This window comes from Micromesistius poutassou (genome assembly GCF_964030765.1).
Source record: "Micromesistius poutassou genome assembly, chromosome: 8".
In the NCBI taxonomy this organism is placed as follows: domain Eukaryota; kingdom Metazoa; phylum Chordata; class Actinopteri; order Gadiformes; family Gadidae; genus Micromesistius; species Micromesistius poutassou.
The window spans coordinates 4,250,499-4,321,402 of record NC_140278.1 but is presented as its reverse complement, the minus strand read 5'-3'; the positions used below and the strand labels follow the sequence as shown (position 1 = coordinate 4,321,402).

General features: G+C 46.4%; 4 protein-coding genes and 1 pseudogene across 7 annotated transcripts in view; 1 reads left to right on the top strand and 4 right to left on the bottom strand.

The window, feature by feature from the left end:
* LOC311351715 (triple functional domain protein-like) overlaps positions 1-30,560 on the top strand; it is a gene marked incomplete at its 5' end in the record, with an annotated part of 68,347 nt that extends 37,787 nt beyond the window's left edge. The window contains 25 exons of the mRNA XM_084471871.1: positions 11,290-11,582; positions 12,188-12,358; positions 13,326-13,424; positions 13,798-13,890; positions 15,015-15,163; positions 16,078-16,144; positions 16,558-16,661; positions 16,779-16,848; positions 17,124-17,213; positions 17,396-17,488; positions 17,943-17,993; positions 18,147-18,224; positions 18,682-18,873; positions 19,794-19,971; positions 21,135-22,285; positions 23,934-24,190; positions 24,594-24,732; positions 24,836-24,863; positions 25,059-25,221; positions 25,694-25,815; positions 26,037-26,115; positions 27,111-27,311; positions 28,128-28,266; positions 28,458-28,644; positions 30,066-30,560. Coding sequence (XP_084327997.1) covers positions 11,290-11,582; positions 12,188-12,358; positions 13,326-13,424; positions 13,798-13,890; positions 15,015-15,163; positions 16,078-16,144; positions 16,558-16,661; positions 16,779-16,848; positions 17,124-17,213; positions 17,396-17,488; positions 17,943-17,993; positions 18,147-18,224; positions 18,682-18,873; positions 19,794-19,971; positions 21,135-22,285; positions 23,934-24,190; positions 24,594-24,732; positions 24,836-24,863; positions 25,059-25,221; positions 25,694-25,815; positions 26,037-26,115; positions 27,111-27,311; positions 28,128-28,266; positions 28,458-28,644; positions 30,066-30,493 — 4,622 coding nt within the window. The 3' untranslated portion in view covers positions 30,494-30,560. The remainder of the gene's footprint in view (positions 1-11,289; positions 11,583-12,187; positions 12,359-13,325; positions 13,425-13,797; positions 13,891-15,014; positions 15,164-16,077; positions 16,145-16,557; positions 16,662-16,778; positions 16,849-17,123; positions 17,214-17,395; positions 17,489-17,942; positions 17,994-18,146; positions 18,225-18,681; positions 18,874-19,793; positions 19,972-21,134; positions 22,286-23,933; positions 24,191-24,593; positions 24,733-24,835; positions 24,864-25,058; positions 25,222-25,693; positions 25,816-26,036; positions 26,116-27,110; positions 27,312-28,127; positions 28,267-28,457; positions 28,645-30,065) is intronic.
* A 5,491-nt stretch (positions 30,561-36,051) lies between these two features.
* Positions 36,052-38,575, bottom strand: LOC311351143 (C-C chemokine receptor type 4-like). The gene is made up of 2 exons (XM_084471242.1): positions 38,441-38,575; positions 36,052-37,630 (listed from the first exon to the last, which is right to left on the bottom strand). Exons 1-2 carry the CDS (start codon positions 38,452-38,454, stop codon positions 36,637-36,639), a joined length of 1,008 nt encoding a protein of 335 aa, XP_084327368.1. The 5' UTR covers positions 38,455-38,575; the 3' UTR covers positions 36,052-36,636.
* A 4,173-nt stretch (positions 38,576-42,748) lies between these two features.
* LOC311351714 (C-C chemokine receptor type 5 pseudogene) lies at positions 42,749-44,664 on the bottom strand (annotated as a pseudogene). Its single transcript has 2 exons — positions 44,651-44,664; positions 42,749-43,850 (listed from the first exon to the last, which is right to left on the bottom strand). The product of its transcript is annotated as a C-C chemokine receptor type 5 pseudogene (transcript).
* A 3,736-nt stretch (positions 44,665-48,400) lies between these two features.
* LOC311351322 (C-C chemokine receptor type 3-like) lies at positions 48,401-51,146 on the bottom strand. 3 transcript variants are annotated; one of them, XM_084471440.1, is made up of 3 exons: positions 51,073-51,146; positions 49,926-50,002; positions 48,401-49,790 (listed from the first exon to the last, which is right to left on the bottom strand). In XM_084471440.1, exons 1-3 carry the CDS (start codon positions 51,084-51,086, stop codon positions 48,868-48,870), a joined length of 1,014 nt encoding a protein of 337 aa, XP_084327566.1. In that variant the 5' UTR covers positions 51,087-51,146; the 3' UTR covers positions 48,401-48,867. The 3 variants fall into 3 exon arrangements, with proteins under 3 accessions (XP_084327566.1, XP_084327564.1, XP_084327565.1); XM_084471438.1 differs by having other exon boundaries at positions 48,401-50,002; XM_084471439.1 differs by having other exon boundaries at positions 48,401-49,957; positions 51,073-51,097.
* Positions 51,147-52,304: 1,158 nt separating this feature from the next.
* LOC311352144 (C-C chemokine receptor type 2-like) lies at positions 52,305-54,382 on the bottom strand. Its single transcript, XM_084472359.1, has 3 exons — positions 54,293-54,382; positions 53,855-53,986; positions 52,305-53,340 (listed from the first exon to the last, which is right to left on the bottom strand). The coding sequence occupies exons 1-3, from the start codon at positions 54,324-54,326 to the stop codon at positions 52,436-52,438; spliced, it is 1,071 nt and encodes a 356-aa protein (XP_084328485.1). The 5' UTR covers positions 54,327-54,382; the 3' UTR covers positions 52,305-52,435.
* Between the last annotated feature and the right edge of the window lie 16,522 nt (positions 54,383-70,904).

Here is a 70,904-nt window from a genome sequence, read left to right as displayed (position 1 = left end):
GCTGATTCGTGGGTTTAGAGGCGAATACTTAGTTTTCGAGTAATCTCGTGCTGTCGGAAAAAATCCCCACTATGTTTCCTTGTTCAATTGATCGCATGTCCAAGCGGAGATAATTCACCCGCCGGCCCTTTTTGTTCTGTGCAATCGTTGGAGACGATTCGTCATCGCAGACAGTCGCTTGAGAAAGTGCGAGTTGCAGTCCCGAGAATGAGGTTGCTACGCGACAGTGGATCACCAGCCTGGATCCACACACTGCATTTACAGTTGGCGTCTTTTTTTTTCCGAGCCATTGTGCAGACACAAAGCCCGCAGAGCCCGCACTAAACGTTTTATTTTAACCCCCCCCCCCCCCCCACCCCATTCAAGGTATTTCCCTTTAGCTGCGCTCGACATTTGAAGAATTCCAGATGTCCCAATCCTAACTATTACACAACCACAGTGGAGGTGTTGTCGCCACACAGATGGACTGTGCGTTCGATAAGCGTGTAACACTTCTAAACGCTGCCGGTATGCTGAGCGCGTTGTTGTCGCTCACCGCTATCGTCCACAACAACGCCAAGGTTGGTGCATGTTTCATGTCTCACTAAACTCTCTCCCACTTCACACCAAACGTTTACTTCAATCACACTCCACCCCCAGAATGTGGAATCAGTCAAGGTCTCCTGCAGAATACCCCAGACTAAATCTTCCTTTGTCGGGTCTTGGCAGAGCGATCATAAAAATAGGCTTGTATCCTACCCCCCCCCCCCCTCCGCTCCCTTCCCAGTTCACCCCTCCACACCCTTCACCTCCCTGTCATTAGGGGGGGCGTGCATGCCGTGTGCATCCCGTTGCCCGGGGTGATTAAACAAACACAACGATTCGGCTCAGCCTCCTTAGGAAGATGAAGAGCGGAGAGGTTGAGATTGCAGGAACTAAAGCTGGAAAGCACCTCTTCCGATTTTTCCGGCTTTCTTTCTAGTTTTCTCTCGTTTTGTCCCAACTGCTTATTTTCCCTTGTGTCCCAGCATGCCCGTTCTAGTCAGGAGAACCTCTATAAAGTGTAAAGTATAAAAAAATGGCGTTTGATTTGCGCTTCAGCCCGACCGCAATAAGAGCGCGGCGTGCGGTGGGGACACACCTCCGTGTGTCCTATCTTCTGCCCTGTGTCTGTGTATTTCTGTTTGTTCGGCGCTTTGTCAAGAATTTTTAGGGGGTATTCCCCCCAGGGCTACATAAAGCTGCCTCACAACAGGGGAGGGGGGGGGGGAACAAAAAAAAAGTTGTTGCTAGGGATGAGTTAGTGAAGAGGTCAAAGGTGATGCGTTCCTTTTATGCGTACTTTTAAATACAGTTTTTGTGTTGGGGCTTTTTTTCTTTCAAAACAAAAGCGCCGGGATTTTGGATTAGCCAGACACCATGCATCAGTGGCCGAGCATGGGGGCTTTTATTTTGTTTCCTATAAAGAGGCCCTTTCTAGGGAGACTGGGGTCTTCCTGGAGTTTCTTCAGGTCCTGCTGGGTTGCTGCAGGAACATATTGTGTAACAGGGCAGTGAGACCGTGCGATACTCGGACAAGGGGGGATTCCATGCAAACAATAAGACGGAATGACATCATCCACGCTGATTCCTCTAGTCTCACATCCAATCTCTGAGGACAAAATCAAGCTATTTAGTTGGATACATCTTATGTTTACTCAATATCCTTGCTTCATGAGGCTTTTAGCCAAAGGTTGATACCAGGCTTGTTGAAACACATTGTAGGCAATAGCTTGTGAGAAAAGATTTTGGAGATAAGATTTAAGTATAATATGCCAATATAACATTATAGAAGGGGTGGGATTAGCTCGGGGCGGCATTAGCTCAGGAGGTAGAGCGGGTCGACTGGTAATCGCAAGGTTGGTGGTTCGGTCCCCGGTCTCCTCCTAGCTGAGTGTCGTTGTGTCCCTGAGCGAGACGCCTCACCCTACATGCTCCTGACGAGCTGGCTGTTGCTCTGCGTGTTTGACTCTGCCGTCGGTGTGTGAATGGGTGGACGTCAGTCAACACTGTAAAGCGCTTTGGATAAAAGCGCTATATAAATGAGGACCATTTATATAAGCTAACCTAGCAATTGCAAGTGCTTGGTACTTTCCATGAACATCGTTACTGTACCGACAGCGATATATTGTGTCTCTTTCTTCTGATAGATGTACTTACCGTGATTCACATGTCATGCATGCCTGCGTGTGTACCTTCTGGTCTATCGCCAGTCTACCACAATTTCTGGTTACTTAGGGATGGCAGGAAATGAGTCAGAAGTGACTTCCATCCAGTCCACTTACACTATTAGATCAGCTGAACTCTCCTCCTCCTCATCTTCTCCCTCGCTGACGTTGAACACACTCCTGCTGCTTCCACCGGCTAATTCATTCATGCAAGGATGTGCTGTGTGTTGTGCGTCTCTGTGTGGGAATGTGTGTGTGTGTGTGTGTGTGTTTGTGTGTGTGCGGATGTATGATCTGTGTACGTGTGAGTTTTGGCTTTTGCTTAGGAAAAACTCAAGGCAAAAGACATTAACACACACACACACACACACACACACACACACACACACACACAGTCTGGATAGTTTAACAGGGAGATCTTTGTGTTCATAGGAAACCATCAGGGAAATTTTTTAATTAAATTTTCTCTTTTACCTCTACAAAGATCTCTAAATAGATAGAAAAAATCAACCTCTTCTTGTTTCTGCATGCATAAAAACATAAAGCAGAGGAAGATTTAGTATCATCATGCGGCATGTTCGGCTTTTCATAAAATACACAGCAAATAAGGCAAACAGTAAGCCTGTAATGTATGCGGTCACCTACGCAAACTGAGTGGGTGCTTCTACAAAGGGTAATATGGCCGAACTGCCAGGCAAGTTTTTCAAAGGTTTTCACAGTAACGGCCAAGAAAGAGTGGAGCCTTGCCCAATACCATAAGAGCAGCCCACTCACTGAGAACAGGGAGAATGACGGGGGGTGGGGAGGCAGCGATGGAGGGAGGGAGGGAGGGAGGGAGGGAGGGAGGGATTGACACAGCAAAAGAGAGAGAGAGAGAAAGAGAAAGGGAGGGAGAAAGAGAGGGAACATCCCACTACTAACGCTGCAGTGGACGTTTATCTTTCAAAGACCGCAGAAAACCCTAGGAACACACACACACACACACACACGCGCGCGCGCGTACACATGCGTATACACACGCATAACTCTTGACCGAGGAGAGACGAAGCTAGGCAGCGTCTACAGACCTGCCCCTTCACTCTTCATTTTTTTCTCCTGCACGCAGCTGGTAAGACGGAGCTGACTGTCTAGTCTGCTTTTGGGATTCAGAAGTTCAGTCAGGGGGTCCGGCCGGAAGGATGCTGTGAACCCCGGAGCCGGTCTGCGTACCGCCCGTCCGTTTTGTTGACGTGTTTCCGTTTCTCTTTAATCCTGAGGGGGGCATTGGATTGTTGTTATTATTGTTTTTTGCGCGGAGGGGCATGGCCCATGGACTCGAATCCCTGGCGACTTTTGGTTCACTTGGCAGCATGGATTCCAACCGGGGGGGGCACTCTGACAACTGCAAGTTCTGGCTGCTGGATCTGGGTAGGTCGGCTCCGTCACCACCTGCAGCACGCACACACAGAGAGAGAGAGAGAAAGAGAGAGACGCATTGGGTCCTATGCAGGACACACACACAGTTGTTAGAGTTTCTTTTGGCCAGCGCTAAGAGAACAATGTGTTAGCCCCTGTGTTTGTTTGAATCACAGTTAGAGACGTGGGAATCGTATCAATTCAACCTTCTTCCTTCCCCTTTGAGTGTTGTTTCAGAGCTGTGTTTAGAAGTAACCCCATGCTAGATGGAGGGGTCGTTTACGAGCTTGGCAGCCGCGTGACATGAGTGTGCACAATTTTGGTTTTTACTACGCGACTGTCCTGTGACTGTCCTTGAGATTTTACATGGATACCACAACAGCTCTGATGTGTTTTATTGTCTATAGAAAGGTCTCCATTGATCATGACTGTACCATGTAGAAGCAATTCCACAAATTAAATGAATTCAGTGGCTGCGGCAAAATGTGATGTGATCTTTAATCCAGATTAATGTCACGGTGACTGGATGAGGTGGATTATTATGTATAGATTATGTATAGATTAAATCTGGTTTTGTAATCTGGGCGCAGATGGAACAAAACACAGAACCAGATAGAAGGGGAGATAGAAGGAAATTATATTAAATGGTTTACATCCAATTTGAATTTGATGGGATTGCTACATTGAGAAATAATAATACGGCATACGAATAAGAAAATGTGTCGAATATAGTGGTAGTAGGAATCATATGAATACATTACACTTCTGAGAGGGCCTAAGGGATCAAACGTGTTTCAGAATGTCCTGGAGAGATGATGGAGTGAACCCTGGTTTGGGTAATGACAGCTGATGGGTCGCTGGGCTCTACCGCTGTCCTGCTCTCTGTCTGGGTCACGCCCCTCTCAGCATAGTCCACATTCTGGTGACCGCCCAGCGTCTCCACCCCCTGGGGCTTTACACGCACGCTTTGAACCCCTGTGCCCGCTCTAAACACACAGGCACACACACAAACACACAGGCACACACACACACACACACACACACACACACACACATACTTTGAACCCCTGCACCCTCTTTTAACACATAACCCACACACAACCACACACACACACGCACACCACAAACATGCATGCACATACAAACACACAAACTAGCCCAACCAAAGCTGCCAAGACAGATTTGTGTCTCTGTGTTGGGAGTTGTTTGTTTTACCCACTCAGGGGTATAGCATGGGCAACACACATGCACACACACACACGACACACACACACACACACACACACACACACACACACACACACACACACACACACACACACACACACAGCAGAAGTTGAGCAAAGTTAAGCCACAGACCCACATCCCTGTACACCCACAAACACGTAGACAAACATACTATTTACGTAACTCCCCCGTCGTCTCTCCCCAAACCAGAACAATAGAGCAGGGAGGGGCTGGTCCCAGGTCAGCCACAACGTTACAGGGTGAGGCGAGTCAGAAGAGTTACGACATGTTATCACCAGCTGGTGGCAGCAACAGCAGCCAACATGTGACCAATGTTAGCGTCTATAGCCTGTGTCAACATTGGTTGGATCCACGTATAGAGCGTTCCCAGGGAGACACGGTTACTGCCTCCTGTTTCACATGCTGTATGGTTAGTCATTGCGTCACACATGTGCACACTGCGTGTGAAGGTGATATGCACAGGCTACCCTGTACGTATCAGGATATGCAGTTATATCCTGATTTATTCGCCGGAGCCATCTTTCAGTGGGCGAGGTGGGGCTGGGGGGCTGCCAACGTCTCAAATATATTCTGATATCATAGCAGGGCAATGCCGCAGTCACGCAGGGCCAGGGAACTGTCCATTACACTAATGGAAGTAAAGGAAAATGTTGCCCAGTGTTTTTGCACAGTTCTTACACAGGAAATAATGAATCATCAGATAAATAATCAGAATCTGATGTATAGTTTGATCGGCGCCTAAACGATGGCTGTGCAAATAATACTGTAAGAAACGAATACAGTTTGGCAACACTCGTCATAAACCTTGTCTTGTTTTGTTTTTATTTACTGGCTTGTGATCATGTACAGTATTTGTATTTCAGCGCTGACATTTCAGCCAGTAAGTCGCTTCTATTCGTTTCCCTTGGGACCCCCAAACGCACGCTAGCTGTCCCCTTGGGTGTCTCGATGATACAAGACCCCTCTCCCCCGCAGGGCAAGGGGGCAAAGGTCGTGACCTCGTCTGCGTCTGTTAAGTTCCCTTTACAAGTCTTTGTGTGTGTGTGTGTGTGTGTGTGTGTGTGTGTGTGTGTGTGTGCCTGTGCAAGCATGCATGACCATCACATATGGCCGCCTGTGTATTTGTGTCTGGGTCTGAGCCTGTGTCTGCGTATGTGTGTTGTTGTTTTACACTGCAGAGGAATGTGTTGAGGCGTCCCCCCCCCGCCTCCCCCTCCCCCTCCCCCGCCTCATTACAGCTCTCCACTAACGAGATGCGCTAGCGGCTAGCACCTCATTAGCGGCCTTTCTTCCGTCGCTAACGCTGAATGCACATCGGACACCTCAAAACGTGGGTGGTCACCTTCAATCCCTTCCTGTAATTATAGGTACGCTATTCTCCTCCAGCTGTTATCGGACTGATCAGCGGGTGTAAGAGTAATCAATCAAACATTGGAAGCTTTTTTAATTAGAAATGTACAACTGACTGTATACAAGGGGATCCTGTTTGGCCTTGGCAGTAGACCGTCAACTATTAGAGCTGGTGATTGTTTAATTAGAAATGTACAACTGACTGTATACAAGGGGATCCTGTTTGAGTTTGGCAGCAGATTGTCTGCCATTAAAACTGGAGCAGCTTTAATTAGAAATGTATAATTCACTGTATACAAGGGGATCCTATCTGAGTTTGGCAGTAGACTGTCTGCCATCAAACCTTGCACTTCTTTCATCTGAAATGTACAACTGACTCTATACAAGGGCATGCTATTGTGTCACGCAACGGGGCTTGTTTAGCGGTAGCAGCAGGCTAGCTCAGCAGGGCATTTGGAAGTGCTTGGAATTGTAGTTTCTGAGGATCTTCGCTGAATAAAGTCATAGCTGCGTCCAATATGCTGTAGGATTTGTGTTTAAATCGCCTCTTGGTTGTAAAAGTCCTAAACCACCATGGTGTTTCACGCCCCCCCCCCCCCCCCCCACCTCCTCATATCCTTAAACCCCGGCAGACTTAACTTGAAAGGCCTCAAGTGCCTTTTGGCCGCGGCCCCCGTGCTGCTGTATACGAGCGCTCTTGGCATCCTTCATCGAGCCGTCGTTTTCAATATAGAGGACGTACACTTGGCTCCGGGCGGTGATAGCGCTGTCTATACGAGAGGCTGTGGTTCTGCGGCAGCGTCAAATCCTCTGCCATTTCGATGTCACGCACCCTGCCGTCGACACGCATTTGGGGAAAATGTGAAGCACTAGGTGAATAGAAATTGGTTGGAATTATGTGCTTCATTTTATTTCAACATTTTTTTCGATGTTTTTGTAGGTTGAGTTGTGAGGTATGTGTTATTCTGACTAGAAGGCCATGGAAACACAACAAACACAATCAAGACTTGGCTCGATTGCGAGGCTTGTGTCAGTTATATAAAATGGCGGCAATTTCCTGTGGATGATATTAGCGTGTGAATCAGCCGGGGACAACAGTAATTTTGCTAGCCCCATACCGAGTTACGAAAACCTAATTTCACACACTATTTAGCTCCCGTTCTGCGGCAGCATCACTCCCTTCCCAACACTAATAAACCAAGATTGAGATGCTGATATATAAATCAGGGCTTCGAGAACCTCGGCCTAATGGATGCTGGTAATGTAGTTTAGAGTTTCGATCGGGCCAAGAAAATCAAGCCTGCCCCTACCCGAGCCCGTGCACGTTCTGTCCGAGCCCGGCCCGGCCCGACACATTAACTGTGATTATGAACCCCAGCCCGATTTCAACCCGTCAATTTCTTTAATGCCTGGGCTGTTATATCTGACGTTCTCAAATAAAATTCAGAGTTGTTTAAACTACAGAAATCGGTTTAGAATTATCTTAATGAATAATGCAACAAGGACAAAGCATGTAGCTGCGCTGTTTGTTTATCCAGAATGGAATGGATCGCAAATAGATCTGAATGAAGAAACGTGAACAATGATGAACACAGACAATGAACAAGAATGAACAAGTTGATGGCGTAGGAGTAGGCCTAGGCTATTATAACATTTAAGCAAGGTTTTAGAATAGGCTAAATAATTATTTTAAACAAAGCAGCATGCCACACTTAATGGACTGGACAAAGCCGACACATCTGTTGTCACTGCCCACGACTTGTTTAAAATGGTCCCATACCTCAGACTTTCCTCCAGACTTGCTCAACGTGAATTCTCCTGATTTTATTTTATTCTTTACGTCTCCAAGCTCCATGTTGCACTTTAGCTGCACAGCACCGCCGGCCCGTTGTGGTGAGTGGAGGAGACACGCGTGCTGCGACAATGTGTGGCGTCTTTGTACACATGTTACTTAGGCCTACTCTGCTAAATATATATAGGCCTATAATATTTACGTTTAGGGCATAGCTTTCTCCTCAGATTAGGCCAATAAAGCAATGATTAAAATAAAAAATAAAAAACACATGATGAACGCTTGATCAAAGGTCCGGTCCGACCCGGCCAGAGGGTAGTGGTGGGAAATATCGCGGGTCGGGTCGGGTCGGGCTCAGGTCGGGCTCGGGCTCGGGCAGAGAATCTAAACTCTAATGTAGTTGCCTTTGCAGTGTACTGGTGTCCATGACTAAAACACTGCAGATCTACGCTGGAATGACTGATGAGGAACTAATGACTCACAGGTTAGTGTTTAGCCACAGCAGCCGGTGGCACTCTTTGTTTTACGCCGCTTTATTTATCCGTTTAGCGTCGGCCCACGATGCAAAGCTTTGCAAGAGACGTTTGGAGGGAGCCCCGGTGGTGCCAATCTGCCTCGGGTGGTCAGCCGGGCGGTAGAGTATATGATTGTGTCCCTGTTGAAGGGATTGGTTTGGTTTAAACCCCACCCAGGCACCCAGACGGAGTTTGACTTACTAGGAGGTGAACGTTTTGTGGTGGATGTGGTTTGGAAGGGAGAACACTCGTGTGTCTCGGATCAGAGCGGTACATGAAATGGGAGTATCTGGGAGAGCTTAAGTTTATGACATAGCTTTTAATACTGTTTCTGCTAACTTAAGAAGCCTCCCCATCCCACATACGCACACACACACACACACACCCCTCCTTCAGACCAAATGCTATAGGGATGGGGATAAGAGGTGAGATTTTGTGTTACACTGCCAATACATTCTGTGACTCAGCTCGGGGGAGAAAGGATGTGAAAGCCTTAATCAGTAACTTCCACCCCTCATTGGATAAGTCATAGTCTGCGGAGACACGGGAAGTGACCAGTCGCTGCAGTCCAAAAGGATGTCGTAGTGTAACAGTAACTCATACCTTCAACCCTGTGTCTTGGGCGGTCGCAGGGTTTGAGATTAGGACAACCGGAAACCAAGTTAGTCATAGCATAGAGGGGACGTCTCTCAGAGCCTTTGTGTTTCGTTGTCGGCCTCGGTTTCAAGCGTGTGTTCGCCGGGGTGTGTTTTCAAACACCCTTCTGGAAGTGGTTTGCAGAACGTTCTGTGGTATGAAGACATCTTGTCTCCGCTCCAGGAGAGGAATAAAACGGACTCAGCTGGTTTTTCCAAGAGCAATGTTCTGATCGCGCATGAGTTGATCCAGAGGTTTGGAACCAAACTGCACACCAGATAAAACGGCATCACAACGAAAGCCCACACGTTTCTCCGCTAGGAATTGCTTGCCGAGTTTTGAAAGGTACTATCCTGCTCTTCAGGACGTAGTCCAATTGAAGGAAGATTTATTTGTACATTTAGTTGGCACTCCCCTTTACTGGTGTGATATTGCGGTCGGAAAGAGGCTTTGACCTAAAGCTCTCTGGAGCAGATCTTGCGCCCGGTCTTGCTCCAGAGGAGCTAAGGCGGGTATGAGGGTCGAGGTCGGTGTCAGAGCATTAGAGGCGATCCATCTGGCTTCTTCTCAGAAGTCATGATCTCCCTTGGCTTGGCTGTCTACACAAGCAATACCAAGCACCAATAACCGTTAATACCGGCCACGACTGCTTCACCATCCACTAGTCGATCCCAGACTAGAAAAAACACGTTTGCTCATCAGGTTTCTCCATCGTGGTCCTTTGAAGTTGGCGGTTAGGAGAAAATGAATAACACGAACAAGGAAGGAAAAGGCGAGAGATACAAGACATAGATGATGATGTATTTAAGTTGAACAAGAGAATCCATTGCAAAGGTCAGACGGATGAATCTTTATCCTTGCTGTTTAATTGCTTGGGGCTCAGCCATGCCTCAGCCTCTCAGTTGCACAAACACACACACATCGGTTTTCTGTTTGGAGGCTAGCAACCTCCTTCATGGCGAGCTCTGCTCCAACAAAAAACACCCAAAGTCTCTGCTTTAACCCCCCTCGGAGGGGGGGGAGGGGCAGGTCACAGCAGGGAGCTTGCTTGCACCGCACGCATCGATTCTACACACACACACACACACACACATGCGAACGGTTTACCAAAGTTGCATTGCATTCCAACTCTCTACCTCTGCTGTTTCTCGTTCCTTCCCTTTCTGTTTTCTCTCTGGGATTGTGTGTCTCTCTCTCACACACACACACGCACACGCACACACACACACACACACACACACACACACACAAACACACATGCGCACACTCACCCACCCACACACACACACACACATTCACACGTGTTTCATGCCCTACCTAAGACACAGACCACGCAGTCTATATCGGGGAATGTTATCCGAGTTGTTCACCGGGCCGGGTGCAGCGTTGTTCTTGGGGGCATTGAGCCTTCGTCGAGTCCTAGCCGTACACAGCTGAGCTGGATACTCTCTGTCCTCATTAACAACCTTATTTTTATACGTGACATTGCTCCTCATAAACAACGCAGTACTGTTGTTAACCGTCGAAGAACACCCGCCTGTACCCACTCCCCTGATTCCAATGCATCCCAAGCCTTCATGCAGTGAAGCCTCGCCATTTGCCCCCAACGAGGCCGACTTAAATCTAAAAAAAGGGTACGCATAAACGTACGTTTAACCAAAAATCCACACGCTCTGTGTGTTGCATCACAATTGTGTAGCATCTTATCCTGGCTGTCTTTGTTGTATACGGGGAAAGGGTTAAGCTAGCGATTGTCAGTGCTTGGCTCTTGGTTCCATGAGTGTCCTCACTGTACCGACAGCGATGCAGAGTCGTCGAGTCTTTCTTCTGACAAATTATTGTCCGTCGCTTTGGAAAAAAAATTCATCTCGTGGAAACGCAACTAACACAAGGCTTGTGTCAGTTAAATGAAATGACCACAATTTCCGGCTGATGTTAGCGCGTGAATCAGCCGGGGACAACAGTGATGTCAGTCACCGCTTACCGCGTTACGAAAACCTAATTTCACACGCCATTTATCTCCCGTTCTGCGGCGGCGGCAGCGGCTCTCCTCCACCGCTGTTGTGAACACTGTGTCACTCCCTCCCCAACACTAATGACCAAAAGCGTCCGCTGAATGCCCTAAACGCCCTAACTGTGAACCCCTGTGTGCGCCCCCCCCCCCCAGACACGCTGTCCGTCTCCAGCAACGACGCCCTGCAGCCGGGCTCCAGCCACACCCTGGGGCCCCACACCTCCCCGGGGCCCAAGCGGCCGGGCAACACGCTGCGCAAGTGGCTGACCAGCCCCGTGCGGCGCCTGAGCTCGGGCAAGGCCGACGGCCACGTCAAGAAGCTGGCCAACAAGCACAAGAAGAACCGCGGCGAGGTGGTCCGCAAGTCGGCCGCCGACCTGCCGCTGGGCTCCCACAAGGACCCCGACGACACGGCCGCCACGCCCCAGGACGAGACCCTGGAGGAGGTGAGGGGACGCGCACACACGCACGCACACACACACACACAACACTACACAATACACACAAACGTTGTCTTCATCTTAAAGGCGCCCGGACCGCAAAAGTCAGCCGAGGGTGTGTGTTTAATATCCTGTTGTTGTCGTCGTTGTAATTGTTTTTGTTTTGGTAGTTGTTGTGGTTGTTTTGGTTGTTGTTCTGTCTTGAGTTTCCTATGTTTCTGGGTTTTTTTTTTGTATGCACTGCTGCAACAGCTAGAATTTGTAGACGGAAAAAGTGCGATGTTATCCCGTTTTCGTACACAATCACCTTGAAAACACGCCGCCGCGCTCGCCCTGTGAGCTGCGTCCGTTCGGCTATTTCTGGAGACTGCCCCCAAAAAAGTCTGCGTTGAGCTAGCCCGCGCTAAACCGCGATGCTAACCTACTTTAACACAGCGGGGGGGGGGGGGGGGCGTTAGAACATTAGACAGCCCCGGGCCGGCGGCAGCTTCTCGGGACGCCAACGGCTAAGCGGGTGTTGGGGGGGGGGTGTTCACCCAGCGCCTTAACAGAGGGCCGCGTTCCAAACGTTTTTCTTTTTCCTCTGTTTTCCCTTTTGCCCGCCACCTTAGCGCATGCGCAACGAGGGCCTGAGCAGCGGCACGCTGTCCAAGTCGTCGTCGTCGGGCATGCAGAGCTGCGGGGAGGAGGAGGGCGAGGAGGGGCCCGACGCCGTGCCTCTACCGCCCCCTATGGCCATCCAGGTGCACAGCCTGCTGCAGCCGGACCCCCAGGACGACAAGGTGAGGGCAGCCCGCCGGGCATGGGCAGAGGGGGGGGCCTATATACACGCACACGGGCGTGTAGCACACACACACACACACACACACATGCAAGCACACGCACACATGCACAGATACACACACACACACCCACACCTAAAAACGCACACACACACACAGACCTGCACACATACACATGCATCCACACACACACACCAACCTACACAGCCACACACACACACACACACACACGCACACATACACATGCATACACACATACACACCTTCATACACGCATATATTCATAACTACATATATGCATACACACGCGCACACAGCAGAAGTAAAGCCAAACCTTTCATCCGCCTATGTTTTTGGTCGTTTTTCGTAGACGGCGTCACATTGAAATGACACCATTAATATGATTTTGTTTTTCCTCCTTCTTCTTCTTCTTCTCTTCCTGTTCTGGACGGTCGCATGTGCCCGCCTTCAGCATTACGTTGATTTCTGTTCTGCTTCTCTTCTGTCCCAGTTTCCCTACCTCTCCTTATCGAACAAGCACAGCAACACTCAGCCCTCCTCCCTCCATTATTAACTTTTTTTTACGTTCTCTGTCCGACTCTCTCCTAACCGTATTGATCCCCCCCCCCTCCGCCCCCCGTACTCCTCCTCAAACTCCCACCGGGGGGGTTGAGCTTCCTCGGTATTGCTGGAGTGAATACGCCGTTTTTGGAATGAGTGCCGGTGGTTTTTCAGTTGAATTGTTTGGCTCATACTCACTTGTCTCTCAAAGTGCGGCGTATCTCGGGAGCAACCAATGCAGTTTCTTTAACAGCAATACGTCCCGAAAACCCAGTGTGTCCTCCGGCCAATTGTGACGCTCGCACTCGAGAGCCGTCCAATCGCAGACCTTGCCCATGGCCCTAACCTACCTCGTAAACCCCTCCCCCCCCCCCCCCCCCCCGACCCCCTATGTCCTCAACACTAGCCGGCCACTGGCTCCCCGATTGACACTCCTCTTAGGGTGGCCCCGCCCACCCAGTCCTCACCTGGAGGCGTGGAGTATCGAGTCCCCAACCCCTCGACGGTGAGCCTTCTGTCACGCTGGGAGCGCAGTGTGTCCCGTGTGGCAACCCTAGAGGCACACACACACATACACACACACACACGCACACATGCACACACACACACACACACACACGCACACAGACTCACACCAAGTTGTGTTATAAAACCCTTGGACAGTGCTTTATGTTTCCACCGCTTGTAACTCTTTACTTCAGTACTGTATATATTATTCCTATATATTACACTTTTTTTTTTAAGTTCTCAGGAGAGCATGTTTCAAAATCAGTTTTTAAAGATGTTCTACACACGTTTCTCTGTGTGTGTCTCTCTCTCGCTCTCGCTCTCTCTCTCTCCATCTCTCGCTCTATTTCGTTCTTTTTCCGTATTTGCAGGCTTCTCGACTGTCCAGCCGCCCCAGTAGCTCGGAGACTCCCAGTGCCGCTGAACTGGTCAGCGCCATCGAGGAGTTGGTGAAGAGCAAGATGGTGAGACATAGTCACACACGCACGCACACACACACACACACACACACACACACACACACGCGCACACACACACAAACACCCACAGAGACGCATACACACGCACACATACAGGCATGTACACACACATGCAAAAACAATATCACAAAAATGTAGCACCTGTTCTAGAAAACAGAACAGACGGATCCGATTGGAAAGATAAACGCGACAAGACGCATACACACACACACACACACACACATGCAAAAACAATATCACAAAAATGTAACACCTGTTCTAGAAAACAGAACAGACGGATCCGATTGGAAAGACAAACGCAACAAGACGCATACACACACACACACACACACACACACACACACACACACACACACACACACACACACAATCCAGCAATTCCAACTCACACATGCGCACAAACGTGTCCCTTTCAATCAAAGTGCACAGACCCACTAAAAGCACACCAACGTACACATTGGCACACACACACACACACACACTGCGTCTCTCCCCCTCTCCTCTTCGCTGGCACTTGGCGATGGCGATGATGGATGATGGATCGTAGCCTACCAGTCAGCTGTCAGTACTGTGACTCACCGTGGGCCCAGCTGTCTCTCGCTCCTAACAGGCCAGCTGGCATTGTGCTGTGGCACATACGTACACACACGCACACCGCCGCACACCGCCCAACTCCCTGCGTGTCCGCTGTCACTTCCAGCACACGTACCTACCCCACCGGCCTGGATTGTGATGGAAGTCGTGCTCTCGCGCCGGGCACATGGCTTCTCTTCACAGTGCCGGCGTTTGCTGTTCTGGGTCTCTTTGCTCTTCGTTTTATTTGTTTCATGCCTCTATTGTGCGGTCTCAATCTGTTCTCTGTATACATTCATCTCTTTCTCTCTCTCTCTCTCTCTCCCCACTTTCTCTCTCTCTCTCTCTCTCTCGCACGCTCTCGTTCTCTGTATCTATTTATCTCTTTCTCTCTCCCCCATTTCTCTATATCTCTCTCTCTTGCTCTCTTTTTTCTTCCTTTTATTTATATTATTCTTTGCATCTTCTTTTTATCTCTCTCTCTCTCTCTCTCTCTCTCTCTCTCTCCCCCTGTCTCCTCCTCCTCCTCTCCCCAGTCTCTGGAGGACCGGCCCAGCTCTCTGTCTGTGGAGCAGGGCGACAGCAGCTCCCCCTCCCTCATCCCCTCAGACAACTCCCTCCTCTCGTCGTCCTCCCCCATCGACGAGCTGGACGACAGAAAGTCTGGCTTCCTCAAGAGGAGGCAGTGAGTCGCAAGCGTTTGTTTCTCTGGGTTTTATTTTGTGTTTTTACTTGATTCTATGCTGCACTTTCTCGTCACACACACTGAACACAGCTAGACTTAAACAAGGGTTTTGAAACCAGAGAGTATCGTTTCAGTGAAATCTGCTTTAAATAAATCAATAAACAATAGTAGGTTCAACCAGCCATCGCCCATCCCCCTTTTGCCCTTCACTGTGTTTGTTTTAGTCCATTTTAATTATCATTATATATTTAAGCAATAGATCACGACAGGCTGTGGTATACGCTCATTATACCACAGTTAAGGGGCGTTGTCTGTCCCGACGCGCAGCGAAGGGGCGGCGACCCCCTTTACTGTGGTATAATGACCGTATATCACTGACTGAAGTGATCTATTGCTTTTATAAAACGGTTACGTAAATATGGCGAAATTAAAGTCATAGACACCCTCAATTTTGAAAAAGCGAGAAAGTCAGAAAAGCATTTTTTTAACGAATACAGAAAAGTAGTCCCTCCTGGCTGCCAGCAAAGTGTACGGCGGTTGCTATGCAACACACTGTAGCGTCCTTCAGAGAGAAGGCTAGAGACGGTAGCTTGGTTCGCCGGCAATTTAGCAATTTAGAAGGCTAAATTGCCGGCGACCGTGTGCCTATTGCTTTACAGGCTTTTTTTAGGCTTCAGTGAACTATGCTATCGCTTTTATATATAAATAAACAACAGTTCAAGTTAGGCGCGGATTGATACTGAACTCTGTAAACTGAACGGGCGTCATAGCTGTGTGTATACGCTCAATATACAACAGTTGGGAACCAATCAGATCGCTTGATTTAAGCCACCCGTTTTATAAATATATATATACTGTCACATGATAGTTAATAATCATTAACTATCATTTCTCCTTTCCTTTCTGTCCACAAGTTATGTGATGCTGGAGCTGGTGGAAACAGAGAGAGACTACGTCAGAGACCTTGGCTCTGTGGTGGAGGTGAGTGAAACCATTCTACGGTGTCTACCAAATGAACTAAGGGCACACTCACACTAGGCAAAGTTTCCCTGTACCGTAATCAAGTATGATTGCCCCCCCCCCCCCCCACAGTGCCGCTGACCTGTGCTCACTCTAGGCAATCTCAACTGGGCCAGAGTACACCGTGCGTGTGCGCGTGTCGGCTCATTAGCATCTGTACCGTGTGCCTGAGCACAACCTCTCCGAAGTGTACTGAGGCCAATTTAACTGAGTTGAACTGTACTTGAGTACGGAGGGCCGTGCTCACACTAGCCAAACGATCTAGACTTTAGGGGGCAAACGGTACAGACGGCCTAGTGCAAGTGCGCCCTAAGTGTGTGTCCCTTCTCTGTGTGATGTGAGGCTGACTCTGCGTCCTTCTCCCCCCTCCCCAGGGCTACATGAGCAGGATGAAGGAGGAGGGCGTGCCTGACGACATGCGGGGAAAGGACAAGATTGTGTTCGGGAACATCCATCAGATCTACGACTGGCACAAAGAGTACGCCTGTTTCCCGATATAGATCCCAAAATGTACTCTGTCATACTGATAATGGCCGAGGGGCACTGAAGTGTTGTGAAGGATGTGGCTGAAATCCTTGACTTTGTGCTTCCGTAGTTTCTTCCTGGCTGAGCTTGAAAAGTGCTTGGAGGATCCTGAGAGGCTGGCTTCTCTGTTTGTCAAACAGGTGAGGAAAAGAAGCAGCTTGATTATTGACCTAGTGGCCGTGTTTGTTTTAAACGCTAGTGTTTGGTGTCTCTGGAGTTCCAGTTCTGAATGCTAGGAACAGTAGCATTAAGAGCTAATATGAAGGCCAAGAAGGAAGATAATATGGAGCCAAGTCTGAATACAGACCATGTATCTTCTATTATCCATGACCAACTGGCGTGTGTTTTAACCTTGATCTCAACACGTACGACTTACCATAATGAACTCGTGGCTCTTTTCTGTCTGCTGCTACAGGAAAGGAGACTGCACATGTACATAGTGTACTGCCAAAACAAGCCCAAGTCTGAACACATCGTTTCCGAGTACATCGACAATTACTTTGAGGTAACGCCCTTTGATTACACACCGCGCTCCGCTTCAGCCTCTGTCGTCCCCCGTGGTTTAATGTTGGGGTTTCTGTATGTGGTCCTCAGCGCCATTGACACACACACACACACACACACACACACACACACACACACACACACACACACTGTTGGTGTATTATCGTTGCATTTACTTTGTAGGACCTCAAGCAGAGGCTGGGCCACAGACTACAGCTTACGGACCTGCTGATTAAACCTGTGCAGCGCATCATGAAGTACCAGCTTCTGCTGAAGGTAAGCACAACAGAGCCGACCGCTTCACCCCAAACTCCTGCTGTACGTTGAAGGTTAAAGGGGGAGGAGTCCCGCTTGGCCGTTCTCTAATATAAGACTGCGTTGCTTATTACGCCCGGTGTAAAATAATTGCGGCCTGCAACTTTAAGTAAGTTTCTGCAGGAAAAAAAACATGGAGAAGTTGGACCGTGGGTGTCATTGGTCTTGGGTTTGCGTTCCCCATTGGTCAAAATAGGACCAATGATTGGTCAATGGTCCAACTGTTTCCGTGGTAACAGAGTTCCGTTGCGCCATTTTCCTGCGACACAGTAATGAAGCAGTACTCGGTTAAATAAAGAAACATAACCTGAGGGCAAAGCCTTCCCTTACCTTTAATCATCTCCGATATGAAAGACATCTTACATCCTTGAACTTAATCGTTCGGTGTGTTTATCTTGTGTGTGTGTGTGTTTAGGATCTTCTCAAGGTCTCCAAGAAGTCCGGTGCAGACTCCCTGGAGCTCGAGGTAGGACGTGAGCCCGACAACAACAATCCCAATCGTTTTTTTGTGGAAGTAATCTTTTATGTGTGCAACAAATACGCTATAAATAAAGGCACTAAAGGCCCTGTTTTGGAGCCTGGTCTCTGACCCCTGCTGCTGCCCGCCGTCTGTCCCCAGAAAGCGGTAGAGGTGATGTGTGTGGTGCCCAAGCGCTGCAACGACATGATGAACGTCGGCCGCCTCCAAGGGTTTGAAGTAAGACGTGTTTTCATCTTTTATCTATTGCACCTTTTCAGTACAATTCTATTTATTATGTATGTATTATTTATTATGTCTCAGTTATTCGTCATTATTTGTTATTTCTAATTTATTATGTATTATTAATTGTTTCTAATGACGTGTTTATTAGTATTTGGTTGCCTCCTTTCACCCTTGTGCTGGAATTGTTTGTGTGGTTCGAGGAACTGGCCACCAGGGGGCAGCACTGTCAAAGCCTTAGTTTATCGCTTCTGAGAAACCTAACTATTTGAATTGGGGTTTTGTCGCCCCGGTTATTGTCCCTGTATTGTCCCATGTTATTGAAATGTTTCTGTAAGGAGCATTACATTGTACATGACAATAAAGTGATTTAGTGCGACCCCACTACTACAACAACAACAACAAGGGATGTGAGCCTACGCACTAAAATCCGACTCTCTCTGTCGTCGTCCAGGGAAAGATCGTGGCCCAGGGCAGGCTACTGCTGCAGGACACCTTCATGGTGTCGGACCAGGACGGAGGCCTCCTGTCCAGGATGAAGGAGAGGAGGGTCTTCCTCTTTGAGCAGATCGTCATCTTCAGCGAACCCCTGGACAAGAAGAAGGGCTACACCACTCTGGGCTACCTCTTCAAGAACAGTGTCAAGGTGAGCTAACCGCGGCGCGACGCTGAACGTCAAGCAGTCCGAGGCCTCTAGTGTTTCAGCGATAGCAGACACAAATCTTCCTTCCATTCTTTAATTACGCTGCACTGAACCGCTTAGCTGCGATGACTTACGTTTACATTTAAAGCGTTTAGCAGATGCTTTTATCCAAGGCGACTGACAGTAAGTACATTTCTCAGGAGAACGAGACTCTATATATCACTGTCAGTACAGTAAAGATATTCATAGAAACGAAAGTGCTAAGCACTAACAATGGCTAGGTTAACCCATTCCCCGTATACAACAAAGATAGCTAGGATGAGATGCTACACAATGCTAAGCACTGTGTTTTAATTGCAGGACGTACAGCACACAATAGAGAGGGGAGACAATTAAGAGAGGGGAGCACACAATAAGTGCGTGAGAGGGGTGTTTTTACGAGAGTAAGGGAGGAGGAGGGGTGGTGGGGTGGAAGTGGAAGTGGTCAAGTTGTCTCGTCAGTGGTTTTCAAATTCATTTGTATGCTGATGATACCATTTTATACTGTGCTGCTGACTCATCTCTTAATGCTCTTCAGAATGCTCTTGTTTCACTCAAGCTGGTTCTTAATCAGACCAAAAGGGCAAGAGATATGGGTCACAATAGTCACAATAGTGTATGCATTTCCACTATCAGTGGGTCTATTATTGAAAAAGTCCCTGAATACAAATATCTAGGCATCTGGCTTGATGAAAAACTCACTTAAAAAATCTCATATTGATAACTGTATGCTTCAAAAACCACCCCATGCAGTACACCCACAGCACCACAGGGGGTGCTAGTGCCCCATTCAACCCCCAGCCCGCTCACTCATCCTCCCTTTGCATTCATCTCCTCAACCCCCTCTCTCTCTCTCTCTCTCTCTCTGTGTGTCCTCCTTCCAGGTGAGCTGGCTGGGTCTGGAGGAGAACCCGGACGACCCCTGCAAGTTCACGCTCACCTCGCGCTCCACGAGCGGCGGGCAAGAGCGCTACAGCCTGCACTCCCCCAGCTCGGCCGTGAGCCAGCTCTGGGTCCACCAGGTCAGCCAGATCCTGGAGAACCAGCGCAACTTCCTCAACGGTAAGGTGAAGCTCCGCCCAAGGAAACGCTAAACATAAAGCTAGAAAGTGGCCATAATGCAGTCATAAAGCGTCGACATGTGGCTCAGGAGGTAGGAGCGGGTTGGCTGGTAACCTGAAGGTTGCTGGTTCGATCCCCGGCTCCTCCTAGCTGAGTGTCGAGGTGCCCCTGAGCGAGACGCCCTCACCCTGACTGCCTCCTGACGGGGGCTGGCTGTCGCCCTGCATGGCTGACACCGCCGTCGGTGTGTGAATGTGTGCATGAACGGGTGAATGTTAGGCACCCATTCATTCAGTAAAGCGCTTTGAGTGACCACTGGTTAGAGGAGCGCTGTTATTATAAATGCAGTCCATTTACCATTTGCTGAGCGGAGTGACCGGGCAACAACACAAGAACCATGAGTCATCGAAATGAAGTCAGGTCAAGTCTGTTTTGTTCGTGTCGCTCTTAGTCACAATGACAGTCTCAAAGCGCTTTACAGGCCGTGTATTTATGATACAGCCATGGCAACAAAAACCTCAAAAAAAAATAAGTGCAACAGGTCCCATAAGCGACTTACATAACAGTATAACAAGCAGTGTAGTTGTTATGTATGCAGTGGATAGTCAACAGTATGCATGGTTACTCCCATGCCTTAGGGGGGGCGCTCTACGGCACCTGTTGAGTGTAACTTGTAACGTTGTTTTGGTGCTAGTAAATCGCAAGACCAGCGCCAGTTACTAACAAGTTATCCTTGTGTTGTATAACGAACATAAGAGTAGTGATTGTGTCACAACCCGGCTCCAAGGCTGTGCCAAAGTAGGGAGAACAAACACGAGCTGGCTACTAGCAAGCGGTATTTATTTTACAATTCAACCAATACAAACGTGTAAAGATCAGTATCAGTCATGAATGCATGTATGGATGTGTGATAATGTGTGTGCAGATCAAAATAAACAAAGAGAAAGCGCTGCCATCAGGCCTGCCGGTGAACAGGAATCAGTTCCCTCCAAGACCCCTTTTTCAGAATGAGGAAGGTCTTTATAGGCAGAGCACACTGGCCCAGGTGTTACTCATGCAGCTGACGATCACGGACACCTAGTGCCTGGGTGGAGGGATCGTCACAATTGCAGTAATGATTTTATAGTTACACTAATGGAACGTGTTATCTTTTGTCTCTGCAGCGCTGACCTCTCCCATCGAGTACCAGAGGAACCACGTGGGGGGCGGCGGCGGCGGCGCCGGCGGGCCCCCCAGCAGCAGTAGCAGCGGCGGGGGCAGTGCCGGGGGCCCGGCAGGGGGCAGCAGCTCCAGCAACGCCCACAGCCTGGGTGGAGGAGGAGGAGGAGGAGGAGGAGGAGGAAGCGGCGGCGGCGGCAGTGGCGGCGGCGGAGGAGGAGGAGGAGGTGGAAGCTCCGGCGTCTCCGGCAGCAACTCGTCCCTGTGCGGGCCCCGCACCCGGCCCTCGCGCATCCCCCAGCCCTCCTCCCGCCTCCCGCAGCCCGTCCACCACCACCACCCCCCGGGCCCCGAGGGGCCCGACCGATCAGCAGGTACGTGGTCGTCTCCCTGCCGCACCCCCCCCACACCCCCCCTCACCCCCCAGGGCTCCCTCCTCCCCCCCAACCCCTACCCCTACCTGGACTCCGACGCGGCGGGGGAGGCCCCCGAGTCGTCGGGGGGGCCCGAGGTGCCCAGGATGCGGGTGCTGGACGGGCCCCTGGGTAGCGGTAGCGGCGGCGGCGGCGGTAGCATCGGCGGCGGCAGCAGCAGTGGAGGCAGCAGCGGCAGCATCGCTAACAATGCTAACACCGCTAACGGCTTGTGCGGGAGCGCGGAGGGCAGCCCCGGGCGGCAGGGCCCCCGGAGGCCCTCGGGGGAGGGCCAGAGACACCCGGCCGCCGGGATCCCGCAGATGGCGGTGGCCCCCCTGATCACGCTACCCCTCAAGACCCCCCGGGTCGCCACGGTGACGCCCCTGGCCTCGCCGCAGTCTCCCGGCGGAGGAGGAGGAGGAGGAGGAGGAGGAGGAGGAGGAGGAGGAGGAGGGCTGGGCAAGGACGCCGGCGTCGTCCCCGCCAGCCCGGCCCACAAGGGCGGGACTTTCTGGGCCGCGGCCCCGGCGGTACCGGCCTCCCCCGCCGGCCGGTCGGGGTCCTTCCCCTTCCCGGCGCCGGTCGGCGGCGGCGATGGGGCGGGGTCGCCCGGCGGGGGGGCCACGCCCTCCCACCAGCACCGGCCCCGCTGCCACTCGGGTCACAGTAAGGACCAGGACCGCATGAGCACCTGCTCCTCCACCAGCGAGCAGTCCATAAACTCCACCCAGAGCAACGGGGTAAGACCAGGCCAGCAGACCCCCCCCCACCCACCCACCACCGCCACCGCCACCACCGACGCCCCCCCCCCCGCACCCTGCAACCTCTTCAAGGCTCCCGCCTGGCCCGGTGCTGCGGGTCACTAACACGGCCTCGCTGGCTGGCTGGCGGGCTGGCAGGCTGGCTGGCTGGCTGGCTGGCCAGTCAGTTCCTCTTCTGGGCACTGCCTTCGCTTCCACATGCCTAATACCACTGATGCTACTACTACTACTACTACTACTACTACTACTGCCGCTGCGCCCTGGATATTAACTGCTATCTCAGCCCACTAACTCGGCCACGTGTGTGTGTGTGTGTGTGTGTGTGTGTGTGTGTGTGTGTGTGTGTGTGTGTGTGTGTGTGTTTGTGTGAGTTTGTTTTGTGTGTCTGTGTGTGTGTGTGTGTGTGTCGGATTGTGTGTGTGCGCTCTGCGTGCACGGCCTGTGTGGACATTTGCGCGTTGTTGTGCTCGGTGGATCGTACTAACAGTTTCTGAATGGTAAAACAACTTTTAACCGCGGGGCCGTTTCTCTTCATGCTGGTCGAGTGTTTTTTCTCTCCTGATGTACTGTCTTCTCTGTTGCTTTAAGCGACCAGCCCCCCTCTGACACCTACTGTGCTGATATTGTCCGAAGTGCATTGTTGGCAGCCTGGTCCCAAACACTTCAGGTGCTGTTCTGTCAGCGCAGCGTTTCTGTCCCGTTTCTCTAACGTGTGGGAACGCTCGACTTCCACCTCCGACCTCTTCCTCTCAAGTTCTCCCTCCCCCCCTCCTCCCCTCCCCCCTCCCTCCCTCCATACAAACAAACAGTATTTCTTCAGGATTAATGCAGCTACTGTGTTTTGTTTGCGATTGAGTTGATCTCAATTTGGATCCGTTGTTGTTAAGACGACTACACACACACACACACACACACACACACACACAGAAACACAGAAGTAAACACAGACTTGTCGTTATGCCAGGCTATTTTGGTTATTAGCCTCATTTCCCCTAACGACCACATCTCTATGTGATAACAAATAAACGTGCTGCAAAGTAACGCTTTCTTCACTGCATGCGATTCAATCAAATCCAGCGTTTGATTGGTGAGATCCTGTACACTAATACTGACCTCCCTTCAGTTTCAGTACAATTAAGTATGTGTATTAACTCTACCCTGCGTGTCTACCCTGATGTGTGTTTGTGTGTGTGTGTGTGTGTGTGTGTGTGTGTGTGTGTGTGTGTGCGTGCGTGTGTGTGTGTGTTCATGCCTATATTGAAACAACCAAGGGGATTCCCCCTGCAGAGTAAAAGCAATGGGTGTGATATGTCTGTATTAATACCACCCCCTGTGTCTGTGTGTTTTCCCCCTGGAGATTAAAAGCAGTCTGTGTTTTCCCCCCTGCAGTGTGTGTGTGTGTGTGTGTGTGTGTGTGTGTGTGTTAGATTCTGTCTGTATTAACACCACCCCCTGTGTTTGTGTTTGGCTCCCGGAGATTAAAAGCAGTGTGTGTGTTTGCCCCCCCGCAGTGTGTGTGTGTGTGTGTGTGTGTGTGTGTGTGTGTATTAACACCACCCCCTGCAGTGTGTGTGCTATCACATCTGTATTAACCCCAGCCCCTCTGTCTCCCCCTCCCCCGCTGCAGAGTGAAAGCAGCAGCAGCAGCAGCAGCACCGTGTCCACCATGCTGGTGACCCAGGACTACGGGGCGGTGAAGGAGGACGAGGTGTGCGTGCTGCAGGGCGAGGTGGTGCAGATGCTGGCCAGCAACCAGCAGAACATGTACCTGGTGTACCGCGCCGCCACGCAGCACTGCCCCGCCGCCGAGGGCTGGATCCCCGGCTACGTGCTGGGCCACACCTCGGCCTCCGTCACGCCCGACCTCCCGGAGGGCACCATCAAGTACGTGAGGGGGGTGGGGGGGGGATGGGGGGGGGGGATGGGGGGGGGGGGTCGTGAGGGGGTGGGGTCACTGTTACGCTGATGGCCAACCAGGGGGGGGGACTTGCCATGTATCGGAGATTATTACGTTTTTTTTAGAGGAAACGAACCTAAACTAAAATCGAAGATTAATGTTATTGGTGGAGTTTGTTCGACGTTGTCTCCGTTGGATTGCTGCGGAGTTAAAGTTCAAATGTGTACTTTGTAGTACGCGTTTTTTTTTTCTGAATTTCAGATTTTTTTTCAAAATCCAAGCAAGCAATAAAATAACACATTTCCTGTGTGTGTGTGTGTGTGTGTGTGTGTGTGTGTGTGTGTGTGTGCGTGTGTGTGTGTGTGTGTGTGTGTGTGTGTGTGTGTGTAGAAAATCATTATCATGGCACACAGCACTTCGTATCCGACGTAAATCAGAGAAGAGAGACAAGGAGGGCAGGAAGGAGGCCAAGATGGAGAACGGGTTCCGCAAGTCGCAGGACAGCCTGGCCAATAAAGTCTCTGTCAAGGTGGCGCCTCTCACCCACCCAAACACCGAGTTCATTGCTTTTGTTGTTACACAGCCATGTCCCTTTTTTACTAATGTTGTGCTCTGTTCTGTGTCTTTTTCAGCTTCTGAATCCCAACTACATATATGATGGTACGTTCACCTAGTTTCACCTGGTAAAATGTCCGATCTTAATAGTCAAGGGTGTGCTCCCTTTTCATTTCTCGGGACCCAAAAAACTTAAAAATGGATAATGGCATTTCTAAAAACAATTGAATTAAGAAAAGAACCAACAAAGATTTCACGATTCAATGTCGACCTTTGACCTTCCCCCCCCCCCACCCCCAGCGCCCCCTGAGTTCCTGGTGCCCGTGTCCGACGTGGCGTGCGACCGAGGGGACAACGTCACCCTGCGCTGCAAGGTGTGCGGCCGGCCGCGGGCCACCGTCTCCTGGCACGGCCCCGACAACAGCGCCCTGGGCAACAGCAGCCGCTTCAGCGTCAGCTACAGGTGGCCGATCAGTCCCGCGACTTCATCGTCAACCGGGAGGAAAATCGCTTTGCGTCTGAATGTGAATGTTATTGTAGAGGTTTATTTTTTTTTTTTTTAAATGACATTAATATTGATAGCAAAAAAAGAACACCTTACCTGGTTTTGTTCTTCCGAAATTTTCTGAAATGGTCTGAATTTTTTTTTATTTATTGTTTATTTATTTATTTTATTTTATTTATTTTATTTTATTTTATTTTATTTATTTATTTTATTTAATTAATTAATTAATTAATTTAATTTTTATTTATTTATCCACTGCATATTACGGTTGAAGTGGAAATTCATTGAAAGAGCTTGGATGGGTGGATGGATTTAAGTGTTCATGGCTTCACACTGATTCAAGAGGCGGTGCCGCCCCCCCCCCCACCCACCCACCGTAACGCTACTCCCTCCGCCCCCCTGCCCCCCCCCCCCCCCCCTCCCCCTTCAGCGAGACTGGGGAGGCGGTGCTCAACATCCTGGGCGCCTCGGTGGAGGACGCCGGCGTGTACACCTGCATCGCCACCAACGTCTCGGGCTCCGTCACCTCCTCCGCCAGCCTCAGGGTCCTAGGTAGGTGGGGGGGGGGCTGGGTGGGGGGTTGTCAAAAGTTAAACCTGTTGATTCTCGATTTTAAATGAGATAGCATAATGAGAATGAATTAAGCATTATTAATAACCGTCTATAAACTAGTACTAGTCTAGTTCGGGAGATGTAGTCTGCTTTCTCAGAAGATACAGACTATCTTTGACTTGTACTAGTGTATAATGTGAGACTGAACTCTGCTTTCCCAGGAGCCTCAGATGACAGGAGTGAATTTGTCTGGAAGAGCAGCTTTGAGTCCTACTACACCGAGACCAGTGAGCTGGGAAGGTAACATTCATATGTATATACTGGGAAATGTGTTATGTAAAAGAAAATTTAAAAATAACCACACGCACACACACACACACGCACACACACACATATCCCCCTCTCGTTCTGTCTCCCTGGCCTCACCCCGGGGCTCCACGAAACGTTCCTTTGTACATCTCACTCCCGGTCCAGTACTCTGTTATGATCACGGGGGGGGAAGGTAGTCGACCCAAAAGCACGACACAGGACAGACCGGGGGGGGGGGGCGGCTAGAGAATGGTGGGAATCCGGTATGGGTGCAGGGGAGTCCTGACGGAGGGGCTGAGGAGCATGGAACTGAAGAACAAGGAAACACGGGTTAGACGGGGCGGACTGGACAGTTCTTCGGAAAGGAGGATCATACAGCGGGGCCACAAGACGATACAAACTATTCAAGGTCTGTTAGGATCGTCTGGAGGACCGGGGGTTGATATAGAGGGAGCTGATGCCGATTGCCGATGCTGATGGTGATTGCCGGCAGCTGTGTAGAGATGCATGAAGGAGAGACTGGGTCCCACGAGGTGGAAGAGACGGAGGGGACGTGACGCGCTCGGCGCCTGCGGTGGAGCTCCAGGGCTTGGACCTGTTTACAGTGTGCGCACGTGCAGAAAAACCCGAGCATGACACCACGGCCCTGGCGCTCCTACTCATACTCGTCGACCGGCTACGGTGCGAACTCTACTGTTAGGCCCTGTCCCGATTCTCCCCCCCTTCCCCTAGATCGGAGCCCTAACCCTAGATTTTGCGCGTTCCCGCGAAGGAGTAGGGTGTCCCAATACTTAGGGGAGCAAGAGGGAGTCCTGTTTTTCCCTTAAAAATCAACCCTTGAACACTAGCCAGCTCGGTAGCTGACTTGCAGCTAAGGGCACTCAAAGCAAAGTGTTCTTGTCAAGGGGAGAGAAATGGAACTGGGCCTTTCTCTACTGACCACCGTCGTCCCCCCCCCCCCTCCCCCTTTGTGTCGGTTCCCCCAGGGGCCGGTTCTCGGTGGCCAAGCGGTGCGAGCAGCGCGGCAGCAAGCGCTCGGTGGTGGCCAAGCACGTGAACAAGCGGCTGCTGCGGCGGGAGCAGGTTCTGCGGGAGGTGAGGCTGCTGCAGTCCCTGGACCACCCCAACCTGGTGGGGCTGCTGGACACCTACCAGACGGCCACCAGCTACGTGCTCGTCCTGGAGATGTGAGTACCCCCCCCCCCATTCGCTCTTCTACTTTAGTTTTCTATTCTACTATTCTTTTAGTTTGCACATTTTGCCTTTCTTTTGTGTTGTCATGTTTTGTCGGTTGGATGTTAAAAAAACGAATGTGATACATTTACGTTCAGAGCATTAAAGCAGACGCTTTTATCCAAAGTGACTTACAATAAGTACATTTGTCAGAAGATAAACAATATATAGCTGTCGGTACAGTAAGGATGTTCATAGAAACCATTGACCTTTTTTGATACCCTTTTTCACGTTTTAGTTAAATATTTCCCTTTGCTTGTGTGTCTTTGTGTTGATCTCCATCACCCACCCTCTCCTTCACACTAGCTATAAACCACCCATTAGTGCCATACAGTGGCTCATACTGTAATCAGTGCTGCATGTTCGGTTTGATATCCACGACCCAAACTAGATCAATCAATTGTTGGGAAGAAGTTGGACAGCATCTTCACTAAAATTCTTAGTAATCAACCGTAAAAAAAAAAAAGGCGAAACGAATATTTGCACCACACTCAAACTTGTGTACTGCTCGTCGAGGTCACACTCACAAGCAGTGTCCCCTCAGAGAAGGGGACGCTCGTGTGCGCTCGCACACCGATAAGCTTGAGTCTTTTGAAACATACCGGAGGAGGGGCTCTCTTGTGAACAACGTTTCTTTCTCCTTTGCGTTGACTCTGCATGGATTCGCGCCGCACCTTCATTTTTTTATGTGTGAACGCACCTGAACGTGGTCCACTCTGCGTGCCGTCTCCCTGTCTCTTAACGTTCACGGTGTGGCGGTGGTGTGTTAGGGCGGAGCAGGGCCGGCTGCTGGACTACATCGTGAGCTGGGGAAGCCTGACGGAGGAGAAGGTGGCCTTCTACCTGCGGGACGTCCTGGAGGCTCTGCACTACCTGCACAGCTGGAGGATAGCACACCTGGACGTCAAGGTACGGAGCTCACACGCGCACACACACACACACACACACACACACACACACACACACACGCACGCAGTCTTTCCCTAATCTGTGTGATGAGTGTAAGTCCATCCATGAATTGGATATTGCTAACGTGCAGCTCTATTAATTCCCTTCCTCCGCCCCGCCCCCCACCCCACCCGACCCCCGTCACCCCTCAGCCGGAGAACCTGGTGGTGGAGCACGTCTCCTCCCAGCCCACGGTGAAGCTCACGGACTTTGGCGACGCGGTCCAGCTGGAGCCGCCCTCCTCCTACGTCCACCCGCTCCTCGGCAGCCCAGAGTTCGCCGCCCCGGAGCTGGTCCTGGGTCAGCCCGCCTCGCTCATGGCCGACATGTGGAGCTTGGGTGCGTTGTGATCAAAAGCCGAGACACGAGGGGGAAAATAAAGGGAACGTGACTGTAACGATGTCAATTGATGCACACCGCCGCCTAGGTGACGTTTACTGGGGTCCGCCAAACACAGGGACAATATAGTGCCCTATATAGTGCCCTATATAGGGTGCTCGCCATTTTGTAGTGGTGTTCGAATTCTCAGTGTTTAATTTCATTCACTATATAGTGGACGATAAAATACCCAAAATTTGAGTGAACATACGATGTTCCCTACATGTTACTCCCGTATACCACAATGCAATGCGGGCGCGTTTACTGACGCAAATGACGTTTAGAAATGTCCAGCGTAGTGTCCGAATTCTCGTTTGCTCGTTCCCTATATAGTTCACTATATCATAAACACTATATAGGGAATAGTGAGTAGTATAGTAATAATAGAAATAGTAATAGTGATTAGGGGATGATTTCGAACACAGATAATGATACGTGAAGCTGGCGCTCCATGTAGCCATGCAGGTGATCTCGGAGTGTGTGAGTGTGTGTGTGATGGCTGGTTTAACCTGTGCACTGATATGTCAACGGGGTAATCTGTGGCGAGTGTTTACATGCAAAAAACCCAAAGTTTATACTGTTTCGCCACACTATTTGAGTTAAACAAGCACGGTGGTGTCTCGTAAGGAACCAACTGGTGTTACACAGGTCTTGGAATGGTTTTCTGAATGTGTTTAGAGGCCCCAAAAGCGGATAAAGAGCTTGCCCCCATAGGTTAGCGTTATAGCTATTCCGTAGCGCTGGTGTTCTGCCAATTTCTGCTCCCTTGTCAGATTTTGCTACCTAGTGGTTCTGCACATGCGCATGACGACACTATTGATCCGCGGTGTAGTATTGGTGTAAAATATACATACTGTACCCCTTAACTCTCCAATAAAGACGTTATAATACAGTATCAGAGTCTATAGAATCATGCTACCCTATCAAAAAGTGCTACCTTATGTGTTTGGTAGCGTATTTAATCTGTTGACCAACTGCCTCTATCAAACAATGCTCCCACTACAGAAACATGTTATTTTAAACGACTACTCACTCCATGTACACTGTAAGAATACGGGGAGCACATTTTGATACTGTATTATAACGTCTTTATTGGAGATTTCAGGGGTACAAAATACATGTGTATTTTACACCAATACTCAATAGCGTCGTCATGCGCAGAACCACAGAACCACAGGTAGCAAAATCTGATGGGTAGCAGAAATTGACAGAACACCGGCAGCCAGTGCAGATCTCCGGCTTGGTCCGAATCAATTTTAGTCTGTTTTTTTTTACTTCCCTCAACACGGGGTGTGACCCTCGGGAAAACAATAACGGGGTTAAAAAAAAAAAATCGCCGGAGGTCTCTCCGTTAACGTGGCGTGACGAAATGCGTTCCTCAGGGGTGGTGACCTACGTGGTGCTGAGCGGGGCCTCGCCCTTCCTGGACGACAGCGTGGAGGAGACGTGCCTGAACGTGTGCCGGCTGGACTTCAGCTTCCCGCGCGACTACTTCCAGGGCGTGAGCGCCGCCGCCCGCGACTTTGTGCGCACGCTGCTCCGCAGCGAGCCCGCCGCCCGGCCCGGCGCCGGCGCCTGCCTGCGCTCGCCGTGGCTGCAGCCCCGCGACGCCGACAGACGGCCCGGCGCCCCGCGCGCCGCCGCCGCCGCCCCCCTCCTCCCGCCGCCGCCGCCGCCGCCAGCGGGGGACGTCCACCTGGACACCTCCCGCCTCATCTCCTTCATCGAGCGGCGGAAGCACCAGACGGACGTGCGTCCCGTCGCCGCCACGCAGCACTTCCTCCACAGCCGCCTCCTCGACCACGCCTGATTTTGGCCGCGGCCCCCGGGGTTGTGACGTCACAACAAGGAGGTCGGGTGGAGGTCGGGTGGTGCTGCAGCTGCTGAAGACACGTCGCCCGCCCCCCCCCCCCCCCCCCCCACCCCCGTAACTAGAACACCTCTCGGATACGAGGTGATGTCCTCGTCCCGCCCCCCCACTAACACACACACACACACACTCACACCGACACACACACACACACGCCTCCTCACTCAGCCATGAAATGTCCTGCTGCTGCTGCTGTCTGACTGACTGACCTCTGCTGAAATACCCCCCCCCCCGATCGATCCCCACTACCCCCCCCCCTCTCCTTTCTTTATCATCTCAACCTACTTCTTCGTGGTCCTCTGTGGCCCTCGTCCCAAACACTCCATTGGCATATGGTCGTATGCCCGCACAACAATGAGAGGAACTGTTTGAAGTTTTTCCCGTTTCAAACATAAGACATTAGCAGGGAGAGAAGCGAGCTTTCTCAAAAGAGCCAGCGTGTGCTAGTCTTTGGTTGTCAGACGGTGTTTAAAATATATAAATAAGTAAAGAGGAAAGAACAATACTGTATAGGTGGGAAAGGGGGGAAAAAAACGAATTCAGGTCGGTTTTGGTTGAACACAAGAATATATGTTTGTCATTTGTATCGAGAGAGAGAGAACTTTTTTTGTAAAACAATACATGTACAGTGTTGGACGAAAAACTGAATTATCTTTAAAGACACAACTTTTGGAAAGCAGCGATCCAGGCAAAACAAAACAATAATAGATAGAAGCGAGTTGCATGAACAAAACGGTTCCCTTCCACTTAAATATAAAGACCAAAACCCTGTTTTGTTTTAGTTTTCCCGAAGATATGCTGTCGTTTCATTCAATGCAATAGTTTGCTTACCGTAGGCCCCCCCCCTGTTTCAGTTTAAACTATTTTATAGTTAAGTGACACACTTACACTAAGTGACTACATGAACAGGAGAAGGAGCAGAAGAAGAAGAAAAACACTTTTTTTTTGGAGAGAAATCGATTCATCGATTCATGTTTCTTAGTGCATCCGCCTTATTTTGTAAATAATATGTTCCTGCCTTCCATATTCATTTTGAAGAATTTGTCACCAAACCGACGCAAACGCGGCGTTTCATGCGTGAGTCTGATCCGTTGAAGAAGAATGGAGTCATGGAGCAATAAGAAAGAAAAAAATTGAAATAAGGCTCCCTCATTCTCTGCGGTGGCTGGACACTGACGGTGAGCCGACAGCGCTACTAGAACTGCACTCGTATTTTGTGTTGGTTACCACGTGCAATGTTGCAGCTTTAACCTTTATGCAACTATTTATGAAGACTTGTTTTGTAGCTGTATTCTTTGGGAAAAAAAAGGCATGTACGTATCTAGTACTGCGATACTGTAGATGTCCGTATTGTGTTAAGTCTTATGTATTAAGTTCAGTATTATATCTTGCAACCCTTAAAAAACAGAGGGTGTTTAAGAGATAATGTATAAGAAAAATGTGTATCTATATTATATATGCACTTATGCTTTCAACAGTTTGTCAATGCGCCAATGTGTTTTTTTTTCTTTTCTGTTACGAAACCAAAGTTGAGTATTCTTTACCCTTTTTTTCCTGCTAAAATGTGTTATGATTTATCTTATTAAATTATAGAAGACCACTCAGACCGTAGAGGTATATGGGTTTACATTGGTTCAGTTTGGCTGTATTTATTCTGGATGTCCCAAGGAGTGTTTGTGGTGGCTATTACTTTTACGTTTTCCGAAGCTGTGCACAAAATTCTTCTTATGTGATTTTCGATTGCTTTGTGTAGATGGATGCCAATGTGTGTTTCAGTGTTTTTGTTCTGCACCCCCCCGCGACCCCCCCCCCCCCCCCCCCCAGGGCCACCAGACTTGGTAGACAATCTTCACCAAGCGCTATTTGTCTTTTGAATAACTGGGATTCACACTGCTCTGTAGCCTCAGAGTGACCCCAGAGACTTCCAATCACCTCCCCTCTCTGTCAGGGCTGTATACTAAGCCCGCCCCCCAAACACCAGAACCTCCCACCTCCAAAAAAGAAAATCAATACATCGGGTTATCTCGACTCTATATTTTGCACTCATTTTCATTTGAAACACATTGAAGTCCTTGAGAACTGGTATCTTTTTATTTTTCTTTTTCTTTATGTGTGCCAGTCCAGTGAGCTCTTCAAAACACCACCTTGTGTTCTGGGCTCATCTTCAAAGACCGATGACGTCGTGGAACACTTCAGTCGGTCCGACGTGTATATTCGTATTCTTTGTCTGTTAATATACGTGTATAGTTTCAAGACCTTCGCGTCTTGTCCTTTTTTTTATTTTTATTTATTGACGTTGGTCTGGGTGTTTCCCAAAAGTATGAAAACAGTGAGATTGTTGGATTTCCATAACTAAGCTCTGTCCTGGTGCACACCTGGAGGCCCGGGACAGAGACGCCTTTGGAAAGCCCCGTGTGTTGGTCGTTGTGTAAACATGTACAGAGAGGAGGAGCAGGCTCGTGTCCAGGATGTAAACCTCATAACTTTTGACATATTTGATACATTATAGTACAAGACTGCAGCAATGTCATATTTGAATGTCTTTTTTTTTTTTTTTTTGCATGTATATTTCTTTGTACAGAAAAGGCATAATGTGTTTACACATTATTCTGTTGTAAATATATTTTTGTCCTCTCGTTACTTTGCCATTAAACGTACATGGAACATGAGGTGACTACTTGCGTGTGTCAGAGCGAAATTTCGCAGTAAACACCACTTACTTCCCCAAAGTGTCATTCTAAAATACTTTAGGTATCCTGTCTTGTGGCAGAGACTACTACTATGTTAACATCAATGTGTCCCTAACCCTAATATATATAATAGGGTTATTATCTGCACACATCTGTTGTAAATAGTTACACCACAAGGTGGTGCCAAATCCGCCTCGTTGACAGCCAGCCGTGCTAGGGCAGAATGGGGGGGGGGGGGGGCGTGGCTGCGCAGGTATGTGAAATGCTTCCTTTTGAAACATTTGTATTCAACAGACCATATATCATGTGTATATCATAATCTGTAGAATAACGGGAAAATACGATCTTTGAACCTGTTGCCTGCCAAGTACAAGTGGTGAAAACTACAAGAGACGTAACATGACGCAGCAGATCTTCCGGGAGCTTTAAAAACGAATACAACCAAAAACAAGGAATCTGACAAAGGGAAATGTCCTACGATGATGAGTCAACATAAAAAATACTGAGTAAAGTACACTACACGTGGAGATGCATCGTGCGTCTAGTTGATATCCTATCGCACGCATGCACAGGTTAAGTACCTTAAACCAACATTCATACTAAATCTTTTTCTGGCATACTAAATAGTATGTTAGTAGGGGTATTGGAGCGCAGGGCATATCGCTTCTTTCAATTGATGCAGGTTGTAAGCATTGCTACCAGCATCACGAGAAGTCTCGTAATAGACCTCTGAAGAATAAGTCCCGCATCCAAGGCTGCGGTTCCCTTGGTCAAATGTCTAGATTTTAGATTCCAGCAAGTCTAAATTTTAGACTTGAAGTCTATTTTAGACTTGCTGGAACTTTGTGTAACTTTACTAATGCAGAAGGCATGGCTGAGGCTTTTTTAACTGTTAACAAGTCATAGCCTTGATGATGTCTTTAAGAATTTGTTTTTGTTTGGTTTTTGCTACGGGTGGAGATCCAGTGATGTTGGGGAGAAAGGCCACTCCGAACGGCGTACTGTGACGGCATCATATTTTCTGCTACGCTGATTGGCTGAAGGAGTTTGTCTGTCAAGGCAAGTAATCCCGCTGTCTGATACATAGACATCTTATAAAAAATAAAACACAATACTCAGCTCATGTAGCCCTATGGTCTGATAGACCTAGAATAAGTCCCGCCTCCGAGGCTCCCGGTTCCCTCGGTGAAATGTCTATGGGAAATAACATTTTTAAATGATTGAATGGTTTTTGAATGATCGTACATAACAAACTCTGTAGATGGCGGAGAAGTAAAAGCTGCGTCACGTTTTCAACTTTTCATCTAGTTTCAACTGGGTTTATGGATTTTTGGTGCCGTTAAAGTAGCATTAATAATCGTTTACTTCTTTAACGGCACCGACAATCCAAAAACCCAGTCGAAACTAGATGGAAAATGTGTGTAGTTGAAAACGTGACGCAGCTTTTACTTCTTCGCCACCTACAGAGTTTGTTATGTACGATCATTCATAAACCCCGTGTTATTTCCCATAGACATTTGACTGAGGGAACCGGGAGCCTCGGAGGCGGGACTTTTCAGAGTCTTCAGAGGTCTATCAGACAGCGGGAGTACTTGCCTTGACAGACAAACTCCTTCAGCCAATCAGCATAGCAGAAAATATGACGCCATCACGGTACGCCGTTCGGAGCAGCTTTTCTCCCCATCATCACTGGAGCTCCACCCGTAGCAAAAACCAAACAAAAACTAATTCTTAAAGGCATCATCAAGGCTATGACTTGTTAACAGTTAAAAAAGCCTCAGCCATGCCTTCTGCATTAGTAAAGTTACACAAAGTTCCAGCAAGTCTAAAATAGAATGATTAACTGTCAAGTTACATAACTTATACACACACTCCAATGTCACACCTGTACTGGAAGATAGCCAGAGCAGAAGCCAGCAAGACAGATTTCCGAGTTGCACATAAAACACATTGTTAATTGTTGAGCTCTGTTTGAAACATTGCATTTGAAATTACCTTACTGTTCTTATAAAAGCAACTTTATCAAAGCTAGCATGAACCCACTGAAGGAATGATACCAGGAAGGAAATGTGTCAAGTGGGGGCACGGCTTTCATAAGACATAATTATCTTTAGCTCCATGGCATCAGCCTAAAGGAGAGTCATTATCAGCAAAGAAGTGTGGTGTGTATCCTAGACTAACAGCTTAGAATGTGCTCTACTATGAAAATGAGTAGATAAAAGCTTTTACTTCTACTTCTAGCCCCTCTTCTCCCAATTGAATTGCTCAGTGTTAGGCACACACAATTTACCAGACACAACTATTCAACTATTAAAGACATTGACTAGATGTCTTTCTATCGAAGATTCAAATCATTGATTTGAGGCCCCCCATAATTTAAATTAGCTAGAAGCCCTGGAAAATAATGAGAAAAGAAAACAAAAAGCAAGTTAATTATTATAAAGGAAAAAGGGAAGCTTTAATAACTGTAAATGGGGTAGTTCCTCCTTTAATAGTTTGAAGGAAAATATTTTGAAGAAGTGCAGAAATACATAGCAACGTTCAGCTCAATTGGCTAAGCAAAAAGCGTCAACGCGGGTATCAGTTGGCCCAAGTCCTGAAGCTTTATGCTGGCAGGGATAAAATCAATGTTTGATTCCTGATTAATAGAAAGTTGTTGTTGTTCCGTGTTCAGACTCTATGCAATACACCAATTCTAACAGTGAAACCTGAAATGACAAAGACATTTATTCAGGATCTGAGTCGATATTTTGGTGCTTGTATTGTTCTTAACCCTTTCTAAATATAACATTCTTCTTCTGGGTCTTCTAGGCCTTATCAACGGTCAAAGCACTCAAAAGTATGGAGTGAAATTTGAAGAGAAAAATTAAAGATGTTTTAGAAAGAAATCTGTGGCTAGGACAAAACATACATTGCGATATTTGAATGTCTTGTTGCTCGAATAGACATACTCCAGACTCCTTTCTTGGTTGTCTAGATATGATATTTGATAAAAACTCTCTTATTGGCTTGAAGTCCAAAATACAATATAAATATCTTTATTTGTAAGTGCTTCGTATCAAGACAGGGTAACAGCAACATTTGGATTGTCGTCATTTTACAAAAATATTTACAAAATCCGGATAGAGTATGAGTATGAGAACTATGAGTAAAATACGAAAAATAAGTAAACGATAAAACACACGTTAAAACAGTTAGAAGTCCGGAAAGCACTTACGAATAGTACAATGTTAAAAGTGTAATTAAACAGGACTCTGCAACCCTGATCTTCTCAGGTAGACTGTTTCAAAGGGAAGGAGCCCTAACAGTAAATGATCCATCCCTTTTTGTTTTGAGTGTAGTACTTGGCATGGACAATTAGGTTTGGCTCATTTGGGCTACTGCTCTTTGAATTCAGGTGGACCTGCCTATCAGCTTGAGCAGCTGCCTCCTGAACCTCTCCCCGACAAACACATAGAGCATGGGGTTGATGCAGCTGTGGCCGTATACGATCACCTCCGTCACCTGCAACACAATCCGTATGTGACGGCTGCGGTTGCATGACGTGTAGATGTCCATCAGCTCTAAGGCGTGAAAGAAGCATGTGACATTGTAGGGCAGCCAGCAGCAGAAGAAAACAGACACCACCACCGCGATCAAACGAATGGCCTGCTTCTTGGACGTCTGGCTGGACAGGAGTGTCCGTATGATCTGGCTGTAGCAGAAGGTCATGATGACCAACGGAATCGCCAAACCCAGGATGTTCATTTTTACCAGGCCGAAAACCATCCACCATTTGCTATCGTTTTCTGAGTTGTTTTCATATGAAGGGGCACAGAACATGGTGTTGTTATACTGCTGTGCTCTTAGAAAGCCCACCTCCGGGAACGAGGCCAGGAGCCCAGCCACCCATGTCACCACAGCCGCCAATACTCCAAGGGACCTTGTGCGCATCTTTATAGCAAAAATGGCGTGCACTATCGCCAGGTATCTGTCGACGCTCATGAGGGTGATGAAAAAGATGCCAGAGTAATAACCGACATGGTAGGTTCCCAACACCACCTTGCACATGGCGTCCCCAAAGCTCCATTGGTCTCCTGCTTGGTGGGCCAGGAAGGGAAGGGAACTGAGGAGCAGGAGGTCGGCGATGGCCAGGTTGAGAAGGCAGACGTCGGTCATGCTGCGGAGCCGCACACCAGCCACGATCACCCACACCACCAGGACGTTTCCTGAGAGGCCCAGGATGAACAGGAGAGAGTAGAGAGCCGGTAGAATGTAGGTGGTGGGACGCCCGTAGTCGCATGGTTCTATTTCGTTCATATAGTCGTTGTAGTCAAAGTAATCAGTGGGGGATTCACCTGCATCGGTGGGTATTTCAGTTGTATTCCCAAAGGAGAAATCATAAGTCCTGAGGGCGACACAAGGGAGTTATTGAGTGGAGAGTAGTTCCTAGTTACTGTGTATTCATTGACAAAACTGTTTTATCATATCCTAAACAAGTACTCAATAGGTGATTTTACCCAGTTAGTCGATAAAGGCACAAATACCCATAAGATATAATGTATATAGATAGATAGATAGATGGATAAATGTAGATATACTGTATATTGGTGACGTCGACTTCAACAATTCAAATTTTCGCTAGTAATCGAATCACTGTGTTAGGGGAAATAATTTGCATGTGTAACAGTGAGACATCCCATTGGGAAGATGGGGGGCCTAAATGAGTAATTTCACAGCAATGCTTGGCTTCTAGAAGGAAAAGCTTATAAGTAATAAAAAAAAGTAAATTCTTGTTGCATTTCCTGTGTTATGTTTTGCTTGAAATATGTCCTTACTATTTGTTTCATAACCCTTTTTTGTATGGGCAGTGGCACTGTCCAATCAAATTATTAGTAGAGCACATCTAGGCCGTTAGTCTAGAAGGATACATAATACCAAGCAGAAATCATGCATTTTCCTTGTTCTGCTAATGGTTACTCATTTGTTCTACCCTGAAACGCAGCGTAACGTGTTTAACATTTGTAATCTATATACGTACATACATTTATATTGTCTATAAATATAAATATATAAGAGAGATTTATCAATATAGATGTATAGATCGATATAAAAAGTCAACAGCATTTAGTTTGACATACAGAAAACATTATTTATCATCTGATGGACATCATCAGTTATCATTTAACAAAAATATGAATTACAATTAAACCTGTACCTGTTCATATTCATCCTCCAATGTCCAATGTTGAAAGGAGAAAGTCCAATAATATGACCTCAAGCCAGTGTCCGAGGGGAGCTCAGACTGAAGCTGCATGCATTGTTGCAGTCTGTCAAACATCAATCATTCTGACTTACGTACTGCTGAGCATTATCGATGCTCAGCAATGTGTGTGTGTGTGTGTGTGTGTGTGTGTGTGTGTGTGTGTGTGTGTGTGTGTTTCAGTAGAAGTAGAAAAGAGGAAGTGAGAGACAGTGACCTCAGTTAATACTTCCTATTATGAAGAACTGTCTCTTTCTTAAAAAAAATTCACAGTTTTAATCAATCCAAGAAATAGTATAATAATATAATTTGGAGCGTTCACTTTAGTCGTACATTATAGATTTTTTTTTTATAAGGTTGTGATAGCTACAGGATGTGAGTGATGCAGTGGCTGTTACTTAATGGATAATGTATAGAACGCCGGTTATTATCGGGAAAATAAGCCCCGACAGGGTGGACCGGCGAATGTGTTTCTCGTAGGGGGAATCCAGAAAAAGTCCCGCCTCAAGCACTAGGATTGGCCAGGCAGCCTGTTAGGCAAACTTGCACGCTGACTCCTAACCCTAAGCGTAACACTAACCGTAACCCTAACCCTAACCATAACCCTATCAGAGAAATGTGTTTTACTAACGTTAGTTTGATATACATAACAATTTAAGTTACCTACCCTGCGGTCATGTGACAGATTTTAGCCTTTTTGGAGGCGGAGGCGTCTTGCTTTGCCCTGAAGGGGCTTATTTTTGATGATGACTGGCGACGTTCTATACATTATCCCGCTTATTACACAAGTTTTGAGTCTTTGACGGAAGCTGGTGAGCGACTCTGCGGTCCTGACATCGGTAGTGAGCTCATTCCACCACTGTGGTCCCAAAACAGAGAAGAGTAGTGACTTCGCTGATAGACCTTTGCTTGCGCTTAGCGATACCAGACGTCCAGCTGAGGTAGTCGAGCGTAGCGATCAAGCCGGGGTGTGTGGTTTGACTAACGCTTGGAGGTAGGCAGGGGCAGTTTCATCGACCGCCTTGTATGCCAGTACCATCATCTTGAATCTATTGCGAGCTACTACAGGGAGCCAGTGGAGGTCCAGGAGGGGATCACATGTGAGAATTCAGGTAGGTGCGCTGCAGCATTTGGGATATGCTGCAAAGGTTTAATTGTGGAGGCAGGTAGTCCAGCCAGGAGCTAGTTGCAGTAGTCGAGGCAGGAGATGACCAGCGCTTGGACTAGGAGCTGAGCTGCTTCCCTTGTGAGGAAGGGCCGGATCCTGCGGATGTTGTAGAGTGCAATTCTGCAGGAACGGGCCACCGCGCTGATGTTTGTGTTGCAGCATAACTGATTGTCCAGTACTGATTGTACAGGTTTCTGGCAGTTGGAGAAGGAGATGCAGTGATGTTCTCGACAGTGACCAGTAAGTCCATGTGTGGGCAATCTTTCCCTGGCATGAGTCTTGTTGAGGTTATGCCTCAGGTGATGGGCAGTCGTCCAAGTGCTGACGTCTGCCAGACATTCAGATATACGTGTTGCAATCAGGGCTTTGTCAGAGGAGGGGAAAGAGAGGAATAGTTGAGTGTCGTCAGCATAGCAGTGATAGGAAAAGCCGTGTGATGTAATTACAGAGCCCAGAGATCTGGTATAGAGGGAGAACAGAAGGGGCCCCAGTACAGGGCCTTGAGGGACACCAGTGTCAAGTGTGCAAGGTTTGGACAAGGAGCCATTCCATGTTACCTGTTAGGTGCGATTTGTCAAGTAGGATGTGAACCAGGATCAGGCAGACTCAGCAATGCTAAATTCGGCGAGAGTGGTGAGGAGGATCTGGTGGTTCACGGTGTCAAATGCTGCAGACAGGTCGAGGAGAATGAGAACCGATGAGAGGGATGAGGCTCTGGCAGCACAGAGTGACTCAGTCACTGCTAGGAGAGCCATCTCAGTGGAGTGTGCCTTCTTGAAGCCTGACTGATGAGGGTCAAGCAGGTTGTTATGTGAGAGATAGGAGGACAGTTGGTTAGAGATGGCATGATGGTCTCTCTGAGTCCTGTTTCCTGTTGGCACTAATCAGACACCAAAGCACAATATGGAAGTGTTTGCATTGATGAGGTGCCAACAATGGATCATATTGTGGACAAATATGAAATAAAATCCAAACATACTTGCACCTGCTACCAGACATTCCTCCTTACCTTCGGCGACTTGTTTGTCCCATTGCTGATGTAGACTCTGCATATAGCCAACCCCTCTTGTCCCTCTTACACACTTATTGTATGTTGTACGTCCTGGTATTTAATGTACGCAGAGTCTGCGCACTTATTGTATGTTGTATGTCCTTGCACTTAAAAATAGTACTTAGCATTGTGTAGCATCTTATCCTAGCTAGCTTTGTTGTATATGCGGAAGGGGTAAACGTAACATTTGTTAGTGCTTGGCTCTTGGTTCTATGAACATCCTTATAGACCGACATATTGGTGTTTCTCTTTTTTCTGACAAATGTACTTATTCTAAGTAGCTTTGGATAAATGGGTCTGCTAAATGCCCAAATGTAATGTGGTTTCATGTCTTGTCCCTGTTTGCACTAGCCCCAGTAGGGTCTCTATAGCCATTGAGATTCTTATCTCAGGATAGATGTCCATCTAATGAACTCCATAGGAAATGGTTTTACCTGTAACTCAGAGGCCTTTCAGGGAGAAACGGCAATGACTTGCAAAGTGAAGTAAGGGTATAGAATAAACTCAGTTTGCCTACAATTGCTGTCACTTATAAATACATTTTCATCGAAGAAGCCACAAATAGCCATAGACTCCTGTATCATTTCTTATAAAATGTTGTACCAACTGTTTGTCACCAAAGTGGGCTCTGACAAGTTTCACAGTTCGTGGTTCTAACATACTTCCTCTCATGCTTTCAAGGTTGTCATTTAAGGAAACAAGATAAAACCAAAAGGGTTCTCACAAGTTCAACTATTGTGGTATGATATAAGAAGGCAGAAGGTAAAACTAAAAGGGATCCTCAAAAGCTGACCAAAAGGGATGGTCACGGTCTTAACTATTTAGGTGTGATATAAGATAGCAGAAGATAAAAGCTAAAGGGATCATCACAAGCTAAACTATTGAGGTGTGATGTAAGGAAGCAGAAGATAAAACTTGGTGGTTGCGTAAGGGGTGGTCGTGGTCGTAACTAGCACCCATTTGACAATACATCACGTCCACAGTAGTGACACATTGCAAACTAACACAACACCTTTAAAATGGAGAGAGGAAGGAAGCGACCTCTAGATGCAAGGAGGCTCTATACAAAGCGTATCAAATTAACTAAAGTAAAGAAGGATATATGATTTGTGATATTATTGTTGCGACACATTTTTCCACGACATGCATGCAATACAAATTCTGTGTCATTATCAGATATGCAGTGTATTCTTATCGATACTTGGGATTCATTGCTATATATCAATTGCAAGCATATATGAAATGAAAAAATAAGAATTGTGCATGTGACATGTTGCTCAAGGTCCTTGTAGGTCCACATCATTGTTATATTGCATGCAGTCCTTGCCTAAGACATATAACATAAAATGAAATCCACATTACAATGTGGATAGAAATTTCTCAACTAATTCCATCAAGGCAATTTTTTCTGTTTTGGCTATAATAATGGCTGCATCGGTGGTCTAGAAATGATAGTTGATGTCCGTCAAACTATCTCATATAAATATATCTCTTGAAGTCCAAAGAACTATAAAAATAACTTTATTTGTGCATGTTTCATATCAAGACAATTGGATTGTCGTAATTTGACAAAGATATTTACGAAATCAGAATTGAGTTACATAAAAATGGATGATTCAAATACGAAAAAGATGTAAATGATAAAACATACAATAAAAATTTAAAAACAGAAAAGCAAATGCGAATAGCACAATGTTAAAAGTATGAATAAATAGAAGTCTGCACCCCTGATCTCCGTTCCAGAGGGAAGGAGCCCTAATAGTAAATGGTCCATCCCCTTTTGTTTTGAGCGTAGTCTTTAACATGGACAGCCGAATGGCAGACGATTGTATGTTGGTTTTATTCCCTTACATGGTCAAGTACAAGCATTGGCATTAACGTGTTCAATTATCATCTTAAGTATCTTAAATAACTACCAAACACACACACATTACTACAACGACATTTCCGTCATGAGAGGATGATCAAAGCATATAAGGGACCCGTATTCAGGCTTACACTGCCAAGGAATACACCACTAGCACAAGCGTGAGTACTCACGCATTCACACAACTGTGGAGCGCTCATTAAGGCTGGTGCTCTGTGAATACATGGAGCCCCTGGGCCTGTCCTGAGATGGGATGCATCTCCTGACCACAGGCCAAAGCCTGCAGGGCGACCTGCTTATCAGCTTGAGCAGCTGCCTCCTGAACCTCTCCCCGACAAACACATAGAGCACGGGGTTGATGCAGCTGTGGCCGTATGCGATCACCTCCGTCACCTGCAACACAATCCGTATGTGACGGCTGTGGTTGCATGACGTGTAGATGTTCATCAGCTCTAAGGCGTGAAAGAAGCACGTGACGTTGTAGGGCAGCCAGCAGCAGAAGAAAATAGACACCACCACCGCGATCAAACGAATGGCCTGCTTCTTGGACGTATGGCTGGACAGGAGCGTCCGTACGATCTGGCTGTAGCAGAAGGTCATGATGACCAACGGAATCGCCAAACCCAGGATGTTCATTTTTAACAGGCCGAAAACCATCCACCAGTTGCTGCTATCGTTTTCTGAGTTGTTTTCATATGAAGGGGCACAGTACATGGTGTTGTTATACTGCTGTGCTCTTAGAAAGCCCACCTCCGGGAACGAGGCCAGGAGCCCAGCCACCCATGTCACCACAGCCGCCAATACTCCAAGGGACCTTGTGCGCATCTTTATAGCAAAAATGGCGTGCACTATCGCCAGGTATCTGTCGACGCTCATGAGGGTGATGAAAAAGATGCCAGAGTAATAACCGACATGGTAGGTTCCCAACACCACCTTGCACATGGCGTCCCCAAAGCTCCATTGGTCTCTGGCTTGGTGGGCCAGGAAGGGAAGGGAACTGAGGAGCAGGAGGTTGGCGATGGCCAGGTTGAGAAGGCAGACGTCGGTCATGCTGCGGAGCCGCACACCAGCCACGATCACCCACACCACCAGGACGTTTCCTGAGAGGCCCAGGATGAACAGGAGAGAGTAGAGAGCCGGTAGAATGTAGGTGGTGGGACGCCCGTAGTCGCATGGTTCTATTTCGTTCATATAGTCGTTGTAGTCAAAGTAATCAGTGGGGGATTCACCTGCATCGGTGGGTATTTCAGTTGTATTCCCAAAGGAGAAATCATAAGTCCTGAGGGCGACACAAGGGAGTTATTGAGTGGAGAGTAGTTCCTAGTTACTGTGTATTCATTGACAAAACTGTTTTATCATATCCTAAACAAGTACTCAATAGGTGATTTTACCCAGTTAGTCGATAAAGGCACAAATACCCATAAGATATACAGTATATAGATAGATAGATAGATGGATAAATGTAGATATACTGTATATTGGTGACGTCGACTCTTCAACGATTCAAATTTTTGCTAGTGATCGAATCACTGTGTTAGGGGAAATAATTTGCATGTGTAACAGCGGGACATCCCATTGGGAAGATGGGGGGCCTAAATGAGTAATTTCACAGCAATGCTTGGCTTCTAGAAGGAAAAGCTTATAAGTAATAAAAAAAAGTAAATTCTTGTTGCATTTCCTGTGTTATGTTTTGCTTGAAATATGTCCTTACTATTTGTTTCATAACCCTTTTTTGTATGGGCAGTGGCACTGTCCAATCAAATCATTAGTAGAGCACATCTAGGCCGTTAGTCTAGAAGCATACATAATACCAGGCATAAATCATGCATTTTCCGTTCTTCTAATGGTTACTCATTTGTTGAAACGCAGCGTAACGTGTTTAACATTTGTAATCTATATACGTACATACATTTATATTTCCTATAAATATAAATATATAGAGAGATTTATCGATATAGATGTATAGATCGATATAAAAGTCAACAGCATTTAGTTTGACATAGAGAAAACATTATTTATGATCTGATGGACATCATCAGTTATCATTTAACCAAAATATGAATTACAATTAAATTGTACCTGTTCATATTCATCCTCCAATGTCCAATGTTGAAAGGAGAAAGTCCAATAAAATGACCTCAAGCCAGTGTCCGAGGGGAGCTCAGACTGAAGCTGCATGCATTGTTGCAGTCTGTCAAACATCAATCATTCTGACTTATGTACTGCTGAGCATTATCGATGCTCAGCAATGTGTGTGTGTGTGTGTGTGTGTGTGTGTGTGTATGTGTTTTAGTAAGAGTAGAAAAGAGGAAGTGAGAGACAGTGACCTCAGTTAATACTGAGGAATTTTATGAAGAACTGTCTCTTTATTAAAAATTGCATAATTCACAGTTTTAATCAATCCAAGAAATAGTATAATAATATAATTTGGAGCGTTCACTTTAGTCGTACATTATAGATTATTTTTTTATATGGTTGTGATAGCTACAGGATGTGAGTGATGCAGTGGCTGTTACTTAATGGATAATGTCGGTCATTATCGGGAAAATAAGCCCCGACAGGGTGGACCGGCGAATGTGTTTCTCGTAGGGGGAATCCGGAAAAAGTCCCGCCTCAAGCGCTATGATTGGCCAGGCAGTCTGTCAGGCAAACTTGCTCGCTGACTCCTAACCCTAAGCCTAACCCTAACCGTAACCCTAACCCTAACCATAACCTTATCAGAGAAATGTGTTTTACTAACATTAGTTTGATATACATAACAATTTAAGTTACCTACCCTGCGGTCATGTGACAGATTTTAGCCTTTTTGGAGGCGGAGGTGTCTTGCTTTGCCCTGAAGGGGCTTATTTTCGATGATGACTGGCGACGTTCTATACATTATCCCGCTTATTACACAAGTTTTGAGTCTTTGACGGAAGCTGGTGAGCGACTCTGCGGTCCTGACATCGGTAGTGAGCTCATTCCACCACTGTGGTCCCAAAACAGAGAAGAGTTGTGACTTCGCTGATAGACCTTTGCTTGCGCTTAGCGATACCAGACGTCCAGCTGAGGTAGTCGAGCGTAGCAATCAAGCCGGGGTGTGTGGTTTGACTAAGGCTTGGAGGTAGGCAGGGGCAGTTCCATCGACCGCCTTGTATGCCAGTACCATCATCTTGAATCTATTGCGAGCTACTACAGGGAGCCAGTGGAGGTCCAGGAGGGGATCACATGTGAGAATTCAGGTAGGTGCGCTGCAGCATTCGGGATATGCTGCAAAGGTTTAATTGTGGAGGCAGGTAGTCCAGCCAGGAGCTAGTTGCAGTAGTCGAGGCAGGAGATGACCAGCGCTTGGACTAGGAGCTGAGCTGCTTCCCTTGTGAGGAAGGGCCGGATCCTGCGGATGTTGTAGAGTGCAATTCTGCAGGAACGAGCCACCGCGCTGATGTTTGTGTTGCAGCATAACTGATTGTCCAGTACTGATTGTACAGGTTTCTGGCAGTTGGAGAAGGAGATGCAGTGATGTTCTCGACAGTGACCAGTAAGTGTGTGGGCAATCTTTCCCTGGCATAAGTCTTGTTGAGGTTATGCCTCAGGTGATGGGCAGTCGTCGAAGTGCTGACGTCTGCCAGACATTCAGATATGCGTGTTGCAATCAGGGCTTTGTCAGAGGAGGGGAAAGAGAGGAATAGTTGAGTGTCGTCAGCATAGCAGTGATAGGAAAAGCCGTGTGATGTAATTACAGAGCCCAGAGATCTGGTATAGAGGGAGAACAGAAGGGGCCCCAGTACAGGGCCTTGAGGGACACCAGTGTCAAGTGTGCAAGGTTTGGACAAGGAGTCATTCCATGTTACCTGTTAGGTGCAATTTGTCAAGTAGGATGTGAACCAGGATCAGGCAGACTCAGCAATGCTAAATTCGGCGAGAGTGGCGAGGAGGATCTGGTGGTTCACGGTGTCAAATGCTGCGGACAGGTCGAGGAGAATGAGAATCGATGAGAGGATTGAGGCTCTGGCAGCACGGAGTGACTCAGTCACCGCGAGGAGAGCCATCTCAGTGGAGTGTGCCTTCTTGAAGCCTGACTGATGAGGGTCAAGCAGGTTGTTATGTGAGAGATAGGAGGACAGTTGGTTAGAGATGGCATGATGGTCTCTCTGAGTCCTGTTTCCTGTTGGCACTAATCAGACACCAAAGCACAATATGAAAGTGTTTGCATTGATGAGGTGCCAACAATGGATCATATTGTGGACAAATATGAAATAAAATCCAAACATACTTGCACCTGCCAACCCCTCTTGTCCCTCTTACACACTTATTGTATGTTGTACGTCCTGGTATTTAATGTACGCAGAGTCTGCGCACTTATTGTATGTTGTATGTCCTTGCACTTAAAAATAGTACTTAGCATTGTGTAGCATCTTATCCTAGCTAGCTTTGTTGTATATGCGGAAGGGGTAAACGTAACATTTGTTAGTGCTTGGCTCTTGGTTCTATGAACATCCTTATAGACCGACATATTGTTGTTTCTCTTTTTTCTGACAAATGTACTTATTCTAAGTAGCTTTGGATAAATGGGTCTGCTAAATGCCCAAATGTAATGTGGTTTCATGTCTTGTCCCTGTTTGCACTAGCCCCAGTAGGGTCTCTATAGCCATTGAGATTCTTATCTCAGGATAGATGTCCATCTAATGAACTCCATAGGAAATGGTTTTACCTGTAACTCAGAGGCCTTTCAGGGAGAAACGGCAATGACTTGCAAAGTGAAGTAAGGGTATAGAATAAACTCAGTTTGCCTACAATTGCTGTCACTTATAAATACATTTTCATCGAAGAAGCCACAAATAGCCATAGACTCCTGTATCATTTCTTATAAAATGTTGTACCAACTGTTTGTCACCAAAGTGGGCTCTGACAAGTTTCACAGTTCGTGGAACATACTTCCTCTCATGCTTTCAAGGTTGTCATTTAAGGAAACAAGATAAAACCAAAAGGGTTCTCACAAGTTCAACTATTGTGGTATGATATAAGAAGGCAGAAGGTAAAACTAAAAGGGATCCTCAAAAGCTGACCAAAAGGGATGGTCACGGTCTTAACTATTTAGGTGTGATATAAGATAGCAGAAGATAAAAGCTAAAGGGATCATCACAAGCTAAACTATTGAGGTGTGATGTAAGGAAGCAGAAGATAAAACTTGGTGGTTGCGTAAGGGGTGGTCGTGGTCGTAACTAGCACCCATTTGACAATACATCACGTCCACAGTAGTGACACATTGCAAACTAACACAACACCTTTAAAATGGAGAGAGGAAGGAAGCGACCTCTAGATGCAAGGAGGCTCTATACAAAGCGTATCAAATTAACTAAAGTAAAGAAGGATATATGATTTGTGATATTATTGTTGCGACACATTTTTCCACGACATGCATGCAATACAAATTCTGTGTCATTATCAGATATGCAGTGTATTCTTATCGATACTTGGGATTCATTGCTATATATCAATTGCAAGCATATATGAAATGAAAAAATAAGAATTGTGCATGTGACATGTTGCTCAAGGTCCTTGTAGGTCCACATCATTGTTATATTGCATGCAGTCCTTGCCTAAGACATATAACATAAAATGAAATCCACATTACAATGTGGATAGAAATTTCTCAACTAATTCCATCAAGGCAATTTTTTCTGTTTTGGCTATAATAATGGCTGCATCGGTGGTCTAGGAATGATAGTTGATGTCCGTCAAACTATCTCATATAAATATATCTCTTGAAGTCCAAAGAACTATAAAAATAACTTTATTTGTGCATGTTTCATATCAAGACAATTGGATTGTCGTAATTTGACAAAGATATTTACGAAATCAGAATTGAGTTACATAAAAATGGATGATTCAAATACGAAAAAGATGTAAATGATAAAACATACAATAAAAATTTAAAAACAGAAAAGCAAATGCGAATAGCACAATGTTAAAAGTATGAATAAATAGAAGTCTGCACCCCTGATCTCCGTTCCAGAGGGAAGGAGCCCTAATAGTAAATGGTCCATCCCCTTTTGTTTTGAGCGTAGTCTTTAACATGGACAGCCGAATGGCAGACGATTGTATGTTGGTTTTATTCCCTTACATGGTCAAGTACAAGCATTGGCATTAACGTGTTCAATTATCATCTTAAGTATCTTAAATAACTACCAAACACACACACATTACTACAACGACATTTCCGTCATGAGAGGATGATCAAAGCATATAAGGGACCCGTATTCAGGCTTACACTGCCAAGGAATACACCACTAGCACAAGCGTGAGTACTCACGCATTCACACAACTGTGGAGCGCTCATTAAGGCTGGTGCTCTGTGAATACATGGAGCCCCTGAGCCTGTCCTGAGATGGGATGCATCTCCTGACCACAGGCCAAAGCCTGCAGGGGGACCTGCTTATCAGCTTGAGCAGCTGCCTCCTGAACCTCTCCCCGACAAACACATAGAGCATGGGGTTGATGCAGCTGTGGCCGTATGCGATCACCTCCGTCACCTGCAACACAATCCGTGTGTGACGGCTGTGGTTGCATGACGTGTAGATGTCCATCAGCTCTAAGGCGTGAAAGAAGCACGTGACGTTGTAGGGCAGCCAGCAGCAGAAGAAAACAGACACCACCACCGCGATCAAACGAATGGCCTGCTTCTTGGACGTCTGGCTGGATAGGAGCGTCCGTACGATCTGGCTGTAGCAGAAGGTCATGATGACCAACGGAATCGCCAAACCCAGGATGTTCATTTTTAACAGGCCGAACACCCTCCACCAATTGCTGCTATTGTCCTCTGAGTTTTTTTCATATGAAGGGGCACAGTACATGGTTTCCTTATTGCCCTGTGCTTGTAGAAAGCCCACCTCCGGAAACGAGGCCAGGAGCCCAGCCACCCATGTCACCACGGCCGCCAATACTCCAAAGGACCTTGTGCGCATCTTTCTAGCAAAAATAGCGTGCACTATCGCCAGGTATCTGTCGACGCTCATGAGGGTGATGAAAAAGATGCCAGAGTAATAACCGACATAGTAGGTTCCCAACACCACCTTGCACATGGCGTCCCCAAAGCTCCAGTGGTCTCTGGCTTGGTGGGCCAGGAAGGGAAGGGAACTGAGGAGCAGGAGGTCGGCGATGGCCAGGTTGAGAAGGCAGACGTCGGTCATGCTGCGGAGCCGCACACCAGCCACGATCACCCACACCACCAGGACGTTTCCTGAGAGGCCCAGGATGAACAGGAGAGAGTAGAGAGCCGGTATATAGTAGGTTGCGGGCCGCCCGTAGTCACACGTTGCTCGACCTATTTCGTCCATATAGTCGTTGTAGTCAGAGTAATCAGTGGTGGATTCACCTGCACCGACATATTCAGTAGTCCTCCTCAATCTGTCAATGGAGAAAAATTCAGATGTATTCCCGACAGAGAAAGTCCTGAGGAATACACAAGGGAGTTAAAGATTGAAGAGAAGTTCCCAGTTACTGTTTATTCTACAAAACAATCTATTTTAACATATCCTAAACATTGTAGCCACCCAGGTGGTTTTAACCAGTTAGTGGATTAAGGCACAAATGCCTTTATCCATATATTTTGGTGATTTAGGCCATACTGAGTGAGAAAAGCCATTTGGGCCAGTCAGTACCTGTCCTGTACTATGCGAGGCGGTCAATATGTGTGAACATTGATGTCGGTGGCCCAAAGTGAATACACGCTTGATCATGCTGTGAACTTTCTCATCGAGACCCGAGCATCAACCATCATTGTTGTTGTCTTTAAGTGTTTAAATGTGAATAAGGAGCTGGCTATCAGTACATAAAAACGACTTTGGGCCAGGCTCTAAACAGCATATAAGATAGTCAATGTCCTGTTTAGCTTGTAACATGTGTGTTTTTGGTGGCCCAAGGTGATTAAACCTGTGAAAACCTGGCCTGAAATAGGCCGTACAGCCCTTTTTGGGATCAGTTGAGTGCAAAAAAACATTCGGGCCAGACTGAATCCTATAATGGAAATATATGTATTAGTATATATATAGTAGTAGTATATAGTATATATAGTATATATATAGTATTTTTTATTGTCCATAGTATTCATGTAGATCTATTTTTTTATAGTCCTGTTTATGTTGTATGTGTATGTTATGTGTGATGTCTTAAAGCTACTGGGACCTTGAATTTCCCCTTGGGGATCAATAAAGTATCTATCATCATCATCAGATCACAACTACATTGTTTTTAATCAGTAAACATGTCACAGTACCAGTATCACTAGCTGTGAAAAACTATATCTATAGATATATATATAGCCTATAACTATAAATATATATCTATAGCCTATATATATACACACAGTATATATTACCTATAATGAATATATATATATATATATATATATATATATATGTATATATGTATATGTATATAAAAAGTCAACAGTATTTAGTGTATCATAATAAGATATCATCAGTTATCATTTAACTAAAATAAGAATTACAAGTAAATGTTACCTGATCGTAGTCATCCTGTTGAAAGGAGAAAGCCCAATACAAATTTCACCTAATACCCAGTGTCCTTGGGAGCTCAGTCTGAAGCTGCATGCATTGTTGCAGTCAAGTCAGAGTTAACTTGTTTGCAGTCTTCCGATCTCTGAAAAAAATACATCGGATTTCCTCTTGTCACCTGCAGACCCTGGTGTTATTTCTCTCTCTGTCTCTCTTATCTGATTATTTTTGGTGTGAGCAAGAACAGCAAACAGGTGTGTGTGTGTGTGTGTGTGTGTGTGTGTGTGTGTGTGTGTGTGTGTGTGTGTTCGGTAAGAGTAAGCTTGCAAGCTTCCAACATAGATTCCAATAGCAGATATGAAAACAGAGCACAAACAGAACACATTGACCTCATGTAGGACTTCCTATTATGAAGAAATGTTTATTTATTCATGGTATCTATTCACTGTATTTGTATTATTGCACTTATTGTATTCAGTATCTTTTATCCTTCTCTAGCCTGACCAGGGACAAAGACTGCAAATTAGCTGAAGCTAGACGTCTTGTATGCATCTCATTTTCTTCATTTTTTTTGTGGCAATGTTGTATGTATCGTCCCTGTTAAATAAACAATAAATAAATAAATGTCTCTTCCTGAAAAGCCCTCAGCTCTCTGAACAGAATTCATAAAATAATCAGAAGAATAGTACAAAATAATTTGGAGCATTCACTTTTGTCTAACATAATAGATGAATCTTCTATACAGTTGTGGTACTTACAGGATGTTAGTCATGCAAAGTGAACCACAATGGGTTGTGGGGGGTGCACCCTAACTCTGCACACTATGTGTCTGTGCGGTCTATTTTGCATTTTGCAAGTCCAAATATTATTATTTTATAAGACTACTGAGTACAAAGAGCACTGTTTCCTGTTAGCATTAATCACACATAAAAGCACAATGTGGAAGTGTGACGCGTGCCCATCACTGCAGATCTAACACATTATTTCTTCTGAGATTGCCATGACACTAACTCCCTAACATTTCAAATGGGCCACATTTCAATTTAATGTGCTTCCATCCACACATCCACACAAAAAATATATAAAGATAATAATGTATGCATTTTCAATAAATTCCAATAAGTATTTTTAATGTGAAAACTTTATTTATATTAGTTACATTCTTTATTCAACAGGTATTACACAAAGTGATTGAACACATCTGTAACCAAAACAAGTCATCATATTTGCAGGAATAAATGAAATTTGCCTGTTCTATAGGCTACTGCTTAAAATCCATCTGTGACATTAATGTACAACCAATGCCTTCCTGTCAGTTTGGAACTAGCAGTGTATGGTAACAATGGTTTGTATAGCCTTCATAGCTGGTTCAGGGAGTTAGGACAGTGGAGCTAGCCTCTGAGGACATGGTCACAACAGAGCACTTCCTGGACAAGCACACAGGATCTCCGGGAAGGTGCCGGAACACGCACGGCATCCACTCGTGCAGAAGCCCCACAGCCCGTCGTGCAAACTTCTGTCCCACGAAAGCATAAATGATGGGGTTCAGACAGCAATGTGTGAAAGCAATGGCCTCTGTGATCTGCATGAACAAACCCAGGTTGAAATCAGAATCAGCGCTAAAGTTTTCATTTTTGTCTCTGTAGAAAATTAGAAACAGCGCAATGTTATAGGGGGTCCAGAAAAGGAAGAAGACCACCACGATAATGATGACTAGCTTAACCGCACGGTGTCTCTTAATGCTCCTCATGGCCATGAGAGACGGCAAGACTCGGGAATAGCAAACGACCATGACCAGCAGTGGAATCACCAGTCCGAAGACGTTGTTGAACAAGATGTGAATGCCCCTCCAGGTGATGTTCTCTGACAAGACACCACACTGCCACACGGGGCACTCCCTCTGCGGCCGCGGGCTGGCCATGGTTGGCAGGGAGATGGAGAAACTCAGCACCCACACCAACACGTTCACAGCCACGACCAGCCTAGTGCGACGATGGCGGGCCAGTGTGTGGGCGTGCATGATGACCACGTAGCGGTCCAACGTCATGACAATCACAGAGAATATGCCCCCGTAGAATCCCACCACGTAGAGGCTGGTGATGAGATCGCACATGAACGCGCCGAAGATCCAGTTTCCGGAGGAGGAGGCGTGGGAGTAGAAGGGCATGGACAGGACGAAGAAGAGGTCGGATATGGCCAGGTTGAGGAGGCAGATGTCTGTCACGTTGATCTGGCTGCAGTGCTTGGCAAAGACGGCCACCACAAGGCTGTTACCTTGAAGGCAGAACAAACGATCAGTGCTTTTGATTTGAGTAACATCCTGCACTTATTAACACTTGGCACTTAACGGTGCTGTAGGTGCGATTCGAGAGTTGTAAAGAGAGAGAGCAGAAAGGGAGGGAGGAAAGAACAATTTTGACACTCGACAATCAGACAACAAACCCCTCCCTCTCTGATTCAAAGTCCCTGACATTTCTCCACCCCTGAGCTGCAGCGTTAGATTGCCTGTGATGGACTGCCATTCCCTGAACCAATCAGGCTGCTGTCTAAAATGAATAATGGCTCACACAGAGGCAGGTGCAGTCAACTCAAAACCGATATTACCATAAACTCGCTATTGGTGAGTGAGAGCATTTCACTCACTCAAATAGCTGTGGGATCTGTTTATTTTGCATATGGGCACAACCCCCCCCCCCCCCCCCCCCCCCCCAATACACACACACACACACACACACACACACACACACACACACACACACACAATAAACTATATCAATTGGACCCTGACCTATGAAGCCAAGGATGAAGACCAGATTATAGAGAAAGGGAAGGAATAGTGGGCCGAAGCCCTCCGTGGTGCTGTTGTAACACCCATTCGTGTCCACTTCATCAGAGTAGTTTCCATAGTCGTAGTCACCTGCTGAGAGAATAGATTGTACTTTGACATTTCGGTAGGCTCAGAAAATGAGGTGATTCACAATGCAGGCACTGAACACAGGTGGGAATGTGATTTGTTCCTTCAATATTGAATTGCAAAAGTGAGAAAACACACTGGTTAGATGTGTATTTTCCTATATCTAGATATTGTCTGTGAGCTGGTTAGTCTGCCTAACTGGATTTCATTGTCCATGGAAACACAGACTGATTATGGCTGATAATTATACACACAGACACACACATATTGATCATGACTTTTGACTCTAAAATCACAAATAAATGGACTCACCCATGGTGGTGTTGATGAAATCTGTGTCAGACATTTTGTTGTGAATCAATCAAACAATCAATTAATCAATCAATCAAGCAAATGCTCAATATAGCATAGCCCTGTGTGAGTCCTTCTTACTACTGGTGAGTTACTGGTGGAGAATAGAGAAATCTTCCCACCACTTCTCTTTTAGCATGTATTTGTGTGTTTGTGTTTGTGTGTGTGTGTGTGTGTGTGTGTGTGTGTGTGTGTGTGTGTGTGTGTGTGTGTGTGTGTGTGTGTGTGTGTGTGTGTGCACCCAACACTGCACATATTTGAATAGTCTATTAAGGGTGAGACACACAACACTGTGGTCCAAACACACAGTGCTGCACAGCACATCTGCCTGACCTTCAAACAGGAAAAAACACATTTGCATATTATTTTAGGTGCCATCTGTTGAGGTTTCAATATGCCATGCAGTGCGAACCTCCTTAGATCTTAGAGATAATAAAGTAAGATTTGACCTTCCTATGCCTGCCTTCCTGTGTGTGCATGTGTTTATGCGTGCGTTTGTGCATGTGTGTGCATGTGTGTGTGTGTGTGTGTGTGTGTGTGTGTGTGTGTGTGTGTGTGTGTGTGTGTGTGTGTGTGTGTGTGTGTGTGCGTGAGAGAGAGAGTCTCTGTGTGTGTGTGTGTGTGTGTGTGTGTGTGTGTGTGTGTGTGTGTGTGTGTGTGTGTGTGTGTGTGTGTGTGTGTGTGTGTGTGTGCGCGCACTGATGTGTATGTGTGAAGCGGGTTACAACGGTCATTCAGTGACCCCTTGCGGTGGGATGATGGAATAAATTATCACAAAGCATGCTGGGAGAAGTGTTTGAATTCCTATTATATATTCAGTTCTAAATTTAACACGGTATGAACAGTATCACTTTACAAATACAGTGTAATATAATACTGATTTTGGATTCATATTTTATAATTTTCGGTTCTATCTTCGACTTTGTCTTTTAGTTTGGGATTTCATTTCCCCCTGTTGCAAACGTTATCAAAACACCAGGTATTCATGTACAGCTTAAACCGTTGAACACATGGTTGGTAGCCTTATTTTCGTTTAATTTTGTTAAATTATTTTACCAGCTGGTGCGCTCAGTGAATTCTCAACCGTGTGATTGACGTTGGAGCTGCTGACGAAGGCGGGCTCAAGCTGCTCGGGCAACCTAGTTCGTGGTAGGATCCTAAATTATAGCGTTGTCCCGGTCTACCACAACTCAATTTCCGGTCTCATGCTTCCCATGGGCTTTGTACGCCAGTTAAGAGTCCTCTGAGCGAGTTAAGTAAAAATATGACAAGTATAAAAACAATGTGACTGGGAGAATGAATATGTAGTTTAAACGAAAAAAATTGGACGGAGCATTATCCAAAAATAAACATGTAACGGAAACCGATACCTCTCTCCCGGAAGTACCTCTCTCTGTCTACCACGTTAACTGAAAGGCCCGCCTCTCTTTTGCCAATAACGCTCATTTGGGTCACCCCGTTCAACAGGCGTTCCGTCGAGAGACGAGCCCGCCTGGGAACGAGGTTAGGGACAACCAGAGTCGTTTGAGGAGAGAGGAGCCCGGGATTATTCCCCGTTGTATCGTTGACACGTCTCGGAATGACTCGGTAAATTTCGTTGGACCTCTTTAAGTTCCCACTTTTGCTTGCATATTAAAAACAAGTCCATCTAAAGGACTCGACTTAACTTAACTTTGAATTTGGTTATATTCACGTCCATGGTTGTGACGCGCTGGGTGCTGTGGAGTTGTGGAGCGATGTGGAGCGACACACTGCTTGTTGTGGAGCGACACACTGCTATCTCCTATCTCTGACAGTGATTCTTTATTATGACGTGCATCATATCGCAGGTGGTGATGGCTGTCCACGTGGATTGTGGAGGTCCATGACGATCCAGATCACCGACTGGTTGATCATCATCTGAAGCTGGATAACAAACTGTGTGCAGCGCATCAAAGTGTCATTCCCACAACATGGACTACAGGGACACCAAGAGCACCTCCAAGCCGCCCTCGGGGTAAGTCCAAGCAAACCCACCAAACGCACGTTATCGAATGTAAAACATTTCATTATTATTAGAAGTCATTGTGCCATTCAACTTCAATTGTGCTTATGAAAAGCGGATTTTCGGACTCTGATGACAAGGTCTGAGTACAAATCCGCGCGTAAACACAGCTGACACACACCCGGGCTTGACACTTTGAAAAGCGTTTGCAGGCCATTCAGGTTTGAATAGAGAGGATTCGAGCAGGGACGCCCGCCTCGCTTCACTGGCGGGACGCTGCGGACCCCAGTCGGACTTTTTGAAACCACAGTTGGCAGTATTGAATCCACTGTTCACTAGAAGCTGAGGCCGATCAATGCACTGGCTGGGTGGCTGAGTTTGAACCTTGCTGGTTCAAGTTCAAAGTAGGCCCAAAGCATACTGATTAGTTCACTAAGACTAAGTAGCCTATGCTGCAACATAACGCTTTGAAATCAGTGGGATTTGGCAATGTAGAAGTTCAACACATGTAGGGTAAAAGCTAGTGTAGGGGATTATTCATCACTTCTGGTGTGTGTGTGTGTGTGTGTGTGTGTGTGTGTGTGTGTGTGTGTGTGTGTGTGTGTGTGTGTGTGTGTGTGTGTGAGTGAGTGAGTGAGTGAGTGAGTGAGTGAGTGAGTGAGTGAGTGAGTGAGTGAGTGAGTGAGTGAGTGAGTGAGTGAGTGAGTGAGTGAGTGAGTGAGTGAGTGAGAAAATAACTTAAAATCTTCATGGTCGAATAATCAGTGGGTGGTATGAACGAATAATCGATTATTCGATGTGTTCCGACATTCACAAAGGCAGCCATGGATCATCGGCAAGAAATATCTTAAATGCAAAAGAACAAACTTTAACAGTGATCAGTGTTTGTGTTGTATGCATATATATTAATATTTATGCTTGTGTATTGTTTATATTGTTTTTATGTACATGATTAATAATAATAAAAAAAACTAATAGTTCTACAGAACCAACATTAGTTCCGTCCGTTAATTCTTGTTTATTTGAATGGGAAAAAATGTTAACGGTCCAAATGTTAAAAATCGGCTTTGACCCTTGGGAAGGAATAATCGAATATTCTGAATATTCTAAAATATATATATATTTTTAATGTATTTATTACGTCATGGCACTTAAAAATAGTACTTAGCATTGTGTAGTGTCTCATCCTAACTAGGGCTGCAACTAACGACTATTTTAATAGTCGACTAGTCACCGACTATTGAAACGATTAGTCGACTAATCTGATAATTATTAAATTTTTCTTAAGTTTAGCATGAGGTTGCTTTAATTATGTGGCAAATGATAATAAACACAAGAAAGATGGGTAAAAATGCATAATTATTCTTATTATTTTGAAAAAAATGAGAATCACGATTTTTTTGGTCAAGATTGAAATCACGATTCTTCAAACAATTATTTTTGAGTTTAAAAATAAAATGCATTTAACTTGTCTTGAACTTCAGAATCCCAAAAAAATAAATAATAAAATATATATATATATATTTTTTTTTTTTCAAAAGAATCGTTCCAACTCGATTTTATTAATTTAGAGATTGTTTGACCCAAGAATCGAAATCGTGATCAAAATTCGATTAATTGCACAGCCCTAGTATATAGTGTTTCTCTTTCTTCTGACAAATGTACTTATTGTAAGTCGCTTTGGATAAGAGAGTCTGCTAAATGCCCTCAATGTAAATGTAAATGTTGTAGAGTCACGGTTTGGTAAAGACTGAGACATCTCACGAATCCGAGCACCAAGTAACAACAACACTAGGGTCCCATACACCAGGCTTCCCAGGCCAGAGCCTCTCCACTTGTGTAGTTGCAGACCACTGAGGCTTGTGTGGCTGAAGTAGGCTGTGTCCACACACAGTGTCAGTGGGCAATCGGAGTCTGAGTAACCTTTCATCTGGGTCAGCGTGGGACATTTCTGTCTGCATAGATCACCATGGCAACCCCCGTTGCGCGGCGACCCCTCTCTACCGTCATCACGCGCCGAGTTCCTTTAGCGCTTGGGCCGATTCCTTAATAAAATCGCCGGAACACACATTCACTGGAACACACATTCACGCACGCACACGCGCACATGCACAGTAAGCATGGTTTTGTTCGGCACAGTATGCGTACTTTGGTGTGTGGTGCGTTTCTACAGAGATGGCGAAGTATGCGTGGGCTTCGGCCTCTATCCTGGTGGTCTGGAACAACCGAAGCTAGAAAATGCACGGCTCAGTTTGATAAATACATTGCATGTGTATTTGTTTGTTTATCGATTCAGACAGAAAACTGAACTGTGCTGGTGATAGGTCTTTAAGCAAGAAGCAAGGTTGATTATAATGTACTTTTTGCCGTTTAATATTACTAGTTACTGTCCACAATCTGAAAAGTCTCCTGTAAGCACAACTGCCTTAACACCTAGCGCGGGTTCCATTGTTTTTTTGCATGTTTGGACTTGGTGTGTTTGTGTGTGTGTGCTCGCGTGCTTGTGCATGTGCGTGTGCGTGTTACTGTTTTTCATTGTCAGTATGTACATTCATATATTTTCATATATTATTTCTCTCTTTGTCTCTCTGTCTATCTGATTATTTTTGGTGTGAGCAAGAACAGCAAACAAAGGTGTGTGTGTGTGTGTGTGGCACATATGTTTGTCTTTGAGAAAGTAATAAAGACATTAAATACGAGTAGGAAGCTAATGTTTGCCTAGTCCAGTTAATTTTCAGATTAAAGTGTTTTCATTCCGTCCTGTTACAGTACTGTTCCGTTCACATTACCACCATTCACTGGATAATTACAAGAAACATTGTCTCCACTCAAAGTCATTCCGGGGTTAAGTTTGTATTCTCCACATGAAACGTGTGGGTCTTCAAAGGGTTTATAGACCTTTTAAGAATAAGGCTTTATTGACTGTGTGGCAATGACTTTGACGTCAGAGCACCCCTGGTTACGGTCACATGGAGATGTTGTGTCTAGAAACTCTTCCACACAAGCTCCGAAAGCTGGAAAATGCCTTCGTCATCGTCATCATCCGACTGAATCATGAATCGTCCGGAGGATCACACAATCTCACGTCAAGGAACCCACTGAGGTTCATTATTCTGTTCATCTTACTCTTAGACTACAAAACCATTGCATCGAGTTTGACAAAGGTCTCGATGCAAGACCTATAAACTATGTTTATGTAGTTGCAGCTGTGGCAATAGGTTTCCTGAGGAAACTTTTTTTGCCCATTTTATATGACTATATAAAACTTTTATCTTGTGGTGGCCTTGCCCCTGTTTCTGCTCCAGGAGTGCCATTTTGTCAAAACACACGGACGAAGGCCAGCCCTGTATAAAGTATAATCCCCCAAATGATTATGGTCTGGAGGCCAAATAACAGGCTGGTGGTCACAACTGAGGGATGCGTCTGCTAACACACCCAGAGATAATCATTGGGTACTAAATGTCCCTTGTCTCTTTATGTCTGTTTATGTGTGTGTAATGTGTTTCCGTCAGTCTTTCTGCAGGTACGTGTTGTTTTGTGTGTATATCCATGGCAGATTCAAGCCATTGGGCTATTTTTAAATCTATTCATCACCAAAGACATTTAAATGTAATTTTCCTGCGTTGCTATGCAATGAAAAATCCTTGTCTGTTTATTTCCAGTCGTTCAACGCGTTGGGAATGGGATTCCCTCAGTGTGAAACCTCACAGTACTTCCCTGGGCCTTGCTGTATTTTCAGGGTTAGCCTGTGGGCGATAACAAGCTGACTGTTTGGATTTTCCAATTTATTATAGGAACAGTTAGCGGTTTCCCCCGAACACTTTTAGTTTTTGTTATAAAAATGGCTGGTTTTGAACTGTTATGCTTACAACTCCTGGCCTGTGTCTACAGTACAGCTACACTTTCAGAGTCCTAACCACAACCAGCAGTAGGACCAGCAGCTCATTGTAAAGGTTTAGAACAATCTAAAGCAATGGTGGGTAGCTCCATGAAAGGGAGGCTAATGGTGCACGATAAGATTAATCGTTAGTTTCATGTAATAAACTAAATCCTAACTGGTGTCTCCTCATCATGAAACGAGAGCTTCCTCTTTTGAACAAGTGTTATATTTGACCAGATTCGATCCAGGTCGCAAGAGCAGGACTGCCTGGCCCATACATTGTTGGCAGTGGGACAAGGTACATGTCTGCCACTGAATCCACATCAGCCAGACATATGGTTTAAAGTGCTGACTCCAAGCTTTGAGTATGGTAACTAAGAGGGGTGCGGATGAAATACCTTTCTGAGATCGCCTTGTAACTATAGATGTCCTAAGGCGAGTGCTTCACATTTACATTTGAGAAGAGAGCATATACAGTGTGATTGCACTGGAAAGAAAAGGAAACGTCTACTGGTAGAGCCTTATGTTGTTCAATCTTATTCTTGTTATTACATACATGTGAAGTGTTGAATGCAAAGCGAATAGAAAAGCATCACGTATAACTTATTTTTTTTGAGCCAAACATTATCATTGTCTGAAGTCCAGAACACTGCCTTTATAAAGCCTTTGCTGAGGCACAGACACATGCTGTGCTGAACAGTAAACAACTATAATTTTAAATAACACTCGTAGTCGTGGAGACGTCAAGAAAATGCGTTTGGGAAGTTGGTCTCTTGAGCAAACGGGTGGGGGTGGGGTGGGCATCCGGGCAGTACTGGTGGTCCCTGCAGTATCGTGGCATTACCCACCATGTTCCTCCTGTACAGGGGGTCGGTCTGGCAACTCTTGTCCCAGCCGGCCTGCTGCGGCCACCTATTTCTGGAAACCCGCGGTCAGATGGTTGTGGTATGTGGGTTAGTGGGAGATGGGTGTGTGTGTGTGTGTGTGTGTGTGTGTGTGTGTGTGTGTGTGTGTGTGTGTGTGTGTGTGTGTGTAGAGCAGTAGGATCATCTGTGAGAGAGGAGTGGTTGGACGGAGGTTCAAGCCACAAACGAGTGCATGTTCTCCTGCGCTGTTCAGGACGGCTTTGATCGCTCTGTTGGCATATCCTGACAAATATAGCCCTGATTGCCCGGGTATTGCTAGGCAAACTGTGTGATGGTATGCTTGAGATGTATACATAATATTCAAAGGCAATACCTAATAAGAACGTATAGGATTGATTTTGAAATATTAAGAAAGACACAAACTACGTAATTCTGTAAGAATGAGTAAAAAATACACTAAGCTTTTCTCCTGTTTGTAAGTTTCCTATTTTGTCTTAGATTGTCTTCTGACACGCCCTTTTTTCATATTGTATTGCCTGAATTACATATCTTCATTTATATTTTCTATATTTATATTATATAATATTTTATATAACTTTGTATCTGTTACGACCACATTCAATTATCAATATAAAAAACAAATAGTAATAATTCCCCCCACGTGGATATTGCAACGGTGGTACTTAACAGGTAGCCAGGTAACTGTAAAGAAAGAACAAAGTCACAGTTTCTCGACCGACAGCAGCTCTGTAATTGAAAGGCTGGGGAATAGAGAACACGCTGATTGTTGTTTCCTGTCATTAAGCTGCTCTGTTCCTTCCTGCAGCCCTCCACCCTGAGATCCATCCCTCCCCCAGGGACCCCCCCCCCCCCCCCAGCCACTCTCCTTGCTTCCTCCCTCCTTGATTCCTTCTCCCCTCTCGCTGTGGTTTTGATTGGGCTTTTGATATCTGTGTCGTCTGAATAACTGACATGACATGCATGTTTATCATAGTCAGAGATTTCATGAAATGAGATGAGGAGACATAATATAGTCTGATGTGATATCTTTTGGTGTAATGAAACTCTAACATCTAATGAAGTGGGATCACTAGACATGCTATGTAGAGGGGCCTCAGACATTTTTTCAGATCAGTTAACTGCAAGAAAAACTTGGTGCTTTGTGGGAGAGTAATTAATTGGGCTGTTGGGGTGATGTGAGGGGATCGAGTCTGCCATACCAAGTGGCTGATGCTGATACTAGAGGGCTAGGTCCAGGGCTTGAATGCAGAACCATCAGTTCTTACCCAGCAGGTGAGACCAACAGTCAATGTACCACTTGTGTTAGTGATGGTTTTATACATATGTTTATGAAGATGGTTTTACCTTGAGTGTATGCTCGATGTCAATTGAGAGATCTTTTTATTAGTGTATTTCGATGATCTGTGGTTGTAAGCATTCATTTAACATTATATATGTATAATATATACTAAAGAAAGAAAATGGCAATCTAAATGTTTATTCGATTTCCCCCTCTAGTTATTCTGTTTCAACCGACTCTTTCCTTTGATACAAATGTTTTGGAGCTTTTTATGAGTCTTTTAAATTTATTAGGCAGTTCTCACAGTCCAATGTGACAGTGGGTATTGGTTGGCTGTTGTGCCCGGGCACTGGGTGAATACACTTCTGCCTGGAACAGCCAAGAGACAGTGTGGGAGGAAGTTAAAGTGCGGGCACAAACACTGCTGTAACACTCAAACAACAACTAACAAAAGTTGTTTGTCGTCTGTATCTATTGGTTGGCTGGCTGGTAGAGAGAGGGAGGGAGAGAGAAAGAGAGTTTGAGAGAGAGAGGTAGAGAGAGAAAGGTAGGTGTAGAGATAGAGGTAGGGAGGTAGAGAGAGAGAGGGCGAGAGAACTGACTGACAGTGAGAGACTGAATGACTGACTAACGGTGAGAGGCACTGACTGACTGAGCTGGAATCTCAGCGCCTGTAAATGGCCCAATGTTACCACCTAGAGTGTTGTGCACTCCAACAGGCTCACTGGAGCCAGCCTTAATTGGTCCCAGGGAGAAACAATCACTTTAGTAGCTGCGCTGTTGTGTAGTTAAATTAGATTGCCCACTGGGCTCCAGCGCGGCTCACAGTTGTGTTCAAGCTGCGCTCTCGTTTTATTCTCTTTAATCCTATGGGGAACAAGCGGTTTGTTTTTAAATGGTGCATTAGTTGGACTAGACAGTAGAGCAGACTGATGAGGGTTAGACTCGTTGGTATCGTGGTGCATGAATCTCAGGCTTTAGCCCGGGACACTTTCCCTGTGTGCTACATCTGTTCTTAGCACCAGGTCCCATGCCAGTATTTCAAGCTAAACCCTCATGTGGATTGATTAAATGAAGGTCTACTACCTGAATGCACTTGTAAAGTATGGGGTCAGGTCGGGTGAGGCACTAAGAAAAATGTAAGCTGCATTGCAATGCAAACATGGCAACTTGGGTTACTAATCTCAAGTTGGCCGGTCTAAAGACCCAGAGAATGCGGAGCCTGGGTGTGTGCTGGGCCTGTTGTGCGTGTGCCAGCATCTGCTTGTATCAACTGTTGCACGCCTGTGTGTGTGTGTGTGTGTGTGTGTGTGTGTGTGTGTGTGTGTGTGTGTGTGTGTGTGTGTGTGTGTGTGTGTGTGTGTGTGTGTGTGTGTGTGTGTGTGTGTGTGTGTGTGTGTGTCACAGGCTTGTCCGCTTGTGTGTCACAGTTGCGTTGACTGGCGTGCATTAGTTCCTCCAGCGAGCTTTGGTTTATTTAAGTAAACGCCGCTGATGCGTCACGTCCACGTCCATTTATTTTACTTTTGACATCTTGGGAGGACAGCTATTCTGTATATGTAAGTGTCAATAAGTATTAGAACCTTTTTCATAATTAGTAGTTTTTTTTTTTTTTTTTTACTTTAAATTGAAATGAATATAAATGTTGTTGTTATCCCAGCTTTAATGCACATGTGATCTTTGTGGTATGTGGACGGGCTATATAAAGACCCAGGCGGGGCCACGGTCGGTGACAGGCAGCTTCCAAACGTTAGTCTGAATAAATGCCTCTCGGAGCAGCCCGCTCACCCAGCCATCAGGAGAAGGGCAGGGCTCCTAACCGCACGCATGACCGGTAATCTGAGCATCAAGGCGTACTGCCGAATCGAGGAAGTTGCCTTTGTGTCACCTAGCAACCACAAACAAATGCCCCGCCTGCAATGTTCTCGCTGACTCCCTTCCATCCCCCCCCCCCCCCCCCCACCCCACCCCGACCTCAAACACGACACACCACAGTCACGCACACTTCTGAATGTGCGGTGTTGTGTCATTTATATTTCACGTTGTGTTCCCTGCTGGGTCGTTCCTCCTGAGAGGCTATGAGGCTGGACTGTACCAAGAGTCCACCATGGATAGCGCCAAGGGGTGGTGAATACAAGTTGCTATGCGGATGCCGTGAGACGCTGAGAACCGCTTTGCCTGTGTGTGTGTGTGTGTGTGTGTGTGTGTGTGTGTGTGTGTGTGTGTGTGTGTGTGTGTGTGTGTGTGTGTGTGTGTGTTAATATTATTCAGGACACCAGTGTCAACTTTATCTCGTTCTTTCTCCCTGTCTGTTTGTGGTTCGTTTCTTAGTCATTCTCTTTTCTAACATCTCTAAGATATACTTTTTGTCCCGACAGTTAAATACATACCCAGTGAAATCTCATAATTATTAGTGTGTCAGGGGAGGGTGAATATATGTTGGGCTGTCTGGGGACAATTACGGGTCTCTGTTCTCTCTGTAAATACTCTTCATTAACCGACACTGCTCCGTTGTTTCAGTGGCCCCGTTGTAAACTACATGAACACACACGTAACTGACAGGTGCACCTCACTCAGTTAACTGACTGACTGCTCGTGTCCCTGACCCCCTGACCGGATGAATAGCTTCCGTTCATCGGTCTCGCCGTCTAGTTAATGGACCTTGGAGGCGACCGCCTAAACTGTGACCGGTCCCCATCAAAATAGCATTGATTTTTGCGTGTTTCTATTTTAGACGCAACTGCATAATACAAGTGGCAATATGGTGATGCTATTGATCGAATTATAAATCATTGCAGTGGGAAAGATTCAAGGTTCTAAATCTGTTCCAGCTGCCTCATTCCTCTCCAAAGCTCGCTCCCAAACATGACTAATAAGTTCCACTTTTTCAGTTAGACCTTTCAGGCTCTATTTCCACGGGCAGAAGGAAGGCTGCCTTAGAGTTGCTTTCTTTCCACAGTCAGGTTTTTTTTATTTTATATATTTTGAGTGCTATCTAGGTCACCTGATGTTTTAAACGCTTATTGCTTTGTTTCCTCAAACCCATACACTTTCTGGGCTTACTGCTTCTCTGCTGTCTGTTTCTCAGTCTGTCCGTCAGTCTTTCTGTCTACCAGGCCATCTGTCTCACACACTGTGTGGTTGGATACAAACTGTATGGGGGTTAGTTACACACCAATTGTGAGGGACTAATAGAGCTGACTATGAAAAAGATCAGATTACGGTTAACTTTGACTAGAATGTTAGAATGAACCTGTATTCCCACCCACCCAGTATTATATTGATGATTTTCTATTGACAGTGGGTAAGGAAGGGAAATCATTGAACTGTAAAGTTCTGAAATAAACACCAACGTGAAAAGCTAATGGACTCAAACTTAGAAGTATGCTGTGAAAGGGCATGTCTTCTGGTCACTCGAGTTAAGTGCACAGAACAGGGTGGCTCTGAAAAGGTTCCACACAACAACTTCACACACACACACGCACATCAAAAGTCAGGTGTGTGTGTGTGTGTGTGTGTGTGTGTGTGTGTGTGTGTGTGTGTGTGTGTGTGTGTGTGTGTGTGTGTGTGTGTGTGTGTGTGTGTGTGTGTGTGTGTGTGTGTGTGTGTGTGAGACCTACGGGATCCCATTTGTAACCCAGTCAGTGCAGAGGCTCAGATGGTACTGCCCTGGCCTTGCCAGATGAGAAACTGAGTTTCCTGCTTTGCACCCTTCTCTCGTTGTCCTCCTCTCGCTCTCTCTCTCTCTCTCTCTCTCTCTCTCTCTCTCTCTCTCTCTCTCTCTCTCTCTCTCTCTCTCTCTCTCTCTCTCTCTCTCTCTCTCTCTCTCTCTCTCTCTCTCTCTCTTCCCAGTCTCTCTTCCTCTCTTCTCCTCACACTTTCCTTCTCTTTTAATCTGTTTGCTCTCTCAGCCTCTGGGAGACCGGCCTTTTCCAAAGGAACTCTTTGTTTGTGTGTGCATGTGTCTGTGCGTGTGTGGGTCTGCGTGCGTGTGTGTGTGTGACCCATAGAAAGAGAGAGAACGGGGAGAGATTGAGTGACTAAATAGCCTTGGAGGGATAGAGACATCCAACTCACAGAGAGGTCCTCACAAATCAAACCGGGGCTTATGGAAAGATCAATATCAGCTGCATTTTCTGTCGGTCAAACAAAACACATACACACACACACACACACTGTATTGTCGAGTACATTTGTTCCCAACATTTGACTTTAGGTGTACCCTTTTAGTTGCCATCAAAACCTTTTGCAGACCACCTCAATATGCAAAAGTTACGAAATGTAATACACATGAAGTACCCGAGCAAAGAGTGCCAGCGTTTTATACACAACTATTACTGCAAGAAGGCCCATGGGGAAATAGTGGAAAGCAAAGGTCAGCAATGCTGCTCATGCTCCCATTGTGTCTCTGTCAAACATTCTTTGACAGAGAATGATAAAAAACAGTGTGTAGACAGTGGAGATCAGTATGGATGCTACGATTGTGAAATTCTGGGCCGAAACCATTGTTTAAAAAACAACAATTTGTCAGATGGCCGATTTCGATACCAACGTTTTTATTTGTTTATTTATATATTTGCTATTTTCCCCCCTTTTGCCCCAGGAAAACAAAGACATCAAAAAACAAACAAAACCAATGTTTTCAGCCCTTACTCCCACATATTCAATCATACAAATGTTATTTTGTGAAGAATAACGGTTTCAGAATTGATGCAATACAACAGATCGACCAAAGCCTCTGGTGAACCCCTAGCCTGGCTATTGCCAGACCAAGTCCAATCGTCGATTGCACGTTGGTCTGGTAAGGGTGCCGTCATTTTCTCCTGCACAAGAGGCGGGCGTAGTTCAAATGGCTGCAAGCAATTGGCCACCAGCGGGGCTAGCTGGTAGATTAAACTTTTACCAAAACCAGTCGGCAGTAAAGTAAATACATCCTTTCTTTGGAGGAATTGCTCCAGGGCAAGTTTCTGCTCAGCTTTCAAAGAAAACTTGCCCCTGAAATCATTTAAAACAGCAGCGACAGCTGCATCAACGGGCAGCGGTTGCTCCGCTTCGGTGGCCGCCATGTTGAACGTAAATTGTAAACACAAAGCTACTTGCGACGCTTCTCTGTCATCATCGTGTTTAACCAGCCAATAGCGCGCCAGGTGAAAAAAGCCAGCTTGGTGATTGGTGCCAAACGGATTGGGATAGGAAACAGGAAGATTAAACATGTTCCTTGCCATCCCCATGTGCAGGGCGAATTCCAATCGCCGGCAGATGGGGGTGGGGATACCCAGTCTAGTGAACCCCATCTCATTCACTGACTGAGTGACCGGTCGCACCAACCAGTGTCCCCAGAGAGCCCATATCGCCCCATGTACCGGAACATGAATCACATGCGTCACACAATCTTCTCCCGTCCACTTTCTTCCCCGTTGCATAAGGGGTCAGTGACACCGCCCGGTTCGCAGCGGGCGAGTGCACCCGTATCCGACTGGGCCGTTAATGGTTAACCCCGCGCGGGTTAGAGTCCACCTGCCAGGCCCTGCTCTCGTGCATTCCTGCCTCGCTGCTCGCCTCTCCCGGACCACGCCAGAGGTGGACGCAAAGCCACCCCCGAACGGAATAAAACCATATCCAGATCAGAGGGGGAGAAACACTCACTCACACTCGCATACGCATGGGGACATGTGTACCCGCGAAGCCCTTGAGACTGGATCTGTAATCAGGCTGACACGCTGCCTTCGGAAGGAAAGATAAACACAATCACAATCACAGGGACCGCTGTTGCCGTGAGTTGGATGTGTGGTCCTTTTTTTTTTTTGGCACTTTTGTATTTGTACACAACTTGTTATAATCCAAGGTTGTGATGTCATATTTACATATTTCTCTGTCGTCGTGGAAATCCTGAAGACCCAGACGCGCCGTAGAGGGTAGACAGTGAGCTCTGTGTGTGTGTGTGTGTGTGTGTGTGTGTGTGTGTGTGTGTGTGTGGTGTGTGTGTGTGTGTGTGTGTGTGTGTGTGTGTGTGTGTGTGTGTGTGTGTGTGTGTGTGTGGGACAGGCAAAGGGCAGATTACGCTGAGCTGAAGTGAGCTATAATAGGGGGAGTAAGTCATTGACACCTGTGCGGCTCCACCCGTGGTCGTTCTGCCTCATGCAGCACTTTCAGTTGGTTTGAAAAACAAGCGTTGTTCAAACACACTGCAATCGGGTCCAATGCACAGCGCACACACACATTAATCATCGTGAGCACGGCTTTGAAGGTAACACTACAAACAACTTTATGTGTCAGTACAGTTAATAGGTCTACCTTTTAGTTAGAACATGAGTTGTATTATAGTTTATACATATTTTATACTAGTTGATGATATAAACTACTATATAATGTGGATAAAGTAGTATCTCATTTTAGGATTATTGGTTTATTATTCAATTAATCAACAACTTTTAATTTTCTTCCCTTTGTCAGGTGTAATAGAGTAGGGGTGGGGAAAATCAATTCACGTAAGAATCGCAGTCCTTATCTTCTATGATTGTGAATTGTTACACAACTTCCAAAAATTGTTTATATTTTTTTACTTTATTATAATTATTTTGTAATTTGTTCCCCTTTTTGTCCTCTGTTTGCTTTTGGGCGTTTACATTATTGCCATCAGTTTATATAACCTTTTCAAAGATAAACACTTCATAATCTTATTGACACTTTTTCTCTGCTTTCATGCCATGACTTGCAACATCGCCCTACTTAGCGCACAGTGGACCGGGCTGTATCCTGACACAAGCACCCCCACGTACTGAATCAACGAGAAATATTGAGTCGTGACCCTTTTTGAAGTGAGAGTTGATTTTGAATCAACCTCAAATGGGGTGACACCCGAAAGATCACACCCCGTTATAGAATCACCACGGCGACGATGAACTCCTCCTTGACGGCAAAAGCGAAACTCCTATCCGACACCTGATTATCTTATATTCCGCCAACACACCTCACGCCTTCCCCAGGTTCAGACCACCGGTGAACGTCAACACTAATAAATAACGTTAACCTCTCTTACAGGAAAAGCCATGAAGCCCGCGGGCCCCTGCCCCGCCCCCGGCCCCTGAGCCCGCACCGCGTCACATCTTCAGGAACGCCGTGCCCGACGGCGCCGGGGCCAAGGAGAACGTCCTGAGGACCTCGGTGTACATCCACGTCACTTATCCCCACGGCCACCAGACCAGCATGACCGTGGATGGAAGGTGAGAGAGAGAGAGAGAGAGAGAGAGGAGAGAGAGAGAGAGAGAGAGAGAGAGGAGAGAGAGAGAGATGAGAGAGAGAGAGAGAGAGAGAGAGAGAGAGAGAGAGAGAGAGAGAGAAGAGAGAGAGAGAGAGAGAGAGAGAGAGAGAGAAGAGAGAGAGAGAGAGAGAGAGACTTTGGAGCACGTTGCAGCCGCACAATTAACCTGTGACGTCCATCTTGGATATCATCCTCGTTCGTCTTTATTGCTTTTTCCATAGTACGGAAGTGCAGTGTGAATGAATCAATGTATGGTCGTTGAAAACGCTTTTTTCTCCAACCACTGTAACAAAGGACAAACTCTGAACCGGTAGCCGGAGGCACACACTTTATTAAGGGAAGGGGACGGCGGTGGCTCAGGAGGTAGAGCGGGTTGACTTTCAACCGGAAGGTTGCTAGTTCGATCCCCGGCTCCTCCTAGCTGAGTGTCGAGCTGTCCCTGAGCAAGACACCTCACCCTGACTGGTCCTGACGAGCTGTAGGAGGTCCTCTGAAGGAGGCATCTGCAAAGTGCCCTGCATATAAATGTGAACAACACAAAAACTGACCAGGGAGTCCCAAGGAAATGATGAGCGCTCGGACCGTAACACTGCTTATTATGCATGTTTAAACGAGAAGGCGGGTTTATCAGTGATTGAAACACCTGAGTCAGCTGCTGACTCAGGTGTTTCCTAGTCACATCCCGAGAGCCTCTGCCCCTCCTCTCTCTACCATATGGACATTACTGACCCCCCCACACCCTCACACCCCCACAACCACATTATCAGCCCTTTAGGAATTACTTCAAAATTGTTAAGAAGATATATTGCTTTTGCTTAAACTCTAACACCTTGTCCTTGAGGGATCCATTTATTGTTGATGGATAGGCTAGTTCACCTGGCCATGTGTACTGAAAATACATCTGTAAACACTGTAAACACGTATTTGTTGACACAGCACACACACACACACACACACACACACAAGACGTTCCCTGCAATTAACCAGACTAATATTTTATAGTCTGTATTATAGTTTATATCTTTTGGGCTGTCAACACTATCAAGGTGTCAAAGCTGATACAATAATTATCTTGTTTGATTTATACAGTGCATTTCAAGGGAGGCAATGAGGGCTTTGCACGTAGGCGACAAACAACACACAAAGCGAGGCCCTGCCCGTCCGTTCCTCCCAGAGGGCCGCTAGACAGGAGCGGCCCCCCATGTGGGTTCACAGTTATTAGTATTCTGCCTTTTTGTCTCTCTAATGAGTTACTGTCCTCTGGAGCATAAAATCAGGGGAA

Excerpts from the sequence above, each read along its gene's own strand:
- LOC311352144 (XM_084472359.1), bottom strand. The coding sequence starts at position 54,326 with ATGTCTGACACAGATTTCATCAACACCACCATGG. Across the intron at positions 53,987-54,292 it reads TTTCATCAACACCACCATGG|CAGGTGACTACGACTATGGA; the intron begins GTGAGTCCATTT and ends CTATTCTCTCAG. Across the intron at positions 53,341-53,854 it reads CTTCATCCTTGGCTTCATAG|GTAACAGCCTTGTGGTGGCC; the intron begins GTCAGGGTCCAA and ends TCTGCCTTCAAG.